We start from the raw sequence: 72,089 nt of genomic DNA, 5'->3' as shown, positions 1-72,089 counted from the left end.
CCTGGTGATAAATAACTTTATTTTACCAAGTACATGTGGTTCTATGTTGATTCCCTTTCAAACATTTTAAATATGAAGTATAAGTGAATGAAAACATACACTTTTCTCCTTTTACATCTTCAGACACAGTGGGTCCTCTCCTACAAAGTCTGGCCTTAATACAAATGCATTTCACAGCTACTGCAGTTTGGCCTTTGACCTTAGAAAGGAGAGGATGAGGCGATACAACTGCAGGAAGTTCAAGTTTGTGGAAAAAGAGGAATTACTCATGCTTAATAAAAAATCTTATTTTGTTTCATTTCTCCAAGTTTCTCCGATGTTTTATTTGTTTTCCAGGAGATCCCTCTGCTTGGCGAGAGACAGACAGATTAAGGTGTCAGACGGAGTGTGTTTGCTTTTCTGATTGTTAACTTTAACAGTCTTCACTTTCGTTTTAAAACTCGGTGCCTCGATATTGCATTTGTGTGAAACCCTCATTGCTTGTAGCCCAGCAAGGTGTTGTTCTCTTTTTCTCTGTGACAAAACAGTTAACAAGGTAATAAAGATGATCCCATTTAAGTAAAGGCCTGATTTTTATAATTAATACCCCTGTGCTATAATGTGCTGTAACTGAGCAGAGGAGTGCATACTTTGATATTTTTTTTTTAAATAAAATAAAAAATAAAGTGACGGTTAAACTACAAATTAAAGTACATAAGACAACTGGGACTTTTTCTCGATTAATTCCCTCTCAAATATGAATTTCAGACGATGTTAAATCAGTCTCATGAAACAGAAAATGATTACCTAGGTGTTTTTTAATAAACAAGCTATTAATAAAACATGATTTTATTAATAATATGAGCCTGTGTAGATTTATTAGATCCTGCGATATTAAAAGAAAGAAACATGAATTTCCTGTTATCTAGTGTCAGAGTCAAAAGAAAAAAAAAAGCAGCTTGAAGCTTGTAAAATCAGAACATATCCCATCACGTATGCTGTTGTGTTTGCCTCGACATTGTTTTGCCAAAACAACAGAGCAGCGGGGTGTCATGGTGATTAAGGAGACCGCCCTTCAACTGGAGGATGCTGTGCTCAGGCCCCCGTGTTGGCAAGCATCTGTCCAGTGAGTCCCCCACCCTCGCCCACTCAAGGGAGGTCTGTTTGCCACCTGGGGAGGATTTATCATCACGGTCATGCAAACTTTGGAGGGATGAGTGTATAAGCTGTAGATTGTGTGTGGTTCTGCAGCACTTTAGTACACACTATACAATCTTTTGGCTGCATTTCCATGCAACTTGGCGGCCTAATCGGCCCGAATTTAGAGTGCCATGTTTGTCATCTGAGTCATGAACCCCACCCTCCTTCACCTCTATTCTCCACCCACACTTAGAATCTCCAAAGGGATCCTGGATCACTATAGTAACGGCATCCGCAGCATCATCACCACGCCGAATCGTCCACCACAGACGGCTTTGCCTACCATAATTAAGTTCTCCTTTATTTGCTGAAATCATAAAATTGGAATGAAAAAAAAAAATCAAGCTGATCTGACAGGAAAAAAAAGAGTGATGGTGGCTTGTTAATTCATAATCACCCTGAATTAATGATTGAGTGAGACTGAGAGGCACGGGGCATATGGAAAATAGAGGGCTGCAGATGCTCCCCGGTGCCTGGGGGGCTTCTAGGAATGGGAGCAACTCGGTGCCTTGTCACACACAAACACGCCTGTATGCATGCCCATAAGCATAAACACACACACACACACACACTATCCCAACATGAAAACATCTCTCACAAGGAAATGGTTTCAGTTTTATTCAGCATTCAGACCACATCAGGCAATATTTTTTCAGTTTAAATCTTAGTGCTTTGGATGCTGACAGCCCGAGGGAACTTAAATAATGAAAAAGAGATATTTACTCCTCCCTAGACAGTAAATTGCGCAAGGAATGCTTGAAATAAGGTCCACTCCTTACCTCTCCTCTACTACCTTTCCTTTCCTTTGTTTTGTTTTGTTGCAGATTTACCTAAAGTGCTTTTACCTCAGTGACTCAGCCACTCACTCCATATCTCAAAGCTGGATCGCAGCATGGTAAACAGACACCACAAGTACGGGGCCGCAAATTGAAATGAAAACTACCTTCTCTCTGAGAATCCCCCTCGACGCCTCAAGCATAAGCATAGGGTTTCTTTTTTCTTTGACCAAAAGGATTATCTGGACAAGCCCACAAAGAAATCTCCGTGGATTCATTTCTTGGTCTGAGAGTATTGCACATCCTATCTTCTGACATACAATATAACCGAGGGCTGCTTGAATAAGTGTCCAAACTGTGGCACTGTGAACACCATCTACCGGTAACTGCTTTGCTATCAATATGTACAGCCGGCATGAAAAAAAAGGAGGAAAAACCCTTTATCCCATGACAATAAAGCTGGGGACGTATGCCTTGCTGGTATTTTGCAGCAAGCGTTCTCTTCTTTTATTATTTATGCTCATTGAATCAGGTTTGGATTGGGATTTGGGAATAACTGCTGGCTATTTCTGCTCCTTTTGTTTTCATCTTGCTTTCCAGCATCAGTTCATGGACATATCATTAGTGTATTAGTGTGAAGTTCAGAAATCTGGTATTCAAAGCTACTCTTTTGAATCGTGCACTACAAATGTCTCTAAATACTACAGTACAGATGAGTCATGACTTCATTTTGGTACAGCAAACGGCATCTAAATCATATTTTGTAGCTTCGAAATGTATCCAAAATTCACTCAAAATCCAAAAAAGCGAACAGACAGAGGTGTTGAATGTTTCTACAAAGCATAACCCTCAGCTTCCACTTCACGTCAGCGGCTACAACCAATATTTTCATCACAACAACGGATCAAATGACAATGTGGGAAGAGTCACTTGTAGTGTAAAGTGCCTCTGCTTTACAGAGCTTTATAGTAAGCTCCACCTCATTGCTTAGCTGTCAGTTATCAGTGTCATTTTCAAGCAAAAGCCAAAAGAGAGAGAAACATTTAGACTAGCTGATGACAATAGTAGAGTTGGTGGAGACCAAAAACAGTGCCAAAATGTTCCCTGGGAACATGAGTTTGAGTTTTTAATCAATCAACCAGATGTTTTCCAATGCTCCCTTGAGTAGAGTTTCATGCCCATTCAAGTCTCTGAACTTCCCAGGTTGTCTCTGGCACAATATGAAGTGAACCCCACCTTCGCAATTCTATTATTTCTATGTTAGGTGGTGGTATGTGCGCGTACTTGAGATGGCGAGCCTCACCATGGAAGGAGGAAAGATGTTACACACACTGTAACGCAAACACACAATATAACGACACTTAACCTTCACAATAAAGCGCGGCCGCATGTCTGATCCCACGCCCCGCAATCAACTCCAAGCTGACACCCTCAAACAAACTGCGGTTCATGGGAAGAGAATTTTCAGCTGGAACTGATTAGGAAAGAGGACTGAATAAAAGAGCAGAGAGGGCACGGATTTGTGAATGAGGCAATCTTCCTGATTGAACTCGTGCTAAGCTTCATTTAGCTGCTATTGAAACAGAATAATAGAGACTCAACAGTGTGAATTCAGGCTGAAAACATGTAGTTAGTTAGTTGGGTTTTGAAGGCTAATTCAGTTTTAGTGATATGTGATTTTTAACCACTTAAACTGAAATTTCTTTTGGCTTGACTAATGATAAAACCGTTTTATTATGAATGTACTGGTACAGCAGTGATTAGCAATGTTCAAACTCTCGAATAAGGCAGTGGTTCTGAGAGTTTCTCAAGATGCACGGTCACAGTTGGTTGGTTAAACTAAGCAGTCAGCAGCACAGACTCTTTCCCTCTGTAAAGTCTCTACTGTGGTGCCAGCTACAGGGCTCCATGATTGGTCATCTTCGTTTAGCTGTCAAGCGCTCTGGTCTCTGCTCTAGGTTTCTATAGATGTTTCCTGTACAGTCCTTAACGATCTCTGCCGAGATCCCACAGCACAGCAACACCTGTCAAAATAGAAAACAAAGTCCTGAGCTTTGTGTTGTAGATATTTGTCATCAATAACTCATTTTTTTTTGGAGTTTCCACTGTAAATCTAAAAAATGGTTCTATCAACAAAGTGTTGGGTTTACAGGTTGGGTTGTTTGGGAGATCCTGACCCAACGCGCATTGTGAAAAGCGACAAAGACATTGTGAGTCCAACTGTTGAACACAGTGTTTGTCCATTTTGATCTATTGTAGAAACATGCTGGTCTAACTGAACTTCGTGGAAGACGACTAACAGCGTTTGTAGATATAAAAGGCTCAATCGAATGTAACAAAAACATAATGGTTCTTATTTTCAGGTCATTATACACTGATGAAAACATAAATCCTCCAACCCAAGATTGTTAACCTTGTAGCGAGCTCATTTTTAATTGATGGCTTTAGTTTGACTGGATTTTATTTGGTTTCCAAGTGCCAGTTTTTCAGTCATTTTTTCCACGTTCGATGCTGCTTCTGTAGCTATTTTTCGCCAAGTGGGAGATATTATAGGAATGACAAGTTCCCATCTGCCACAGAGGAGGTGGTGAAAAGTCTCCATAACTCTAACTCCTTACTGTGTTGATATTGGGACTCTCCTTGACTAAAATAGGATGGCCTTCATCTTAATAGTATAAGATATCAGATGTCAGCTCCTGCCTGTGATGCTCCTGTGTTGCAGAAAATGCCTCCCGCCCTCTAACCTCTCTGTTTGACGATACCTTTCCGATTATATTGCAATTTATATATATTTCCTAAAAGTACTAGGCCATCACCATGGTGAAATTTACTTGCCCTAAATATTAAACATTTGCTTTTTTAAAGAACCAGTGTGGAGGACTGTGCAAGGATCTTGAACTTTGGTGGCCTGGGATACTGCAGAAACATGGACATGTAGCAAAATATTGTTTTCATTTTCAAGTTTATGCACGGGTGGAGAAATAAAATGACGGTTATACTGTATCTAAGAACAACTTGCCGAACAACACAGCGTATGGAACTATCAAAATAAAACGACCCACTTGCTTCTGGGCAGTTTAAGTAATAGGCAAAGCTGCTTTAATTCATTTTTTCAGGCAATTATACACTAATGCAAAACATTTGTGAATATTACATTTCATGTCTTAATATGCTAATAGATCCCTCCTAAATCTTACAAACTGGTATTTTAAGACATTAAGATCCCAGACTAAAAAGTTAGGATCAACAACAATTACACGCCCACAGGAAATGTTCCTAAAGTTTCCGAGACAAAAAAAGGTGGACACAATTAACATCTGATAGCCAGCAGTCTATCAGGCTATATATGGCTCACATAACAAGATTAATTGAGGGCAAACCTCCAGTCTCAGCTGACTTTCTTCTTTATTTTCAGCTTCAGCTGGGAGTTGAAGTTCAAACGGGAGCATGCACATGTCCATCACACTGTGCTAAAGATAAAGTTCTTGGAAGTGTTTCAGCATTAAAGTAAACACGCCTAGCTCAGAAACTAAAAAGCAGAGGCGTTCTCTACAGTAACTTCAGTTTGTGCATTACACAGCATTAATAATTGCTCCAATTTACAGTACGGTATATTGAATTTACAGAGGATACAAAAATGTCTTCTTTAATCTATACGGAGTGACCCCAATAAATGAGCAAAATTAGAAAAACAAAAACATAAAATATAGTGTAGGTAACAGCTTCTGCTATATCTTTTTATTATTTCCTCTCCTTTTTCGCTCATCTTCAGGGGGGCAATAACACTTTAAGGTCACTTCATTGGATGTAGCAATAATAGGTGACTCTATAATTCACGTTATATTGCATAGAGACACCCACATGACGAGATAAGCACCGTCTTTCCAGAGCCAAACTCCATACAGCTTGGATTTAGGCGGAAAAGCCACTTAACCCAAAACAGGTTGCGGGAATCAAAGACAGGACTCTGTCAATCTGGGAGGTATTTGTATTCGGATTCATTCACAGATCCCTTTGTATTACTGAAGGGATAATATTACGTTTATTTAAAGACACATTCTTTACCATGCTACCTATCGTTCAGCTTCAACTTAATGTGATATGAAGTGTTATGAAAACCTAAAGCTTTAAATAGTAGATTATAGAGTCAGGGGACATGTAAAGTTCTTAAAATAAAGTTCTCAACAGATCATAATGAAAAGACATTTTAGGCCTAGATCAGTGGTTCTTAACCTGGGTTTGATTGAACCCTAGGGGTTCGGTGAGTCGGTCTCAGGGGTTCGGTGGAGCCTCCGCCCTGGAATTTTTTATTTCATTTGTTACAACATATCTTTGTGAGTAATCGTTTTCGAGGATGCTGGACATAAAAACTAAGAAAAGGAACAGACTTTGCTGTGAAAATGACATGAGACTGGCACTTGCCAAGGTGAAGCCACACATATCTGAACTGGTCTCTCAAAGGCAACAGCAGAAGTCACACTGAGGTAAGTTGTTGTGAGTTCATGCACTGTGTTGGTTTTGTTATTTGAACAAGGTGATGTTAATGCACGGTTCATTTTGTGCACCAGTAAAAAAATCATATTTTATTTTTTACTAAAGAAGGGTTCGGTGAATGAGCATATGAAACTGGTGGGGTTCGGTACCCCCAACAAGGTTAAGAACCACTGCTCTAGATCCATGACTGTTATCTGTTTAATTTAAGTGATGAAAACTACTTAAGGTTACAGAAAAATGGTGGATCCATCCATCCCAACCTCCTTCCTAAAACGTGTGGCAGCAGTACAACATCATCATGACATTATGCCTTGGCCTTTGAGAGAAGGAAAAAAAAAAAAAAAGCTAACTTGCTCATTCGCCGGCTGGCTGCTTGGCCAAAGGTCTGTGCAGGTTCATCTGTTAACTTGGCCAAAGGGCAGCCCAACGAATGATCCCAAATCTGTGTGACCGCTTTGTGAGAGGCAGCCCATGGTCGGGGATCAGTCTAGCATTTCCGTTCCCTCACTTTGCTGTCAATAATACTCATACTAATGCATGATTGAGTAGTCCGTTTCGTAGGACATCTCAGTCAGTCATTGCCATTTGTTCATTTTTTTTGTATTGATTAAATAAACATTGTGTTATTGACACCACTACAAGCTGCTCTGTTTCTGAAGCAGATGATTGATGCCACTCATCCCAACTCATTATTACAAGAAATGGGAAATATCAAAATGCACTTAAGTGCTCCTTCGGAGAGGTAAACCCACAAGGTATGAGACCAAAGCCGCACCTCAGTGCTTGTTTGGCTTGTTTTCTCGCCACTATCCCTGCTCGCCTCTGAACACAGATGGAGATTCATCTGTTGCCTGTTCCCTCTTGACTCATTTTCCTTTTCTATTCCCATCTTCTTGCGCCTCCCCACCCCCCCAACCTCCCTTCCCCTGCCTCTCTCTCAAGAGCTTGTCTGCCAGCAGAAGCCCTGTACCTCACCGTGCGCTTATCAGACAGTTTATCCTTTTCCTGTGGGCGCCGTCCTCCATCTGCGGCCGTGACAGCCAATCGCCACGCCGAGGGTCCATTCCAAGGCGTGATTTAGACACCCGGGGCCTTGCCAGGGCTGCTCTATCAACCCCCTCTTCCCTCCCGTGTCTCATGTGAATTTTTCCCGCACGTGAGGCGCTCGGTGGATGTTCTGCCACACAAAGTTGAACCCATGCATGAAAAAAAACAGACACAGTTATAGTCCTTTCCCTTCCTCACACCTTTACACTCATAGGCAATCACAATATATATGTCAACAACTTCCTACACCAGATAACGAACATACTGTATTACATGCAAAGTGGTGGAATGATACGAAGGGACTAATGAAGAGGTGCCTGTGTTTACATTCCTCAGCGCTTAGGCTCTCTCCCTTAATAGCGGGGCTACAGTCGTATCGCTGAGCGCTTGCAAACATCCTCAAGAGGTATCTTCGTTAATATTTTACTCAGTGGAGATGGTAAATAACAAGCAAGGCATTTCCAGAGAACAAGAGCAAACAGAAGACAGCAAGAAAGGGTGGGAGGAAGAGGGAGAGAGAGAGGACGACTGTCTCCAGGGTGTCAGCCACAATTGCTTTCTCATTTTTAACTTGTCAAGTCGGCTTTATCTGTTTTATCACCAATGGAACTCCAAACGCACCGAAAGGCTAAGGCAGCTTGACAGGGCAGATATGGCTATTACAAATTATGATGGTGGCAGCAAAAGAAGACTTAAGAAAAAAAAAAACAGCTGGCTGCTCAAAGCAAAAAAAGAAAAAGTTACAAAACGGCAAAATGAGCGAATCCTCGTCCGTGCCCGTGCCCGTTCCTTCTAAACCACGCTAAATGGTGTTTGTTTGGCGAGGTACGGGGTAAAGGATCGGTAGCGTCACAGCTGCACACGCCTCCAGAACTGAGCTCAAAGTGTCAGCTCCCTGCGACGAACAAATGGAAATAAATAAATAAGCAAAGTGAGAATCGAGCCAAGGTTGAAGTGCACCTCTCATCCCAGCACAGCAGGTGAGTGAGGGATAAACATTTGTGCAAAGTCGGCCCGGGTCTAGTCAAGCGGCTGCTACTCCTGGTTTCATTTGCAGTTGCCAGCGATGTGTTAAATGGCCATCTGTGATGGGGTGAGAGCCCCTGTAATGACTTCCTGTCTGGGAAGGAAGACTGGCGTGTCGTGGGGGGGGACTGAAACACACAATGCGCTTGAAAACATCAAAGGTGGATGCTGACGCTTTTTTTTTTAGGTGATTAGTGTTCCGTTTGTGCGGCTTCTGTGAAGTATCCATTGAAAGCGAGTTGTCAAAAGTTGAATCGGATGCGTTTCATATCGTATTCCCAATGGATGAATGTCAAATTTGAGGAGGTTGAGATAAAACAAAGAGTATAACTCCAGCGTCGGTGAATTCTCCAGTTGGCAGGATTAAGGTTAAAGGTCTCTCATGTATTCAGGTTATTAATTCCTATGAGTCAAGTCGCAGATTATGATATATCTAATACTAAATCAAACTATACGGGACTGGCAGCGCTAAAGAAATAAAATGAAGCTTAATAATAATACCACGTTTTAATTAAGATCACGATCAGACCGGCTTTTTGCCAAGGTACACCTTGATCAGAATATCCCGCCTCTCATCCAAGTCTATAATTCTAGTGTAATTATACACCACCTACAAATTAGTGTGGGTGATAATGCACTAAAAAGGAATATACATATTAACACATCAACTATGGTGTGATTGAAGTTAAGTTGTTTTATGTCTTAGTTTAGTGACATGCTAAGCAATATAACAATAATTCTGCCTGAAATCTGCAAAGAATGGAGATACTTACGTCATGAAAAATTACCCGATTGTGCATGGGTGAATTCACTCTTCATGCTTTGTAATATATACTTTTCATCACACAGGATCCACTTATGGTTAATTGGATCCATATGCGAGATCACAGCTGTCATGAACAAATACAGCAGATGCCCAAACGGTATTGCTATTTGTGTTGAAATGTGGAAGGTCTCCCCTTAGAGGGCATTCGCTGCCGCATAATTGCCCGTAATCATCTTTTCAACCCAGCCTTCGCTGTGTAATTTTATAGCTTGACAGCTCTCTACTTTTGTGTTCTACTTTCAGCAACTTCAGCACTTCTGTGTTCAGGTTCTGTGGCAGTAATTTAGCTTTCACTCCAGATCTTTCACGCCTATCAGTGTGACTCATGATCTAAATTTAAAATAGGATCGTCGCTATGACTGAGGAAGACGGACAGGCAGACGTCGACTCCATCCCCCAGATGTGTGGTTTCCGGCGTCTGTACTGTTCATTTGTCTTTGCATCAATTTGAACTCGGCAAGTGTTAAATTAACTCAGCAACACATTCCCATGCAACTACTTCCAACAAAATAAGGTGAGTGTAAGTTCACACACATCTGTCTGTGAGGAATCCTCCCTTCCTGCCTTGTGCTTATTCCGTCTGAAAGAGGCAAAGCGAGGACAGGCGCTTGGCCGCGAGCGCTTTCCACTCAGCCGTGAAAAGTGTCCCCGATGTTTTGCTGTTTTTGGAGTCTACCACCGAAATCAGACTGTGTTAATGACACATGACCCCCGGGATGGAGGGGGCCCTCGAGGGCTGGTCAGCATCAGGTTAGCCTCCAATCCACCCACATGACACTGTCCGTCTCTGTTGCCTTTCACTCTCACACAACGCTCAGAGGCAAATGAACCCAAGGTGCCCACCTGTCTAGCTCCAAATGTTCTGGGTAATGCGATGACTGAGAACTTTTATGTGTTTTTGAGGTGTTCTCTAATATTATTCTCCCGTTCATGAGTCTGAAAAAGCACTTTGCGGCAAAAAGCTTTTCTCGTTTCAAAACACTAAACCCGACTTGACTTTATTTAAAAGGGCGATTAAAGGAAGAAAACACTGCGGCTGAATTTTAAATGCCAATTTGACATGGAGTCGTCTCCTGTGACGCGCCGAACGCAACAACAATCTTTTACCCTTGTAGTACAATGTCAAGAGTTTCTTTTTTTTTTGACAAGAAGATAATTTCTGAGGAGTTTTTTTTTTTAAATAGTCTCTGGGAGAATTTCTTCAACATAAAAGGTTATTGTTACGCACAAAGTCATGCAGCTCCAGCCCATTTCCCCAAAATCTAGATTTCATTCTCTCCGTGAATGCTTGAATAAGACAAGCAGCGAGCCATTACCCTGAGAAACCTGAGGACATCGCCAATGCCGCGGCCACAATGAGGAGATTTTTCTATTCACCCGTAGCACTGAATTACCATCATACTAGCAGGGGTTGATAGTGTGGTGGTGATGAATGCCAGCCACCAGCTGTTCAGATTCCCAACTCTCAAAACTCAGTGTCTAGCCAGCGCTTAATTCTTTTTCCTCTCCCCACCGTCTTCTTCACAGTTGCACGTGGCCGAATAAGACGTAAGTAACAGCACGGTATTATCCTAACACCTCAGCTGACACCTGCAAATTCCACTTATATGAAACTATTTTGATCGTGTTTGCCTTGCACGGCAAACACAATTATCCCGTGCTATTATTGCAGCTGCAGCTAAAGTATGATTAATGAACGCTTAATTTTGGACTAAAAACCACATGTTCGAGATGACCTCCGCACCTCCACCTTACGCAGCACCGCATTTCCTAACTGAGTTGAATAGAAACATTGACTTTTCCTCAAAATGTAACCTGAATGTAGTTTGTAGAAGTTTGCGTTGCAGAGGAAGAGGTAGAAACTTTGCTGAATATCTACTGGTTGGCAGGTAAAGGTCATTCATGTGACTGTTTTGAATGCATTTGCATTCTCATCTTATCATTCTGGCTCTCGGGCACAAAGAAACGCAATGAAACAATCGCATGCGACATGGAGAAACTCAGGACGCTCTGCTTTGCATTGGGACGCTTTGGCTTGACAGCAGGATAAAACTCGGCAAGGCCACCTTGGGAGAAAGAAGGTGTCGGAGGGAGACGGCGAGCAACGGCAAAGCACAGGAAGAAGAAGAAAGGTATTGACAGCCGTGCCCGGCGAGCAAAGCCAAAATGCAGAAACACCTTGTAAAAATATCAGGCTTGTAATTAATAACTCCACGCATATTTAACATCCTCTTTATTCATGAGCACCTGCTTCCATTGACCTGAGGGGGGCACGCAGAATCAACCTGCATTTTGAAACATTTGCAGTCGAGAGACTTCGGAATGGGAAGCCAAACATTTTAGAGTCATCTAAAAAGAGCTTGACATAATTAGTTTTGACGGCGCCATTACGTGGTCATTTATTCCCATCCCCGCTGAATGATGCTCACTCTTTGTCAGCGGCTGCCGACATTTTAATACGCTTAGTGTCCCGGGTCACATAAATATCGGAGTCCTTGAGCATGTAAAGTGCATCTTAAATATCAGCCAAGTTGCAGCTGAACCTCGACAGATGAGATAGGGAGAGAGTGGCGTGGTGACCCTTTGTGGAAACAAAGGTAATTCCTCTACCTAACATACTTCCTTCAGCCAAATCCCACTCCAATTTATATTCAGGAGGAGGAGATTGCTCAGCGGACAAAAGTAGACCACAGGTTCAAATAAGACTCATGACCTTTGTTGCATGTAATTCCTCATCTCTTTCTCGACCACTTCTCCCTGCCTCTTAAAAAGAAACGTCATAGGGGGAAAAAAATTAAAAACACTTGTTAAAAACGACACATTATCGTGCATTTCGACTCCGACTGGATTCGTTTTCAGGATTTGATAGAGCTTGCTCATTTCTCTTGACCTTTTGCCACTGAGCAAATTGCTTCGCTCTTCTGTAGTTGGGAAAAAAAAAAAAAGCCAGCTGCTCTCCACCAAAAAAAAAAAAATACTGGGCTCACTCACAGGAAATATCCACTGATAGGGAATGAATGGAATGTTTTATTAATCCTAAAAAAAAAAAAAAAGTTTGACACCAGATACTGATATATCAGTACAAAATGAATGGTTTAAGTGTTTCATTGTGCGGCTTTGAAGTGAAATTGATGATGAGGCCTCTGATTATCATATTTGGACTGTTCCTTTTCCACGAGTTAGGCTAGATGAAAAGATTGGTACCACTCTCCAATATTCATTATGAAGCTGGAGCTAGCAGCTACCCTGGCACAAAAATTTGAAAATGTGAAACAGCGAGCCTGGCTTTATCCAAAATGTACCAAAGTCGACCTCCAAACATCTCTTAATGCTCAATAATTAACACGCTTTAGAGTCTGTTGGTTGTTTTATCTGCAAACATAAATACCACAAATTGCAGTTTTTATACTTTAATTTTTTTTTTGCAGAGCTGAATAAATATATTTCCCCAAAACATTCAGCTTTAATCATCGACTTTTCACAACCCAACACGCATCACATCACAAGTTCCAAGCTCTGGGTTTCACATTAGCATTGTCCCAGTACCATACTACTTACTAATTCTAAACAGCATTTGTGTTCACAGAGGAAAAGTAATGCATACAAAATCTTCTGTATGTGTTATTCACACTGTTGTCCCGCAATGGAATGCATAATGGGAATGGATTAGTTGTGCATCAGAAAAAAAAAATCTCCCTCTTTGGAAAACAATCTTAATTTAAAAAAGGTCCAATGACGACGGGCTTTTCTGACGAACTGTTACACACCTATATTCACTTTAATGTAACAGTTTGAGATGAATTTACAAATAAATTAGATGAATGAATGCTTGAAGGATCTGTTTAACATTTATTTATTTTTCTTGTAAGGATCCCTCGTGAATTCTATAGCCCTGCTGCAAAAGCACACTTCAGAGTAAGTGGCATTTTCTTGCAAAACGATAGCTGCATTAAGGGCTCGGGTCACAGATTGAAGAGCTTTGAACACTTTACAATATATCCAAGTGATCATTCGAAGTATGAAATAACAGGTATAACTGTCCCACAGCCTTGATAATAATCGGAAGCAGAAGTCTGGTTCCTCTCTGAAAGGAGCCTACTGTTATAAAACACTATTTAAGAATATAAGACCGTAAAGGGCATCTCCAGTACAGTGGCAGCAAGTTTTGTCCTTGCTGTTCTTATAGAGTCCTTGGTACCTGCTCAGGTCTTTAGGATTTATCATTGTAATTCCTGCGACATGGCATCAGAACGCTCTCTTTCACTTCCTTTTAGCTCTGCACACCCGAGTGGAAGTGACGGATGTTTGAAAGTCAGTACCCGTGTCTACGAGCGGAATTTAGCTATGCAAGGCTCTTCAAGTCGTGTACAAACGCTTATTCACCGCGTTGACTCGCTTTAAGTCGCTTCTGTAACTCTTTGCTGGTTAATTACTGTTAATTACACTCACCTGCCATGCCAGGTGTAAATCACCCGCCTTTTTTTTTTTATTATTTAGATCGGTGACGACAGATGAAAAGCAAGCACAGCTGTGCATCTCGAGGTCCAGGATTTAAAAAACCCACCGATGTAAACCTCACATTCAGAAAGGAATTAGTCATCCTCAGCGACACAATCCATCTGTGACGTCTACGGCATTGCAGGAGATATTTTGGGATGAAGCGTCGTCGCTTACTTTTTACGGTCACCCTCCGTCATCTACCTCTGCTGTCTGTGATTTTCTGACTTTGACTGCCGCCTCAGTCAAAGTCCACATTTTCATGTAAAAAAAATAAAGAAATCGTGGGTCAACAAAGCTGTTTCATTTCAAAAGTTCCTCCAAATCAGATGTTCTCTTTGGAGAATCCTATAATCCTATAATCCACCCTATGCCAGTCTGTTAACTGAGATCAGGGGCCCACTGGTCAGCGGACTGGTACAAACTCGACAAGCCCTCCAAACTAAACAGCTAAATCTACTGTTCTTTGCCCTTCAGAATGAAACAAGCGTTTTCGGATCTGACATCCCCATCAACCAGCGCCTTCCAAAACCAGAAACCATTGTTAAAATGACAATCAAAGCCTGGCAGAAACCCCACAGTTACGGATATGTTATTCATCATAACATCACCTCAGATTTGTTACAAATAAATGGATGTTTTATGGAAATATTTGCCATTAAGCTCATAAGTTCTTTATAAAACTGTCCATCACGTTTCAAAGTGAAATGTCACGAGTCGTACAAGCTGTCACGGGGCTCGTCTGACTTCCTTGTGGATAAAGGTCACGATTTCTGACTTTCCAATTGTCAAGGAGGACAAAACATTTGATTCAGTTATATGTTGGGTGAAACTAACTCATCAGCCCACTCGCCTCAAGGCTTCGTAGCTTCATAGGCCTCAGCCTTCACAGGTTTGGGTTGTATATATCGAGGAACCGCTTCTTCCATCGCCAAAAGGAGACACATCTCCTTATACTTATACCTTTTTATATTCTAAATAGGTAAATCATCATCTCCACCAGATAAAAATGGGTTGTCTAGAAGTAGCTGCTTTCTATATGGCAATAACTCCTGTCATTGTTTTGGACAGATGACCTCAAAAGTACAAAAAAAGACGACACTATTAAGAGTGTAGGAACAGTTTCCCCATGCATCTCTAATGTAATATAGATTATTAACACATACTGCAAATATTATTCACTGACTTACAAATTCAAAGCTATGTCCAGGTATCTTCCAAAAAATAATGAATGCACGGCCTCTGCCCCAAGTATTATGATTTATTTTGTTATTGTGGCTCAATATAGAACTGCATCCCCATTGATTGAGCTTCTTGGGAGATAATGAGCAAAGGAAGTAGTGAAATATTCTTACATTCACTGCTGGGAACATAAACTATTGCTGATTTTGGATAAGCTGAATGGAGCAGTGTTTGGGGTGTTTATAGTGTCAAGGTAAAATACAGTCTTCTATCTTTATAGCCGTGTCATAATAAAGGCATTTCAAACTTCCACACCACTTCAGCGTGCCTCCGACCTCTTTATAAAGAGTCTTCTCCAGTGCCAAGATCAGTATGCCACTACAAACACTCCCCTAGCTGTGTATCTGTCGATTCTGAGTTTGTGGTTTTGGTAGCCTCCAAAAGTCGCTCAGGAAATACCCTGGATGCAATTTTGAAAAAGGAAAAAACAGTTGCTTGGGTGCATTTGCAGCATATGTGGAATAGCCATCCTCTTTTTTTCCTGAAAGGAGCAATTTGCAGAGGTAATTTTGACATTATAGCCATAAAACGCCTGTGATGTCTCCGCATTCTTTTCGCTCTGAAAGCGAGCTATGAAACCTAATTCAGCGTGATGGCTAAAGACAAACACTCTGTATGGTGTTATTTCATTTTTTTTCCTTTTTCTGTAATGAACAGAAAAAAAGAGTGAGACAGACAGAAACAAGAAAGACTCCTGATGTAGGCCACTATATGTGGGCTAAATTGTGGGCGTCTTAACCACTAGCACTTTACAGATTACAAATGAACAGCGCATATCTTTGTGAGTGGGTTGGCCACATTTACATACTATATTGCCATGGCTGCAATATCTTCCACTCTCTGCAGACTAGTAATAACTTAATTGTATTAATCCTGTTTTATTAAACTTGTACTGAACACTAAAGGTACAATATATTCCTTTGCATTAAACATAGAGATATCGCACGTCCCCAGAGGACACTAATGTCAACACAGATGTGCCTATATGAGTAACAATAAGTAATATTACAGCTTTACTTCTGACAGAGAAATTGCACAGCAGTAAGCCTGTATGTCAGCCAACAGCGTCTCACCCTATCATCCCCCCATTAATTATCCTGAACCATAAATAGCATTTAAAATGTATTTAATATTCACTCTACAGACTGCCATGGCAACAGCTGTTTCTACAGTGGTATTAACACTCACACTGAAGTCACAAGGCTGATCACACTGGGTGTCGGTGCAACACGGGCTCCACCTAGTGGTGTAAAGCGGTAACTTTAAAGAGCTGGAGCTCACACACACACACACACTGCCAGGATGGACAAATGATCAATCAATTGATCGATTAATCCTTTTACCCACGGTCCAACGGTCCATCTTTAAAGAAGCAGCTGTCTCCGTTCAAGGGGCTTTGCAAACTCCACAGTCCACAAATCAACTATCCCAGCCAAATAATCAGTGGCCACAGCCTACAAATCAGCCTCAGACAAATACCAGCCTAACTACAAAACTATACTGCCTAGATAGATTATTGGGAGGGTTGGAGGGGGAAGCACTGCAGTTTATTGATATTCCTCTACATAAATACAACCAGTCGGGCTTTAATTCCCACTCACGCAGACAAAAACAGCACAAACATGAACAAACGCTCACGGTCTTATGGGTTAGAGGTTTTTTCCACTCATTCAGTGAGTTACCTGGAAAGAGTGCTGCACACACACAGTCACAAACCGTCTGATGATGAGTTTCTAGCAAGGAGTCCAAGCTTGTGTGTCTCTAACGGCATCGACCACAAACAATATGACAAAGAGCAACCAGAAAACGCAGAGTTCTTAAAAAAAGAGCAATGCACAGACACCTTTAATTAAAACAACCTTCAGAAAATAATGTTTCTGCTGTTGTTTGATTTACTGTATAGAAAAGACACACACACAGATTGAGGACACAGTAAGAAGGCATTTAGCAGTACAAAGTAAGGATTTTATTGAAATTAGGGGTCTATTTTATCAAAAATCTTCAAGTTTTCAGGACAAACAGTGCAATCAGTGACAAAAACAAATCTATGAACAAAGACATACATATAAAACAACTCCAGTCAAGACGGCAAAGGCCACAGCTTCAAGTATTGTGAACAGTAACGAGGACATATATACACACACACACACACACCCTCATAAAGCAACAGGAAAGGCAAATTCATTTCAGCCCTTGATGCAAAACTTATTCCATACAAAGTACTAAAAATACATTTTAATTAGATCGCAGTCAGCACCAATCCAACATTTCTCACATGTTCTGTAATAAGCTGTTTGGCAACATAACGTGAGAATGTGAAAACATTACGAGGCGTGCCATGCAACAGACGTTACAGTCCTCGTAACAATGTTTTGCAGGTGATGTGAAAATGCAACGTGATTAAATAAGCTTTCATTGCATTTCCCAACCATCCGCAAAGTTTTTGTGTCGTCTTTTCAAGCCTGCATTACGTGGCACCGTTTCCATGTTCACTTGCTCCCCCCGCCCTTTGGAAGAATACTGTAGTGGTTTTTCCAAACAAACACTACCATAGGAAAGGTTTTTGGCCCTGTACCATACAGAAATCATTCAGCTCATCTATGAAACATGCTTTTTACTGCTGGTTCAATAGTGTTCGCAGCGTTATTTCGCATCCATGGAGGAGTCATCAGCGCATCCCATAATCCTCTGCAGCTCGTGAATGCAGGGCACAATCGACTGGCTGTGCGACTGAGCCATCTTCAGCCTAGAGACAAAAAGAAGAGAGTCATCTATTAGAGGGGTTCACATTCCTATAAAACACTATTTGATCACCAAACTATGACTAAAACAAGCGCACACCTATGAATATGGAAACATCTACACTCGATAGCTAATCAAGAGGCTCGGGGAGTTGGCACAAACAAGCCGGCTTCCTTCACCATCTGCCTCCAAACGTGATTTGAGGCTGTGCTCTTAATCTTATTTTAAGATGCTAAATCATTTAAGAAGTGAAACAGATTTGAAACATCCCAGTGAGAGCTTAAGTTAACACCTGTGTGGAAGACCCTCGGGGGGCTGAGAGAGGACCGGACTTACATTCCACAGGTGGCAACACAGGAGTAGGATGCCCGTGCAGCAGCGCGTCAGGCTGGGTGTGAAAGTCAGCGATTTGCTGCCGACGCGTACGCAGAGCCAGCATTATATGGAGTGTGTCACAGACGGAGCTGTGAGTTTGTTTCGCTCTACCACAAAAACACGTTGACGGTAAGAAAGGAAGGCTTGCTGGAGCCAGATTTCCCCGGTAACCTGAGTTGACCTACTTTGTTCAAGGATCAGGTTATTGCTCAGGACGATGCAGTAAACACCTTATTAGCGCCGCGACATAAAAGGAAATTAAGTGACTTTATTGGCGTGCGAGCACACCACCGAGTATCTGATCCACTGTGTGACCTTTCAGATGCGTGCACGAGGCTCGAGTAAATTCAATTACACTCCAAAATCATTTAAAAGAGACTGAGTAAAAACAGAGTTTAATGTGATTAAGCCATCAAACCGATGTGTTTTCATGATAATTGCCTAAATCCAATTAGAATGGATGTAGAAATAGTGTCGACATGCTACGAATGTCTGGATTGTTTAAAACCTTCGTGCAGACTCTTAAACTCACCTTCTGAGCAGCTCTCGTCCTCTGCCGGGTTCGGGGTGGTAGTGCTGCAGCGCGCTGAGGCTGTGCGCCGCCAAAATGCCGTAACACTGTTCTCGGAGAGCGTTGTGGCTCGCCGTGTCCCACTGCGGCAGCTCGCTGGTGTAGCGCCACGCCATCAGCGCGTGCTCCAGCGCCACGTCCCACTCTTTGTTCCTCAGGAGAACTTGGCCCCACTCCTGACACGAAACCTGAGGACGGAGGATAAGGAGGTAACGGATTAGGATGACACGATGAAACACACACGGTTTTAAACACACAGGTCAAAGAATGTGACGGAAAAAAAGGAGCCGTAACACCACCAATACTTACTTTGAACGCGACCAGGTGAGGATACGCCTTTCTGTAGCAGTGAGCATCCCTGTTGGAGCCAAACCGCGAGTACGGTATGGACCTGTAAACATTTGCTTTCTTCAGCTGCAGGTCTTCCTGGAGATACTTCAGGTCCGACGCCAGGATCCAGGGCTCTTGACTCTGGAACGCAACGCGTCATATTTCAGATTAGAAATCTGAAATAGAAGCCAAAAAAAAAGGGAGGAGGAGGAGGGACGCATACCTGTTCGACTAAGATGAGCGACCTGATCAGCTGTACGAGCTGCTGTTTGGACAGAGGCGTGTGGTGATCATCCATCTTGTCGCACTGCTCCTCTATCCCGGCGCTCCACAGCCCACCGATGGACAAGTCCACTGCAACAAAAACAAGAGATATGATTAGGTTACTAAGTTTCTTTTCCATCTAGTTTATGAAGTCACATAAGCAGGTGGACACATCACGGTTACTTACATGACTGCACTCTCTTCTTGCTTGCAGTTGCGTTTCTCCCTCTTGGAAGTGGAGACGGAGCCAGGCGAGCACTTAAAATCTCCAGGTATGACCTCCTCATCCGAGCTGTGGGAGAAATTCAAATATTAGAAATGCAGCTCGGTGACAAGTGACTCCCACAGTGTGATACACATGTTTACATCAAACGTACATATTTAGAGTTATTGTCAGGGTTCCCACACCTTTTTCATGAACAAATTCAAGCACTTTTCAAGCAACTTCAAGCACCAGTTTTTCCATTTTTCCAGCACCTTTAAATAGGTAGCCTACTAGTTGTGTTTGCCATGATGGTCATGGGAAGCGCAGCGGTGCCACTGTTTGGCATAATAATATGGGTCTAATTAGCATTATTTCATATGGTGGTAGATTGAGTGTTTTGATTTTTAACTAATTGTGAATTGGCTTGTATTTGTCAGCTTGTATTGTGTAACTACCATAGCGCAATAACAGTGACAAATAGACATCACACAAAAAATTCAAGCATTTTCACAACCTTGAAAACACTGAATTGAAATTCAAGCATTTTCAAGGAATTCAAGCACCCGTGGGAACCCTGTATTGTTCATATATTACCGCCTTTTAACCCTAAGGGCGCGGTAACATTAGCATGATAGCAGAAGTGGCGCCTCAACCAACAATAAAAAAACAAAAAAAAAACAAATCTGTCATATTTAAAAAAAAAAAACTTACCTGCGATTTTGGGCTGTGGCGCAGGTATTTCCACCAAGGCACGTCTCGACTGACACACAGCTGCCATCGTGATGTGGAGCTAAACTACCTGCTAAGTAGCCCGTGACGCTGCTGTTAGCTGAACTTTAAACCCCCACGGGGTGCGCGACAATAAACTTTTTCCACGGCGGGTTGTAGTCGGCTTCAGCTTCGGCAGCTCCTCCCAGACAGAGCAGTCTACGAGCTGGATAATGTCCAGAGAGGAACCTACTTGAATTTAACTTATAACACAGATAAAACGCTGAATAAACTCTTCGTAGTGGAGGTAAACTAACTCCTGTCCCGCTCGCGCCGCCGCAGCCAGTACAATGCTGGGATGAAGCGCGCGACACGAGTTGCCGCGCGGGCGTAGCTCGCTGCACAATGCGTCGACCTGATTGGTCGAACGTCGCGGCGCGTGTGTGGAACAGGCGCCCAATATGCAAATGAGGTCACCGGGGTTACTCCAACCCCCCCACGTGAACACACGCTCGCTCGTGCACGCGCGGACACACAAGCGCGCGGCCACTGTTATTAATTAATATAACTTTTTACGTCGTCTAAATTAATCACTTAGCACACATAGAGGGTGTTAATTTCATAGATATGCAGCATAAACGCATTAATTCAGTGTTTTATATTAATATTATGTTCATACTAACTACTACTACTAATCCAGTGATTCGTTTATTGTTTTGAATTGTTTTCAAATTTGCTATTTTAATGATTTTAAATGACATTCTGATGTTTTTAATTAAATTTTCTTGTCTTTTTTTTATTTTTTATTTCTATTGCTATTGTTTGTCTTAATGTCTAATGTTGTTCCTTGCCTCTGTAAAGCACTATGAACTGCCTTGTGTACGAATTGTGCTATACAAATAAACTTGCCTTGCCTAACATAGCAATGTCCTTGAACTTATTATTTTTTGTTGTTTTAAAACTTTATGACATGAAATAGATCCAACGCAGGTGTTTCCAATTACACTAATTAAGCCAACATGCACAACATGCACAACAGCAGCACCCTGACTCTGTTTTACCTGAATGGAAGGAACCTTAATTGGCAACACCTGTGTTTACCTTGCTGTTTTTATGCCCAAATTTTCTCATACACCTGGATTCTGTCGTCGAAGAGCATGAATGAATGAATTCAAACAGTTATGTCAAATTACCCTTCATAATATACACAAAGAGCCACTAAAATAATAGGAGCCACAGTACTATTCTGCAGCACTTTAGTTGTCATGGAGCCGGTCAAAGATCGTTAAAATTGTATATTGAAATATTCTCTCTGCTGCACCCTGAATGCATGTAATGATTTAATATCTGACACCAGAAAATATATGAGTGCATGTTCAGTTTGAAAAGTGTTCTATGATTTAATATAACAGCCTCATAACCAACTTTGTTAGTATGGATACTGCCAAAATGTACCCTTCTGCAACATGCATTATATTTTGTTTGACACTAAAGCCTTGATGTAAGCAGACAGTAGTTATGAAATTCACATTTAAATGATTAGTTGTGTGTTTTTATTACGGGATGGAATAAAGCACAAGACACACTGGTGCTGGTTATGTCAGTGAATATTCAAACAAAGAGACTCAAACATCTGTAAAATGTTTTTTAATAGATTGTGGATTATTGAAAAAAAAAAAGCAGAAGCAGGAATTGAACCTCTTGTCAAGAGATCTGCATCTTGATACATAGTGTGGATTGATAAATCATTCAAGCACAGAACTTGTTCCAAAACGGATGATAATAAAACACATACAATTCAAAATAATCATATATTATTAACAGAGTGATCCATCTGAAATATTTATCAATAAATTATCTTTTCTTTAATATGATAACATCTTAATAGTTTTATATATTTTGTTTTCAGGGGAGCAGTTGTTATTATTCTTATCTGAAAATAATCTATGTGCTAAAATATGAAGCAGTGGTCAATGCAGTGCAATTTCAGTGTCCCTGTATTTTCAACATTTCTACCAAATGTTCCTCTCATCTTGCAATAAATAAATAAATAAATAATAAACTGCATTATAATGCAACAGGGTTGAAATCAGTTCACTTTTACAGTCATTCAGAAATTTAACCTCATATTTATCGTGTGAATAAATAATAGCAACAATTTCCTCACTGAACTGACAGTCACACATCTTTACCTACTTTGTTTTTTTTTAACTTTTACTCTATAGATAAATTGTTATAATCACAACTATAAATATCTGTAGTAAAACTTTTATGAACTGACTGAACTGAAAGCGAACTCACTCCAGCCCTGTACAATATTCGAGCAAATTAAGCTGAATACTCAATGGCTTCTTGAAACTGCTACGGCAAATAATATATTTATATTGTATTTATATACATTATATACATCTTTTAAATAAGTTACATAATGCACAGGTAAAAGGGTATCTATTAGGTACATGTCATATCACAAAGTTCTGTGACAGTATGGCTTTGTAAATCTACATTACAATATTGTCATCAGAAAAAAAAGCAAGTGCAGTCACACAGGACTGCCTTCCAGCATCTTACTAATATTAATATAACTTTAATATTGAGTCTTACTCCAACAAGTCGTACACTTTATTGATTATGATATGGATATCATTGAGATCTTATATGAAAAATATATGACTCTTTCAGCAGACTCAAAAACAGCAAGATGCTTAAAGACAGACTTCTACAGACTGTGCAGGCCACGCTATAAAGCATAAGGAGTAGCCTCTACTTGCTGAGCAGCGTTTTAAGAGAGCGGGTGAGTGCGTTAGCAATGGCCGACATGGTACTCGAGTGGCGGACCAGGGCTTTCACACTGTGCTCCCCTGGTGCTCCCACGGTGGCAGCCTCAGCCGCTTTGAGCAGACAGATATAGTTCATAACAACCTCGTCGACTTTTGCCACGACTTCTCTCTGTTGGTGTGTCGCCGAGGCTCCGAGCCCCCTAACCAGACACATGCAAGCTTCGCAGAGACAGCATAGCACCTGGAAACTACAAGTTACAGCCAGCAGCATCTCCTCAGGACTACCGTGGGCTTGTGCCATCCTCCGGCATGCCCGACCTAATTCTTTAGATTCAACAGAGAGGAGCTGCTTGTACTGGGATACATCCTGGAGAGGCATCTGGGGGCCACGATCGCAGCGGCCAACGCTGGATCTCACCAGTGCTATGAGCTCGCTGGCATCGCGGCGGACGTCAGTGAAGCCGGAAGGGTAGCCGTACATGCGGTCCTTGAGTGCGTTGATTCGTCCGAGGCGGTCACTGAAGCTCATGTTATTGAGGACCTCCCCATACAGCTGTTCCCCAGCTGCATCCATCACTGAGCCACATGGCAATATGGCTGATGCGGCGGCACCGTCGCCGCTACCACCATGGCTTCGTCTGGGCCTTTCCCACTCAATCTCATCCTCTTCGCCTTCACTCTTACGTTTAAAGAAACAGTAGCTAAAAGGTCCATTGCATCTCCAGGGACTGGTGTCCAGTTTTTGAGAGCCCTTCATGTGTTTAGGATCTTTCTGTAATGGAAATGCCACAGACGCCCTTCTACTGTCTACCCTACTGCCTGTAGACCAGCACATGGCGTGAGAAGATACAGAACCTTGGGAGTAGCTCTTGGAGAGCCGCTTCCTTGTTGGCCTCCGTTGGACTTTGGTCTCACCTTGCTGGGGCACAGATGGTGACATGGGCTGCTGGCTCCGGCTTCTGGTGGGCTTATCAAACAGGACTTCCACGCTACCAGAACTGGCAGTTATATTGCTCGCGCTGCGTTTGAGCTCCCGTCCCCGCTGCAGGTGATTGCCGAAGGGATCCGTCTGCGGCAGGGTTGGGGTAACGGCCCGAACGTGGTTCTGAATCTGCCGGGACTGGATGGAATTCTGTGCGCATCCTGAGTTGCCGGAGTTCGCGATGGCTTGCGCGGGGAGAGGCAACGGGGGAGGTGGTGGGGGAGGTGGCGGAGGTGGAGATTGTGGGTTGGGAGTTGGAGATGTAATGCAAGACCTAGTGCCAGTAGATGCCTGCCTGATAAAAGCTGAAGGATGGTCTCCCCTTCCTAGTGAGATGCTGTTGAGGTCTGCCCGTTGACCACTTACACTGGGGGCAGCAGAGAAACAAAGAGAATCATTAGGACGAGGATGAGAAGACTGACGAACTGCATGCTTTGCTCTTGGGTCTGATCTGAACCAGTCCTCTGTGCTGCCACTAGGTTGGCTTCTTGACCGAGGTGGGAGACGGTTAGTGGTACCCCCACCCTCACGGTTTCCACCTGTAATGAATCCCCCATCGCGGCTGATACAGCCCTCTGTCTTACACAGTGACAGGAAGTGCTCTGGGTCCATGCCACTCGTCTCTAGTTCACCTTCCAGGCCGGAAAAGGAGCTTCTCCTCTCAGCATTAGCTGGCCTGAAATCTATACTCTCGTTCAGTTTCTGAGCATGCATGTCAGGACTTCTCTTGAGTTTGGTGGGAAGTGTGGCCGAATGGAATGACCGTGGATTTTTATTTGCCAGCTGCATGTTGGCTGCATTAGTTGCTACTGAATTTGGGGATGAAATGGAGGAAGGCATACATGGGCAACGAGCAATGGTATTCCCCCTATTCTTAACCATTTCAACAAGCTGAGGGTTGCTAGTGATAAAGCGCCTGGTGTCCTTTTTGACTGCCCCTCCCATGCCTGCACTGTGCAGCTTCCCTCCCTGATGCATCTGGCTGACTGTTAGATAGTTAATCAGTTGTCTGTAGGCCTCACTGCCTTCTTTCTGGTTCAGCCCCTTAAAACAGGCCTGTTGTTTAGCATGCAGTTCACTGTGGGGCCTCTTGCTTCCAGTACCTGTGGTTTCTTTATGCTTAGATGTTGTGGCCGAGGAGGGACGGACTGGTTCAGCTCCAGCGCCAGGAGGGTGAATGTTGGGCAGCATTTTCCGAAGTAGGGCAGGGTCTGCGTGAGGGTGGAGGTCTTTTCCCTGAGTGCCGCGTGGGATTCCAGGTTTGTTATCTTCATAGTTCAGCACCCTGAGTAATGAGGAGGAAGAACTAGACAGAGGGTGCCTTTGCAAATGGTGGTGTTTCGATTCGACAGCTCCAGGGCCAAGTGGTGAGTCAGTTGGGGTGGCACAGGTGCTACTGTTCGTGCTGCCACCAGCATCTAGTGATGAGCACAGAGAGCCCTGTAGTGAACTGTGGGCTTCTCCTTGCAAATTTGAAATCCTTTTTGCTAGATGGTACTCACACAGGCGTGCGACACTCTGCTGTCTAGAAATCGGTTGATGTTCACTTTGTATGTCCGATCCCTGGTCAGAACCCACCGATCTGGATTTTTTGCTTGGGGACAACAGTGAAGCCACAACTAGATGTTCGTCTTGCTCAACACTCGTGGCTACGTTATCTGCACCGCAGTCAACGTCTAACAGATGATCAGAGGTAGAGGAAGGAGAACAGGGCATTCTGTGATGGTCATGTGGGAGGCTGTTCATTGCGAGGCTCTCGCCTGCAGAGTTTTCTGCTAAAAGAGAATTCTGTCTTCTCTGGCTTTCCCCTCGCTCGCAGAATGAAGTGCGCTGGTCTGAGTCGGGTCGGCCACGGCTCCCGCTACTCTCACCTCGATGCCCTTGCCTTGTGCTGAAGGTGTTATACTTCCCGCCGGAGTCTGCAGACTTTTTGTGATGCTTGCCTCCCGGCGTCGTGGAACTTGGGCGCTGGAGAGTGGATGAGAGGTTAGTCTGAGGCCTCACCTCCAAGCTCTCTGGCCCCGATGATGCGGTGTCCAATTGGGGGCTGCGTCTCGGAGGAACCGCTGGAGGCTGAAGGTGCCGCGTTGGACTACGTGGTTTCTTTTGTATTGTTCCGCCTGTACCGGGAGAGACAGGGAATTCTGTTTTCTCCTCAAGTAAAGGTTGGTAGCCTTCCCTCGTGGCCACCAGAAGACGTATGTGGCTCTCACTGAGCCTGTGAGAAGCGGCTAGTTCAGAGATTTCAGTCATCTCTGAGGAGTTGGTCTCGTTGCCGGAATCTGAGGATGACTCTGGGCTAAGGCCTCGAGATGTGTAAACACCTAAAAGATGAGATACAGTTAAATCACTGAACCAAAAGCGAACTGCTGTTAAATATGTATTGTATTAAATATTACACAGACTGTATTTGCAATTAATGAGGTTCATTATACAAATTTATACGAGTTTCTGTCTCTATTGGATGTGTTTTGGGAGTGCGCTAACTTAACGGGGTCAAGAGGTCACAGAGAATTAACGGCAGAGAGAAAGACTAAACTTTTCTCTGATAAAATGGATACAGATAAATCCCACGTATCAGACATAAATGATGGTGATCAAACATTACTTGCATTAGCATTCAACAGACCTGGATTGTTATTGTTGGGTGGTGGCGGGGGAGGCCTCTGTTCAGACACAGACAGAGCCTCCAGTGCCTGGAGAGTATTCATGACTGCATTCTCCAGCCGTCTCTCCCCTCCCCTGCTCCCTTCCCCCTCCCCCTGGGTTGGAATGGCATCAATCAACGACACCGGGATATCGTCGTTGTCACGTGTGCTCAGCGGCCTTCCCTCAGGTGCTGTGTCCTCATCTGAACTGTCCCGAAAGCCCGGCGGTGGCGCAGCGATCGCGAGGTTAAGCGTCTCTAGGAGCGTGTCGTCCTCTTCGTCGTCGACGCCGTCGTCTCCCTCGGGGGGAGGCAGGGACGTCAGGTCGATGATGTCGTCCGTAGAACCGGAAAGTGCGAGGAAGGTGGCTTTGCTGGCTGCGGTGGGTAAACCTCCTCCTTGGGTGCCACAGTTTTCATTTCCACCTCCTCTGTCGTCTCCCACCGGTGTCCCCCCTGTGGAATCTTCTTCACAGGAAGCATCGTCGTCATCCTCTGCATCGTCCGTTGTGTCACGATAAAACAGATCCCTTAGCAGGGGCTCTTCACCACCTTCTTCACTTATAATGTTACTGTAGACATGTGTCAGACCGCTGAACTGGAACGACACCCTGTCCTGTGGCCTAAAGTCTGTGTTGTTGTTATGCAAGTAGGGCGGTCTGTGCTCGGGTACCTCAGGACTCTCCAACAGTCTTTCATAGCTTACATTCTTTGGCTTGTTTAAGGGTGGGTCCCCCCCGAAAATAAACGACACTTTGGCGCTCCGAGGCGAGTCTTGAGGTTTGTGTCTGGTCGCGGGGGGAAGAGGAGGGGGCAGCGGGCTTCTTCGTGTCCCCAGGTCTCTGTCAGGTGTTTGGGGTTCGTGGAAATAAGGGGAGATGCTGTTCTCGCTCTGCCCGTTGTCCGGATACTCAGAGTCCCTGTTGTAGGCTTCTTCCTGGCTCGGCGATGTCTCCTCGTTGTTTCCCAAAGACGTGCTATATGGCCACTCCAGGACGCGGTCCTGACCTGCAGACCAATACAAAGTCATATTACTTTATGTGTTTTATGTTGATTACATTTTAAAGGGGGCTGCCTCTTGTTTACTAGATTTCTGAGTGCTCCAGTTCGAGACCTCTGAGGTTTTATGCTGCACTATGAAACATCAGTTTTTAAGACATTGAATCCAGCCATGAGGCGTCAGAAAAGTGTCAACCTGGAGTGTTCTGCAATGACAAAGATCTTGCCAAATAATAGCTTGAACCATTCCAAGGCGTGTTAGTGTGTGAAATTGCATTTTTCCACAAGTAGTGTAACTTGTCCTAGAGGGTGCTTTTATCATTTATTTTTTAAATCCATACTATCTTGAACACACACGTATGCACGCGCACAAAGTTAATAATCACTCACTGGTGTCGTCCCCTCCTGTGCTATTGCAGTGGGGCATGCTGAAGATAGACCTCCTCGAGTCCACTAGGAGGCGATAGTAGCCTGCTGTTATACAGGCCAGGTTCATTGCATCACTCGACTCCATGATCAGTGTGATGGGCTGTGGGAAGGAAAGAAGGAAGGATAAAAGATGCTAGAATTTGTGCAGCACAAAATAATTTTTGTTGGCAAAGAACTGCGCTCACCCTGACGTCCAGAACATGCAGCTCCAGTCGGACGTTGGTGTCGTCCTCGGTGAGGATCTCGATGCGGTTGACGTGGCTGAAGTCGGCCAATAGGGCCACGAGGTTGGTCCGGGCATTGATGACATGACTGATGCCATAGCGTGGGCCCACTAACAGTATCACATCTGTCTGTTTCTCCCCTTGCTGCAGGGAATATAATATACAAACGAGCCACATCAAACTAAAATGTGAAGTTCTCAAGCTGTTTCAAAATCCTCTCCAGAACTAATGGTCTTACCAAAAGTATTGATTTGAACTCTCTCCCTCCATAAAGTCTGAGTTCACTGAGGTACCTCAGGTAATGCACCTTGGCCTGCAAAGCAGTCAGCTGCACAGAGAGAGAGAGAGAGAGAAGTGAAATGCATTAGTAAGGATCTGAAAAGAAATCACTTCCAACTCGAAGAGACAGATTTGTCTTCCGATGTCAGGATGTAAAGCACTCACTCTCGGAGCCACTCTCGAGCAATTTTGATCTGGACCACTGCTTTTCCATTATATCCCATCATATCATTTAAATCTGATCAAAATCTGAACAGCCTGCTCCGCTGCAGTGCTCTTTATGGCCTGCTTGTGGGACTGCGTGCCTCTCGAGCCATTAAGGGTCAATGGGATTTTGGAAAATTCAAAACTCGAGAAGCGTATTGATGCTTTCACCGCAATGAGACATGTTTTTATTTATAGGCAACTGACATTGTTGTTATTTTGAGTATTTCAGCACCACACGCTCAGGAAAGGCAGAATGAAAATCGACTTTACATCCTCCTAAATTTAAGAATGAATCTAGTCCACAGTGCAATCCTGTTGTTATTATTTTACCTCTCAGTCTCAGAAACAACAGGCTGACCTTGCTCGCTGTAAACCAGACATCTCCATTAAATAATCATTTTCTTTTGTATGAAATCTCTTCTTTAATGGCGCTGCACGGCTGTATTTCCCCTCTAATGAACAGTGTGGATATCAACCGCCACTGTGAATGCAAATGATTAGCCAGGAACAGTCAAACAGCTCGGTGGTGAGGGAAGAGATCAATAACCCTGACATTTTATAGACCTTGCACACACACATAGTATATACATATATGGAGTTCAGGTGTGCTTAACATCAACTGACTACGTGAAACTGTATTAGATAGATTGAGTTGGGCACGGAGCGATGCTAATTCGCCTGCTGCCCAAACGTTCAGCTTCAGTGAATGCTTCATGGCTCAGATCTTCTGAATAACTTTTAGATTATATGTCACTTAAACAGCGTTTGTGTCAGCTATGAGATGTCAAAATGAAGGACGTTATGTCGTTAATAACGATTAATGAATTATGTCTGATGAATTCATTTAGAAAAGTGCAGATTTCACCCTGAACATGCACTGTATTTTAGATATATAGCAAGCTCAGACACACTGAGAGAATTGGGTTGACATGAGATGTGGTTATCCTGGAATAAAAAAGGGATCGACATGGAATAACTGAATTTAGAAAGCAACTTGTTGTTTTATATTTCTCTTATTGTAACAAACCAGCACAGTTCATTCCTTGTTATGCCTGCGGCACCACTCATTGCGACTGAAGATTTGTTTTTTTGTTTTTAAATTATGTGGATTGATTTTCAGTTTTACAAATGAGTTCAATGCAAATAACTTTTTAGGTTTTGCAGACAAAACAGAAAAAGAAAAAAAAATGAATCAAAAACAAACAAGAAAAAAATTAATTATCTTTTTTTTTTAAAGGGAGAAGTTCAAGTAGCTTAAAAAAAAAAATCAATAAAACTGAAAAAGCTTCACTGACACGGCGTGTCCGCAATAACAATGACTGCAGATGATATACTGCTTTGATTCAGTGGAGTCCGAGAAGGGATGCCACATTTTCTGATATTTGTCGACAGCTTTAAGTGCTAAATGACATCTCTTAACCACAAAATAGGACTTAAAGGTTGTGGCTTTTCCACTCTGGAAGCATTACCCTGCCTGCTATTAAATTAAAAAGGTTGCAGTGATGTAATTAGACCCTCTAAGAGGCCAATGATCTCCCGGGATGCTGATTGTGTCAGTCAAAGCCTCAGGTTCTGTCACCTGCCAGAGAACATCTGATAGAGTAATTAGATCTTTGTCCAGCTTTCATCTTTTCATTTTGCGACTTCAACACTTGTTCCAATAGAGCCAGCGTCTCTTGAGCTGCTTCATTAATAACTACAGTAACGGTGGTGTTGTTATTATAAACGGTTTTTGCCTCATCCACGAGCACTTATAACTTGACTTTGGAAGAGTCTGTGTCATCTCTGAGGCTAAAACAGCAGCCCTGTATTTTAAATGACTGTAATTCACCTGCAGCTAACCTCGTTTGCGTGACAGCTGACCGACATTAACACTGTTGCGCGGCTTAATTTAACTTTTGCCGTCAAAACAGAAAATATGGGTGTTAGAGAATGAAGAGAGCAGCCTGTGTCATTAATTCAGTTCAGCTGAAGTTGGATCAGAGCCCTCTGACTGGGACATGTGTGTGTGTGTGTGTGAATATGAATATCTTATTATGCACACAGTTTGTTATTCATATTAGCATTCAAGGTCTAGCTCGACAAAGGGTCTTAAGGTTGACAAGGGTGAGAACCTTTGCAAGGTTGAGCGTGGCAGCGGTTCTATTTTAAGATCTTGCATCAGAAAGCGGTAGAAGTTTATTAACAAGGGCGAAGAAAGACACAAAGAGAGGCGCTTACTTTTTTCCCTGGAGGCACGAGGTTCTGGTTGGTTTTGAGGATGTGTGTCAGAGCCTTCTTGATGTTTTTCTCCTTCATGCTGGACAGCACAGCAGGAGGCAGGAACAGCGACAGACCCCACTCCTTTCTGTGGAGAGGAGATCGGTTTCAACATAAAAGTTGCCCTTGGAACAAAGTTCTGCCGGACCTGACTGAAGTACCTGCAGTCAGATTTTTCCTAATAACTACTGAACTTGTTGCTGTGCTGAAATGAGCCAATAAAAGCATAAAATGTAATGATAAATATCTGATATGGACTTTTTTTTGTTTTGTATGTTTGCATTTGTCTATTTTATTGCTGTTTTGTATTGTGTTATGGACCGTGTGTGTGTCTATAATAAAGCCTTGATTGATTGATTGATTGATTGTATCATGTTTAAACTCAACATAAGGCATCATAATTAGTGTTTTTTTTTCGTCTTCTGGCAAGAGCTGGCTCAAATAGTTGCTGCAAAGGAGATGCTGAATACACTGAGTCACTGATTCTGATTTAAAGTCTTTTTACTGTATGTTTACAGTGTGTATCTGTACTCTAATACAACTAATCTGTGAACTGTGTAGTGGAACTTGATTAATTAAACACCAAATAGTTCAACTTTAGAAAGAGAGACTAAGGAAACTTTCAAATGAATGCAGAAATCATGTCATGGAAGTTTAACTTCTAATACAACTGTTGGCAGCTGCCACAGAAGTGGCGGCTCCTGCGGCAGTCAGCAGCTGCTGTGCCGTTGCCACTATTTGAGATTGCTGGTTTGAGCTTCTTAAGAACAAATCTGTTCGTACGAGTCATTGTTGACTTTGCTTTAGATGATGTGATTTGTTTAACCAGGAAAAATATGGAAAAGTTTCTCGAACCAAGGAGTAAAAATTGGACAATAAATTCATCTAAACTTCTGCAAACCATCGAAAAACTTTCAGAAAAAAGGAGGAATATCATTAATTATTGATAGTTTAACGGTACAGGCAAACAAACTCACTGGATGTATTTGAAGGAGACCTTCTGGCTCTGCCTGGTCGTCATGGTGAGGATGTACATCTGCAGCGCGGCCAGTCGGAGCGCGGCGTCGTACTTCAGCTCCGGGCCGAACCGCTCCAGGACCACGTCGTTGCAACTCTGCGGCAAAAGCATGAAGTAAAGTTACATAAGAAGTCCGTTTTCAGGCTCGTGAGGTGTGTTTTATCTCTTTCATCGAGCAACTCGAGCAGCAGAGAATCCCCGCTGAGCTGAAATAAGTTGTTTTGCAACCTTTGTGGCTTGAGACAGTTTTTCAGTCTCTGATGAAGCAAATATTGAACTCTTGACAGGAAAAGATGATTAGCTTTCCTTCTCTCAGGCTGTTTCACTTGACTAATTATAAAGGAAATCCTACGAGGAGGCAATTTATTATTTGAGAAAAGGAGTGAGTTTAGTTGAGGATCCATTCTGTATCCAACTTCGTTACCATCCATCTGATCCTGAACGTACCCCCCCCCCCTTAAACATTCACATATTTCATTGTTAACCTAGTGATCGAGTACTAATCAGAGTCAGTTTTAGGACTTTAACCTGCACGTAGAGATATTCAAATGCCACTGCGTCTCTCCGGAGCAGCTCCACGGGGTCCCTTGGCACGAAGCTGACTCTGAAGAAACACTTCATCTTGTCAGAGCCGGGCCTCTGGGTCACCTGTGCACACAGACAGAAAGGGAGGAAGAGAGACGAAGGGGGAAAAAAGAGATATACTAGTAGCATTATGTGTTGTAATACTAGCAGGAGAAGCAAGCATTAAATTGTTTAGTTTGAAACTGACAAGCTACAAAAAGATCCAGTATTTCCAAAGAATAAAAAGAATACTAGATTACTTTCATTCCCCAACGGTGATTGTAGATGCAGTTGTAGCACTAGAAGCATTAATAGCAATGGTGTATGAGATGTTACTCAAATCGCTTTACAACCTAAAGACACGGTTGCGTAATTCTGCTGCGGTAACCCAGAAAAAAAACTGCTTGCTCGGTCATCTGTGCATTTGATTCCATTTCTTATTTAAGACAACAACACCAGACCAGCATCATATTTTAAATATTGATTATATTTCAGGAATGATTTAACACACAATCGTAGAGAGGGCGTTTGTCGGGTCTGTTTTCTAATTCAGGGACTACCAGCCCAATTCTATGCACCTGTCACCAGGGTTGACACTCAGGTGTATTACATTATAGCGGCTTTATCAAGCGTGTCGTGAAGGAGTGCCTCTCAAAAGTCAAACCGCTTCACATCTGAACTCTTGTGGTATGAATATTAAAGCTGTCCTCTTGTGATCCTGCGACCTCATTAGAATGTCGCGGGCACTGTGGGTGACTGTGTGTTTGTGGGGTATCTGCCAGTGTGTGTGAGAGACAGATAGAGAGAGAGGGAGAGAGAGAGAGAGAGAGGGTGGGTAGGTGTAATGTGAGCTGTCGCTCCTGCTGTGCCAGTGCTGATAAATGACACTAGGGTCTAAATGCTGCTTGAATACTGAGCAGGAAAAGTGTGTGTGTCAGACAAGTGGAGGAAGAGGAAACATCTCCTACCCGAGAAAGCATCTCCTGTTCGTGCAGGAGAAGGAGTTTGCTTCCAGAGCCTTCCATCCTCTGCTCCAATACGAGGGAGAAGTGCTCGATGCATTTGATTGACAGCTTCTCTTGCAGGGTCAGGATCACGTCCTGAAGTAAATACGCCACAGGAATATTTAATGAGAATACTTGCTTAACAGTTATGGCACATTTCCATTCTGTTGCCTTTTCCAGCATGTACACTCAGAGCCGGCTCGGCAGCCAGCAGCTCCCTCAAACGTCGGTTTTTGTTTTAACTTGTTGCCCACGTCCCGCCAGCGACAGCCTGCTCGCCCTGCTGCCGTCTGCCAAGCGATACAGAAGTATCCACTGCCTTACCGCCAGACTACATGACAGCTTCTTTCCTCAGGCTGTGAGGCTCCTCAAATCATCCCCTGCACTCCACCATGAAAAAAAATAAATAAGCTGTTTGTTTTTGCGCATAGCACACACTGCAGCTTGTGCAACCCTGTGTTGTGGAATAACAGATAAATGAGCATCGATCCTTCAATTGAGTCGCAACTATGGATTTTCACGTGGGGAAATATATTCATAATACATAACAGCACGATGCATGACCTTTTGTGCAAGGTCTGTGCATTCTTCATGCATTAACAAACAGAAAGTTTTTCACCTGAGGTAATCTGAAAAGGTGAAAACGTGAGAGGAATAGGCGGGAGTGCAGAAAACCTTTTGAACTTTGAAAGTCTTCTATTCGGAGGATTATTTCTCAACAATACATATTTTTCCAGATATAAAAACATGATCTGGTAAAAGATCTAAGGTACATCACAGCTCAGGTTAAGGCTAAAAGCAGTGACAGTCCAACATGAAAAGCTTGTGACCGGAGGGTCATCGTGGAGAATAATGAATCGTTTATTCCACCTCCTCAACAGACTGATGGAGCGATTGATTGGGAATTTTAATTTAGGTCTCGTATTGATTTCTACTTGAAATAACACAAACTCCAGTTTCAAATGACTCGATCCTGTCGATTAACTGTTTGAGTAAGAAAACTAATTATCCTCCTCCTGTTTTTATTTCCTGTTATTGATTACGGTGATCATGGAGCAAAACACCTCTGAACTTGTTAGGACTTCGCTCTCGTTGGTCGCTCTTTATGGATTTAGTTGAACTCTCCCGTACAGGATAATCATATTTACTTACACATATTCCACTACATTCTTTATTCTGCCCAGACTCTCTCAGGAAATTGTGGTTTGGGATTATGGGGAGAGCTCTCTTATGTTGATTGCTTTGTGTGACTTGGATTGTTTACTAGCGTTGCTATTATTTGTGTATTTATTTTTTGTTTCATGTCTTAATTTGGATGCTTTTGTGCCTGAGGACCTCCTTGAAAACGAGATGGTGCACCTCATGGGGTTTATAATTAAAATCTCGCTGTTGTTTCTAAGTCAGTAACACCAGAATAGACTAAATTCATCTCTGTTTAACAGCAAAAATAAAACTAGTTGCAAAGTGTGTCAAACATTTTTGTTTTTTGCAATATTTCTGTGTCATATTCCAGGTATTTCTCAAAAAATATCAATTTAGATTTCTTAAGTGAATTTATCAGGTATATATTTAGCGTGAAGCACATCTCTTCTGTCATTTGTATTTCCACTCTAAAGGACAATGTTGCATTTAATAAAAGTTTAAGTTTAAATCTGATTCTATGAATTAATATCATACTAAAACTCTCACATTCTTGCTTATTTGCAAGTGAAGCTGAGAAAAGCAGCCACAGTGGATCGAGTACGAATCTACAAGTCAGAAAATGAAAATGTGCCACCCTGCCCGGATAAACGAGCCTGCTCAAACGAACGGAACTCAAAGAGTGATTGAATTTCATGGTCTATGTGTGTGTGCATCCAGACACACTAATTTGCACTCTAAATGAATTTCTCCCTTTGTAATTATAGATGCTGCAGCATGCTAATTTTGTTGAGCGTGCCTTAAGGGGTGGAACACACACACATGCACACACACACCTTAATAGAAGTACTGCTGTCGAAACGAAAAGACTTTGTCTGCCCGTTCTCCAGGTAGACCTTCAGGACATTTGGCATGAACAGAAGAGAGTTGTCCTTCACCGGGTTCTGCAAAAAAAGGTGTGGGATCAGTCTTTACGTTCTGTGGCCGCTTTGACAAAAATCCAGATGAGCTTTGATACGTGAAAGGAATTCATAAAAGTGTCATAACACAGTTTGGTGATTGTCTTATCTGTGTGTCTGTTTTATGTGAGCGGCAACCATCTGGCACTGCTTATATAGGTCATACATAAGTGTGTGTGTGTGTGTGTGTGTATGTGTGCATGCATGTGTGTGTGTGTGTGTGTGTGGTAGAACTGACTGGAACCTGGCCGTTTATAATGACCTCCTCTGCAAAGCGCACTTTGACCGGATTGGACTTGAGCATGGCTTTTTTGGCTGCACTGATGAACGCTGATTTAGGGGACTGAGAGGCAAGCATCCAAAAAGAGAGAAAGAGGGGGAGAGAGAGAGAGAGAAAGAGAGGGAGAGAAAGACCGAGGAAGAGAGATAGAAAGAAGCATAAACACATGCACAAATGAAGAAGGGGGAAAAAACACATTAGCTCAACATGTAACTAAATCAATAAACATTTACTTAATAATCTCTAATTTCCTGAAACGGGGACAGTGCAAACTAGGAATGAACAAAATAATGGGTTTGCTTTTTTTGCAATTTGGGTTACCAGAAACACAACCCTGGTGCAATGCAACACAAACTTAAGAAGAGCATAAAGCAGGGTCATCATTTCACCTCTTTCAAAGGAAAATACTGTTTTTTCTTGTTGTCAACAAATCCCATGAAAAGATAAAACCAGCAATGGGCCCATTTCTTAGTCATATATATTATATTACTGGATTATATTTAGTTTAGTTAAAAGTGGGACTAATTTAAATCTTTAAAAAAACAGGATAAAAATATGTAGTTTGATTTTTAAAGGTTGCAGAATCATTTCCTAAAATAGCTGGGTACTGTAGTTTTTTAGCGTTGCTGAAACAGGGGTAAACAACTCATTGTTGGGGACTATTTGTAGCGGTGGATTAACTCATCACATGATCTTCTCATCAGTTGGGTGTTATCACTTAAATGTAGATTTTAAAAGTCGGTGTTTGCCGAGCACTTTGAGGACGTCTCGTCAAGTTCTAGAAGTTCATCCCAGACCTCAGAAAAAGCATTTCTTACAAAACAACAACTCATAGTTGTTGACATGTGATGTGTGAACCAAAGGTCAAGTATCAATGCTGTCTTGCAGCAATAGGCTTTGTGTTCGTGGGATCGATTGGCCGCCGACCTTGATCTTTTCATGGGGTTTTCTGAGAATAAGACAAATATAGAATATCACCAGCCTCCATCCTTGAAATGCAGGACCTGAAGGACAGTCCAGATCTGCTTCAACTGAGAGAAAACTGGAGGTACGAGGCACAAATCTATACCTCTCCAAGTAAGACATCAAGGGCAGACAAAGACATTTATGGAGCAGAATTTATTTTTCAAGAGAAAGGTTGAGAATTCAGAGGAATGTTAGCAGATACTAAGTCATCGTGACCATGGCTTTGGCAATTATTGTGACAAATGTATTGATTTTTAAAAAATGCAACCTGTGTAAGTGAATGATCGGAGTGGAAACGGAAGAATTTAAAGAAAGGTCATTCTGTAAACGATGATTTACTCACAGGGTACGGTTGGACAACAGTCAACACGATGGATTCTTTGCAGCTCCTGAAGCGAGAAGACGGCAAATCACAGAGTCACCGAAATCATCGGGGGAAACAACAGTCACGGCCAACAACAATGGCAGATAAGCAACTGGAACTTGATTAGCTGGGGCTGAAATGGAATGAGATGCCTCGAGCAATCACCACTCACAAGTCGACGCAGTTAAAATCAGGAGCACACACACAAACGCACTCTCATTAGTTTCCCCAACATTACTCCAGTCACGGTAAATTACATTGAAATAGCAAAAAGCTTTTAGCATTTTTTTCTTTCTGATTAATAATTCTGAATATTTACTTATTTGTTGATGACTGCGTCATTTTATGTTACGCTGTATTAACACGGCAGTATTCAGATGACACAAAAACATCATTAGAGTTTCGTAGTTTTGCATAATTTGGAGATTTTATTGTGATTTTTTTTGTTGTTGTTGTTGCTAAGACTAATATTAAACCACATTACTCTTCAAAACTGATCATGCCTCTGCTTGAGCGCTGTTTTTTTATAGCTCAAGAGAAGTTTAAAGGGTTTCATCACTTTTACCCATGTAGAAAGATGTGTTTGAATGTGCTGAGATTTTGAGATATTTTCCTCTGCCACCGTAATATAAGGAGGTGAACGTAATTTGCAGTGCTCAGAAACGTTTGAAAAAACTTGACGTCTCTTTCCAGGAACAGTGTCCAGATTACCCTCGATAATCCAACAGATCGCACTGCTGTTAGACGCCACAAATGAAATCCACTCACCACCATTTTGTTAGGGTGGAGGCAGAAAGCTCAGAGGGAAAGATATAATGCGCTTGGTTGGATACCATTAGAGCTAAGCAGAACAATATGTCCTTTTTTAGAGTGTAGCAGCCCTTTAAACCTTTAGGTCATCAGTAACCTTCAGAACAAGGCTTGGATGAAGGATATTTGTGTTTATCTTTTCTGAAGATTCACCGCCCGATTCATCAGAACTATCAAAGCTTTGATCCTGACGGATCACAAGGTGCTTGCATCCACCTGACGAGGTCGATGACTCGTTCTCTAGGAGCCGAACTGACGGGTTCGTCGTTGATCATGATGATCTCATCGCCTGGCAACAGCTTCCCCTCTGATGGACCACCTAAACGAACACACACACACACACAAAAGATTATTTATGAATGAATCAGTTCAAGATAAGCGTAAAAACATCGACTTCGCTCGGGTGTGTGCTTCTTCTGACAGATCTAATAGGTGTGAGCATTAATAAACTGCAGCCTCCTTAAGCACACACTGGATATTAGTTCCCTTGGCCAACAACGGCTCTAAATAGAATATTCATTAGTTCAATTGTCTGCTTGGTATTCAGCAGTCATTGATCACTGAGATGCCTAATCACTGTGTGTGTCTGTGCAGCCACTGGTGCTGACAGTTAATTGGCGTCTGTAAGCAGTGGTTTGGCAGTAATTTGGCAATCAGCCGATAATTGACAAAAATAAACAATACTTTCAGGAAAAACATTAATTTGTGTTCATTTTCTTACTCGCATGGGATCGATACTATTTACTAATGCAATCATAGGCTGGAGAAGTCAACGGTTTGCACGGTTTCCTTCTAAATAAATCATTATGGCGACTGTTTGTACTGATTAGCACTCTTCAAAACAGTAAGGGGGAACTAATGAAATTGCTCAGCGTGGTCCTTCATCATGCAAACTCTTATTCCGATACTGAACGGATACAGCATATCTTGTTTTCCTACTTAGTTTTTCTTGTAACGTTGTATCATCCCGACAGGCACTCCATACCACTCCTCTTATTGTCAGTCATCTGACACCCACAGGAGTGCGCGCACTTTCGCATCAGGAAATCATCCATTACGTTGTCTTAAAGACTCATTCACGTCATTTGATCCATGTGTTACTCTTCGGGAGAATATTTGCACTCAAAGGTGAGACAGGTCGGATCAGAACAGGTCAGCGTTTCAGCATGTGCATGTCTAAAATGAGGTTTCTTGGGTATTACATGGTAAAGGCTACGAAAACTGAGCATGACATGAACTATGAATGATGTTGGAGTAACGTGTAGGTGATATTAAAGAATCTTGTATCTCCTGAGCCAGACATGCAGGGCAGGAAAATAAAGAGAAAACACAGAAAAAGGTAAGACTGGTGGTGGAGATAAAAATATATCATAGGCTATCCTGCGAGGATTATGGGAAATATGAAATGATTTTGTTAGTTTACCAACTTTACCCAACGGTAGGGTTTGACATTTGTGTTTAATCTTCCAACAAATCAACGGTAGGGTTTGACATTTGTGTTTAATCTTCCAACAAATATAAGATTTAAAGCTCTTAACACCTACCTGGCGTGACAGAGCGGACCACCACCGGTTTCTCGCTGCCCGCCACAAAGCCGAAGCCCAGGACTGGGTCCCGTCTCATTTCCACCAGGCGTGGGGCAGGTGGGGCTCCGTCCAGGTGAACCTCCTCCAGGGAGCTGCTCTGGGACACTTGACTGTGAAATACAGAAGAGGAGGAGCATGGTGACTAAGAGAAGTTCAACCGATAAAACAAACGAGGACGTGATTCACTTCGATCCACTTAGGGTTCACGATGATTTGCCGACCTACTTATCCAGAGTGTGACGTAAAAATGAGTTTCACTTTAAGAAGACATGGAGCTGGTAATGGGCACAATGACTGTTATGGGGGTCAAACCTGCCCTGCTTGTTAAACAGGGTCACTTTAGGACTACGACACAGCGCACATTTAAAATCCAATCAATGCATTTAGCCCTACGCTCGAAGTAAGTTTTAGCTCTGAAAGATCACATTAAATTTCAGAATGAATGATTTGAGCTAGCTGATAAATCAGAGCTTTGGCTCAGGTTTGGTCATTAGCAGAGCATCTCATGCTTTAAGAGCCACTTATAAAAGAGAGCACGGGTCCTGCATTCATAAAAATGACTCAGATCTGCAATCTGGAACCGATTTCCCTCTTACATTCATATAAAAGTCTGCAGACTCTCCAAAATAAAAGTGTACTGAACATTTAATCAAGTCATTTTTAATGCGTAAAGGACTTCTATATCTATTTTTTTTATATGTGCTCTATAAAGCTCATGGTGTTTTCTTATTTACTACTGCTGATGATTACCATTATCAGCATTATTATCACAATATATGACCCAACTGTTCCAACACTTTTCCAATAAAGTTTGATTTAACTGTTTCTGTGGTCAGGACAGTTGGCATCTCTCATTTATGACAGCTTATTTCCATTGATCTGCGCTTCTCTGAATGATTTGGAAATGGTGCTTCCCACTGCTACACTTAATATAGTAAATAAAACTATAAATCTGACAGGAACACAGTTAGAAAGGGTAAGGAATGGACCCACGTGAATCACCATCTGGTGGGGATGCTGACTTCTCTTTAGCTTGGGTCTTAATTACAACAACATCGTGGATGTAGTCATCAATTTAAGACCCCTCTTACAAGGTTTCCATTTAAAACGAGCTGCTGGAAACGCCACAAATCAACCAGAGACTCTTTTCAACAAATTCATCATGTTCAGGTTGATGAACCCAATTGAGGTCATCAACCAGGACCTCAAGTGGGAGCTGAACATCAACTCCGCTCATCACGAAAGAAAAACAGAGGAAGTACTTCCTGCCTGATTTAAGTTTGTTTTATTACGGCGAGGCTGGTGGAATCAATCTCACTACAGATGGGACTGCAATAACATTCCACCCCATACAACTTCGGAGCAGACACAAGTCCAATAAGACAAACAAAAAACATGCAGTACACAATTGTTTGCAGCATGTTATTCAATGCTCTGGTGTGGTATTTTCGTTATTGTGTGCTTAAGTCTGTTTTCATACCAGACAGTAATCAATGGTGATGACATGTTATTTGGATTTGCTAGCCAACTAAAGCTGATACAATCTACCACTGTCGGTTGTCATGTCAGTCGGCAAAATCGTCGTCTCGGGTACACAACACTGTCTGCTGCTCTGCTGTCTGTTTGTTTCGGTTCATATAAAATCATTTTTTATCTGTGTGATTACAAATCCCAGAAGCTCTTGGATTTCTTTCAGTTTTATGCTTAGGTGGAGAAAGTCATAACGGTAGTGATGTATGGCCAGAGCGAGAAAGCAAAAAAGTTTCCAGTTGAGCAAAACTGCATTGCATTCCTTCTCTTTTTCTGCAGCGTCTCATGTGATTTCACCCAGTATATGACTGAACAATCCATAATCATCGGCCAATTTCAAAGTCGGCCAGTTCAAAGAAGAAGTGGCTATATTGGACCACCAACATTTAACGTGGGTTAGCGGTGGTGAAATTTCACATCCACTTTTCTTTGCGTTATTGCAAGTCACTCAAGATGAAAGCACCACTAAAAATGTGAATGTACCATATTAAATCAAACCTTTCCCGCTTGCTGAACCTCGGACGTCTGTCTCGACCGGGACACTGAGAATGCAGAGTGCCTGTTAATTAAGAGGTGATATAGGCTTTCAGTGGGGTTAACTCATTCTCTCTCTGTCTCCATTTCGCTCTCCCTGCCTCTTTCACAGCTTAAAAAGCTCCCTTGGCAGCTGTTGCTTCCTCTCTGCACATTAAGTCCAGTACAGGGTGTCTATTGTTACCTGGCCAACATCCATTCCATCTTTGTTGTTGGCTCTAATGTCCATACAGCAGAGCATATGAATTTCCTGCCTTATATGTCCTAACCTTCCCAAAATCTCCTGAAATTAAGCACCACTGCATGATTTTAGCAATGCTCACTAAACTAAACTTATTTTTTTTTCATCAGGTATTATTGTTCCAGATTTTGCATGATTGGTTTGGCTTTATTTATCTGGTTATAAACCTACTTGCCTAAATCTACCATGATCATGAAGTATGTTCCAACCATTCCGGGAGGTCGACGTTATCTCCAACCAATCCGGATCAGCGTCAATCTCTGCCCCACCTTCTTTCCCCTCTTGCGCTTTCTCTCATCTCTCATTACTGCATTTATCTGTATTGTACATATGGTGCAGAAATCTCAAACTCAATCTGTCTGTAATGAAGCATGTTCTAATATGCGATGCAGGCTCATCCTCCTAGTCAGGGTCGGTGGACTTTAATCCCACGGGAGGGCAGAGCTAGGATGTCGGAGGGGTCAGGGGAAAGCTGAATACAAAAGGTCAAATCCTGGTGTCCTGCTGCTAGTCATGGAAGAACACGCAATTCAAACTCCTGTCCAAGGTATTAAGTAATGAGGTTTGCATAATTTAACCATGTTCTTTAGTCTTAACTAAGTTGTCTAACTCGTTGTAGTCCATAACCAGGTTGACCCATGTCTCTTAAAGACCATAGCCCATTCTTTCATTGTAAATTGTTCCGGATCATCCATGTTGCGTGGTTCTGAGCATGGACATTAACTTTCAAATCACACGTGGGCTAATAATTCATTCAACAATTGGTATAAAGCAAACCTGTAGATTTATTTTACATTCCAAAAAATAGGAGATAATGTGAGCCTCGACATTGCTGATGTTTTAGGAATGACGCCAACATTGGGAAGAATTTTAAGAAAAATGTTAGACAGACCTCGCTAACCTTGGCAACCTGGCATCATAAACTTAAACTGGGCATATAAGAAGGGCTGGGTGATCTTCTGATATATATGTGTCACTACATTGATTCAACAACCATTAGAGATCTTAGGCAATTTTACAAATCAATGAGAAGACCTGAATTATGGCAATGTTAGACGTGCAGGATTTTTGCATTAATGTGACCTTGGTTTTTAGGTATTTAACTTTGTTTGGCTGATTAAACTTGTCAATTCCCTAATTCAGGACTTATATGGAGGTATATATCTCAGAGTGGATGTCAAGACACCACCTAAGGGATGCAGGATGGTGATTACAACTACAGCACTGGGAGGATTTGCCCCTTCCACACCAGGGAGGCATATTCTGCCTAAATTACAGTAACTCCCAGAATGCCGCTGCCACCTCTGGCGTTAAACCTTAACAAACTTAACCTAACCATCTTGAATCTGTTTCACCCACCCGCACATCCAAGGCAATATAACACCAATGAAGTCCTTGAAGGAAACGGGGGCCAGCGTTAGGTGTCAGAGGGGAATACTGCACCAGAACAGTTGTGCCCATTTAAAAGCTAAAACTCTAATAACAATAGAATCCATCTCATGATTGGCTCAATTAGATTTACACTTTTATACACTGAGCAAATAAATACAGTCTAGCTGCACATACTTCAGGGGTTTCAAATAGTATTTACAACCTGTTAGGTAAGGCTCTGGGAGTTATCCAACACAGTTAAATCTACCATTGGCTTTACTCTTGCCCTCTCCTGTTTTTCTTTCTGTGTCTCACAGAAATCCAATTGTTGTACCTAATCTGTGTCACCTCCTCTAAAGCCAACAGGCTCTGGGAACAAAGCCACATAACCTGAGAGCTCTCTCCCTTGTCATATTTTGACTCCCCCGTCGTGGAGAGTGGAGGAGGAGAGTTTAATGAGTAAGTGGCAAAGGAGTGGAAAGGTGCAGGAAGGACAAGAGATAAAACTCCGGGACAATGAGAGGAGATTGAAGGCAAGAAGTATCAGTGAGAAGTGGAAGAGCAAGGAAAGAAAAAGAAGAAAAAAACATGAGAGGTAGACGAGTATAAGCGCAGGTGCAGATCTGCCACTTAAACTCCTGTGTGTAACTTTTCTTGTCGTGTTTATGTCTGCTGAGTTAGGTGTGTGGTCCCCTGTTCCTGATTCCTGAAAAGAAATGCAGGATCCTGATTGGAGCGACGCTCATTCCGACACTCCAATCTGATTAACCCCACAACTAACTTTCAAACATCCCCATTTGTCCACAGTCACGGTGGAAAAGGAAGTGCTGCCAGGACTCAACAACATGAAGTTTTAGGACTGACAAAACTTGGCTCTGGGATTCGTAGTGGATTTTTGATTACCACCACAACAAAAAGAAGTAACTTATGACCAACGACTCTATTCATACTGAGTGCCAAACCTTTGATGCCAGTCCAACTTTGGCATTTGCAAGTTGACCTGGCAGAGAGTGTGTCTTCCTGCAGGACAAATTTTTACAAACAACAGGTACTGCACGCAGGTAGGAATGCAAAATGATCGGAACAATGATGACTTTTTATGCATGTGGAGAGGAAGAGGCAGCCGAAAACAATACCCGAAACACCAGCTCATGAATGTATGCCTCTGATTAAACTAGACTGAGGATTTCAGGAATATGCAGGTCTGAGGAATAGCTCAGCTTTTAAAACCTGTACTGCTACAATACGTGTCTTTTGTGCGTGTGTGCATATATCATTAATCAAGCCCGATTAAGTTTGATAAATACAGGCTGTGACTCTGTAAAACTAATGACTGTGCATTGCCCAAACTTTTAAGAACATGCATGGTGGTGTTACTGTACGTACCTAGTGAGGGGGTCCCGGCCCTCCCTGCTGCTGTTCATGCTGTCCCAGCTGTATGGAGGTCCCTGCAGTCCACCCCAGGAGCCTGGGCCAGGGGGCGGCCAGCCCGACATTTTGTTCTTATGACTGAAACAGGGGAAAATATATATTTTGGTTAGTGTGCTGTGGATGATAATTAAAGTGATTTAATCTTTATTTTCCTTGTCATTTTTAAGAAACTATTGGCTTATACTTTATTTTTTATAGAGCTGCAACAAATCTTAAGATTGATTCGAAGGTTTTTAGGCAGGAAGATCATCCACAGAGAGCAGACTCATGCATAAACATCACAGCACTTGTATTCCAAGAATTAAATCATTTAAGAAAAGAACCAAAAGTCCAAAATTAATAAATCTTTTTATCCCTCTCTGGAAACATTCAGACCCTGTATGGCTCTGCTCTGACCCTTCTCAGTCCAATTAGTGTGACTCTATCGGTGTGCGACCGCTGCTTAGTCCAATCGACCGCGGTCATTGCTTCCATAGATAGACGATCAATGTCTGCGTGCACGGGCAGCGCAGCGGTAAGTTGCTCCGGTGAGGAAAATCCACGGATGTGACAGCTGATTCAGTTATTGAAGATTATGCAAACAAGAGTGGTGGGAGGAGAGAATAGCTTCACCTCAGCGTGACTTCTACAAACGAGTTCATCCCATAATGAGAATTGAACAGAGGACCCTACTGAATCAACTGTGCTTAGTTAAAAATTCAAGTCTCTTGTGTCTCGCATGCTTCACTGACTAATCGTGCACAGCCCAACTCGGCGCCCGACTCCACAGGAATAATCACAAATGCGATAAAAGATCAAGCCAGGGAAAATGCCACTGAATTTAAGCAACTATGCACATCGTTCTCATATTCAGAGAACACTTCCTCCTACAGCAATAAAGCATGAGGAGTTTATTGCCCTGAACTCAGATCTGTGATAGAATGGAAAGACGAATGGCATTTCAGTGCCAAATTCAGACTAATACTCTGTTGCGCAAACATCACAGTTGCAGCTCTTTGGCCTTCCCTGATAGGAATTCTTAAGATAGAAGAAAAAGGCATACTAGATGAGGACGTCATCGCCGTAAGAATCCAGCCGATCCATTCCCATATCGTGCTCCTGATGGGTTGGATACATCAGTCAGTCATGTCATAGCTTGCAGTGTGTGACAAAGAATTCGATTACGAGTGTAAAACAAGCTCCACTGGAGTACAGTGGAGCTGCTGGTCAAAGTGTCAGACGCTCTCAGTCATCGTGCTGAGCAGCTGTCATGTGGGTGAAGGAGGATTTCATTCACACCGACTGCGAAGAAAACAAACAAAAAACAGATCTTCAAGTCATCCTTCGCAACAATCCACAAACACTCTCTCTCTGCGCTCTTGGTTCTGTTGCCATCCACAGATCTCAGTCAGACGCTTGTGTTTTTGCTGATCTCCAGTCATCCGAGAGAAATACGGATCCACCACTACTACAGAATCCCGATCAGAGGCTCCTGCGATCAAAATATACAGAGGCCGCGATGTTAACGGCTATGCACATCTCCAGTGTGTAGTCAGAGATTCATCTCTGTTTGTCATTGTGCTGCTGCTGCTGCTGCTGCTGAGAGCAGCTTTGGTCCAAACTGAACTAAACTGGCGTGGCCTTGCCTCCTTTATCCCATAATCCCTCTCATCACAGAGAAAACAAATCCACGCTCTTGTGTGTGTATGAGTATTTGTGTGTAGGGAGTGCAACTGTGAACTGTGTATGCGAGGAAGTGTGTGTGTGTGTGTGTGTGTGTGTGTGTGTGTGTGTGTGGAGTAAGAGGATTTTCAGGGAGCAACAACGCGTATGGAGACACCACACCATCTCAGAGCTGGACCTCACAGCAGGAGGCAGGAAGTGGAAACTAACTCTTAAAGTTCACCGGGATGCCGTTAATATTTACAACAGTTGAACCCAATAATTTCTTTGCGATGGATGCTCAATGTGAACACCATGAACTCACAACAACAAACCTAACACGTGCAATGTTTTTGCTATCTTGGAAATGTAAAGAAGCTCTAACTGTGGTTTATTGTGTATTTAAGATTCATCCTCAGGGGAACTTGAATATGTCTACCGAATTTTATGGAAATCCATCCAATAGCAAAAATGTCTTGGTTGTGGTGCCAGATGAAAAGTCTTGGGATTTTGGATTCATTGTCTGGGTACCATCATTGTCCCCAAGAGTTGGTCGAATATTTCAGCTTGAACCAAGGTGGACTGACCAATCATTGTCCCTAGAGGCACAGAACAAAGCACAAAACAATTGTAATCTAAATAAGGCATCTTTGGATGGATGTTTTCTACAATTTCAAGCCCCAACTGCCACTTTTTAAGCCCAAGCACTCTCAAATGGCACTGAATAAGAGCACAAAGTCGGATAATTGTGTTTACCATTCAGAACAGAAACAGTCACGCAAATTTTACAGCTGCATGTTTGAAGAGTAAACAGCACTTAGCTTTTTCTTAGTTTTCTCTCCCTCAGTATTTTTTTCTAAAATGTGAATGCAAAAGGTTACTGACTAAAGAAACACAGACATTGAAATATCACAACACAAAGAGCTGCTGCTATGTAACCCCTGCTGTCACATCGTGAAAGTTCTCTCCTCGATGAACTATGCGGCAGAGTTTTTGTCCAACTGATGTAGCACGAACCTGGCGTGTTGACATGAGGCCTTATCCCCACTTTCCCCCCGTTTGATGTATTTCCCTTCAACATACCAGGAATCCAAATATATGCACTCAAAAGAAGCGGCGGGGTGCTTTGCTCTTAGGGCTGCCTTTGCTGAAAAGGCCAGCGTATTGACTTTAAAATGTACTACGATCAATTAATGTCCCTCTCAAAAACAGGGATCAATTTCTCAGTCTTTCACACTGCTGCTCCAAAACTTTATGACACAAACTCAATCGACTTATTCTTGCCTTGACGAAAATGTACTGATGAACCTTTTCAGGTGGATGATATTACAAAAAAAAATGCTAATATTTAAATACTTCTTTAGAGTTCAGTGGCATGAGGTACATTAATCTTCAGGCCGACACCTAAGGATGGAGCCTGTGTAACATAGATAAACCTAATCTGCAACTGAAAATGTGGTATGCAACTAACTTAATATATTATATTTGCAGATAAAGGTAGGGATGAGTGAGCGCGCCATTACCTGAATCTGGTGAACCAACAAATTATCTGTATCTGTGTGTGTACATGGAATGGGTAGGCCTTGAGCCTGACGTGGGTGGTATTTCCAGGCAGTAGTCCACCAATCATGCAGAAATTATATATATATATATATATATATTATATTATTATATCTATATATATATAATGGACTCTAAGTACTGTTTTCCAAGTTAACCATTTTCATGTATTAGTATGCTACACGTTTGTAGCATAACATCACAGTTGCCAATTAGCAGAAAACACAACGGCAGCTGAGGATGATTAATTGGAATGTAATTGTTTTTTACAAACACAGGAGTTATATGTGCAGTTACCAATAAATTAGCAGACTACTAAGAAAAAAAAGCCCATCTGATTCAAGGAATCCAATATATTTTGTTTCCTTTCAGGGTTTTTAACTACATTTAAACCCTGGTTCTTGATTCCCCGCCCCCTGTAAACCCCCCTGTGCTTAATTGATTTGTCATGGCTAGTGCTTCATGGACTGCATTCACAGATATTGATCCTCTCTGCCTTTTCATTAGGTTGTTTAAAACACTAAGAGCAGAAATTGGATCACAGTGATGTATCGCACGACGAGGCATAACCTCTTGCGTAAGCACAGAAAGCGCAGCTAGTCATCATTGTAAATTTCCACCCAAATATATTTCACCACATCATGAATAAATGTCCCCATTTAGCGGCAAAGACGGTGGTTACTGGAGCTAGCCTGTTTTTTTGGGGGGTGTTTTTGCTGCATCATATGTTAGGCCTCCCTATCACAGAAAGCATGAGAGCCAGCTGGCGCAGGCCTCCCCGTGCTCAGGCACCACATGCTCCAGTCAGCAAGAACGCACAGCCCCGAACACTGAGCCCTGGGTGCATCTCAACAAATTCAGTTACATTTCTCAGATACCGCAGCTCTGATCTGGATTGTTGCTGTCCGGTGAAGTAATCCATCAAAGGGTTGAGCTGAGGTAATATCTATAGGCCCATCAGAGTAGATTATAATCCCTGCTTTGCCTGACATTTATTACATTTCATCAGAAAATATGAATGTTGTAGTGTTTTCTCAAGTGCCACTAGAAATGGGTTTTATGTCCAATGATAGATGTCTGCACATCAATGGATTGGAAGTGTTCAGGAAAAATGATTCAGCGGTTCCGACAATTGAGTTGTTGTTTAAGTAATTAATCAAGTACAATATAGCTTCTACAGTGTGAGCACTTGCTGCTTTCCTGTGTTTTATATCACCATAAATTTAATATATCTGTCTTTCAGAGCAAACAAGACATTTGAAGACAAAGTTACCTTGAGATTTGGGACATTGTGATGCTCATTTTTCACAACTCTCTCACATTTTATATTGTGTTCCACTTGTGTGGCACCACCATACTCTTAGATATTTTCATTTGACCTAATATGTGACTAATGTCTAGTTTAGACTCTCCCGTATCACTGAACCCTAACATTAGTCAGCCTCTGTCTGACGGTCTCTTTCCAAAGTAAAATCAGGAGAGCAGCAGAGAGGGATCTGAGTCACTGGGGCGTTTCTGCGTTGACCTTCAATGACACACGTTTTCAATTTGGAATTTGAACTGCAGTTGAAATAAAGACAGTTGAAGCTTCAAGATTGAGGCCATTTAAAGGCCTGTTTCTGCCAATGCCCCGGCTACGTATTACTGCAGGGAGTGAAAATTATTTAGCTTGACCTTGCTTTTTTTGAATAGACCTCACACAGACACTCAACACGGGACATTAAATCCTGTAAAACCCCTCAAGATCTTTATCCAGACTGACTGAATTCACACAAAAGGCTAAGAGCGCTCCCAAGATGCTTTAGCCTACATTATGACAATGCTTACTACAGCCTGTAGCGTAAAATCCACGTCCCCCTGCCAATTCTCCCCACTTTACACTCAGAATAACTGGGGTAATTTAAGCTAAAGCACAATTCTGCGGGAGGTTTTCTTCTTCTTTTTAAAAAGCTCAGCAGCTGACTTGTCCTGCATGCTGGTGGAGCTGAGGACTGTTCATAGGGTACAAGGACATGTAGGTTAAGTGGTGGGTGGAGCAGCGGGAAACATACATAAAAAATGTAAATCAGGGTTTGAGGGCATTTCTTTCATCTGAACATGTCAGCTGACTCTGCAATAAATAGAAAAGTGTTCATTCGCTCTTACTTTTATGGACCGATATAATGACTTAAGTGCTTTGGGAAAATCTACTCCAGTTGAAGGTAGCAGGTTTCCAGGGACTTGGGATGATCACATAAATCCCAGAAAAGAAAACAGATAATTCTGGAAAACTTCATGTATCATCATTAAACTCAGCACTCCTGTCCTGTTCTGGCTCAAAAAAAAGTTCTTTTCCACTGAAGTTATCTGTTTCTGGTGTAACTGACTTCAACCCCTAAACACTGTGAGATGTGAGAGTTCATTGCATGTCACACCGTGTCAGATAGGTTGATTAAAATGTCAGTAAATAGAGAACTCGTGTCATCCAGCCGTTCTCTTGATTTAGCACAAACAAATGTATTAACAACTCTATAGGTACTAAAAATGTTGGTGGGCCTAATTTAACGTCCACGTGTATTCGGAGAATATGGCCCTAAGCAGGCAGTCTTTGGTCACCACCACTGTGAGTCAGGTCTTGTTGGGCGTGATTTAGATCTACCGTTTCCGACTGTCGACCAAAGATTTCGCCAAGTTTCCAAAACTTGGTTTTATGATTAGTTGCAGCCCTATATCACGTGATTTATCACATACTGGGATTGTACAGTACGCCCAAAGCTGAATTAACTGGATTTGCGCTGCTGTCAGCAGAACAGGATTGTACAACGTGGCATCGATCTGTCGCTAGAAACTTTCTAATTGCTTGCTAATAGAGCTTCTTTTCTCTTAGTCTTCCTCGTTATGCTCATTAATGTTCCAACTTAACACACAGACTAAAGCTGCTAGCAAGACAACTCCAGCCATCGCCTTGACCTGCTTCTTTCTCCAAGACTTTGCGCTGTTCATAAATTAAACATCGCTGCACGTTGTTCTAAGTTGCCATGGAAGTGCTCTCACTTTATATAGCTTTACTATCCGGAGATGACATGCTTTGGCTCTCGGTGCATTTCACACGCACGGGCACGCACACACTTACTTTTATGTAACCTCTTGGACATCCATTCCGCATGATCATGTCAGTAGATTGTGAATCCAATTCGGCACCGATCTGTCACAAGAAATTTGCTTCCTAATAGAACGTAATCGTCCTCATTGTTCTTATTAGTGTCCAACTTAACACACTCTAATCTCCTAGCAAGACTCGCCTGACCCTTCCACTGATTTGCTCGTTTGTTGGCTTCCTCCACTCTCTTTTACTCGCTCGGTCTTTTCTCCATGACTTTGTGCACTTCATGAATGAAACATTGGTGTATGTTGTTAAAAGTCTCCCTGGAAGTGCTCTCGCTTTGTACGGCTTAGCTATCCGAGGATGCTTTGGCTTTTACACAAGACGGCATGCACCTGCAGACACAAATAAGCACAGCATAGTGCAGCATTTCTTTTTTTGTAACATTAAGTTCCATTCTGCATGCTCTCTGAACATGTTGCAGAGTGAGGGGTGTTTTCAGCAGGGAAAGTTGTTCATTTGTGGCAAAAGCTTTATAAACAAAGGGTTAATAGATCTATTCAATCAGATGTTTCCATTTTCCAACAGTCCATCTGAAACTGTAAAAACTCTTCATCATGTAAGGGCCACATTCAGATTTTCATAAGTAGCACCAGGCTATCGAGACCAGAATCGGTCCATCATTAGGCACTCAAGCTACAGCATATAAACTCTTGATGGCTGTTTTTTAACCAGTAAAACAACTATCGATAAGCAACCCCAACCAGAGCTGTGTGCGATTCAGAGGACTACACACTCAACGTGTCATTAATCCGAAATGAAATGCAGAAAATGTTCATATTACAGCATCGTCTCAACATATTTTCTTTCAAACATTTTTAACACAGGGACTACCAAACGACCAAATGACCACATGCAATCGTTTCCCTGTCAGCCACAAAGGTGCTAAATCCAAAGCCTATCAGCACTAACAGCAGAGGCGGTGAGTCACCACTACTCTGCAGTTTTATGGTTGCGGGTAAATGTAGCATTTGTCATGTTGCACTGCGTTGCACTACAAAGTCTTTCCCCTGCTTACTAACTGTCTGAGCTCATAATATAGACTGAACTGTACTTGAGCTGATTAGTGGGATTTGGATCTTTATGTCCCCGAGAGATGAAACTCAGCGTCTTATAAACGCCGGACTGGTCTTACCAATGTGGAAACGTGCCAACGGCGTGTGATGATGCAATCAATTGAACGCTCGCCATAAAACGCCGCTCTTTACAAAGACATCAGAGTGGGTGAGCGAGGAAGCAGCTTCATTTGGGGCTTTCGTTCAGCTGATGTCAGGACCACGGACAGCTCCTCTTCTATTCTATAGGATGGAATACTGATTTCTACGTCAATGCAGTGCAGAACATAATGAATGATCCTTCTATCCGCTCACATACACACACAGCAGCAAGCACAAAGACATGTCAGGGTTATGTCAATAAGTACACAGTCAGCGGCATCAATCACAGCTGTCCAGACTGGTTAAACCTTCGACCACTGCACCCTTGCTTCACATCGGAATCACCTCAAACATACAGCCGAAAGCAGACCCCAGCTCTGTTTGTTTACCCGCTCACACACTGTGAGTGTACCAGACTAGAACTGGGCACACCCCGTCCTCTCCCAATGCAAAGGTTTAAGACACCACAGGCTGCTGGCCAGACTTTTGACCAAAGCTAAACACACACACACACACACACACACACACGTCTTCGCTTAATGATTGTCCTCAACTGCACTGCAAATTGCATTTAACGGCCTGAGGCAAGCAAGCCAGTGTGTCGGTGGGCCGCATTTCTCTTAAGAATGCAGGTTGTGCTGCAAGGGGAGATTCTGCATTAGCCACATGTGTGTTCATTTATAAGATAAGATGATATCAGATGGAACCTCCCAGGGTTGGGAGTTAAAAATACAGGATGTACTGACACTAACATAGAATATATATGAGCCAGAAGCCATAGAGAACAAATTCGACTGAACAGATTTAAAGATTTTTAGGAGTATGCGTGCTGCTGAATTGGTTGACAGTGTAGCTGGACTATATAGATGCCTATATAGATGATACGTGTTGCCCTTTGGGAACTGAGTACATCAAAGCTGACTGATTGACTGACAGCATTGCTGGTGTGATGAAAAAACTGGAGAACAGATCAATAAGTAGCATGACCCTTATCATGGAATAGGAGGTCGTATTGCTTTAGATGATATATTACCTTGAAGTCTGCTACCGATGATTTCACATCTTTTGGTTATTTAAATAACTCTCTTGCCTGTAGTTCCCTTGCGTCCACAAGCTGCTACTGTATCTGTGGCGGACCCACAGCGCTTTATGGTGTTGTTTTTCAACCTTTTACAGTGCAGCGGTACATCTCAGTGGGATAACACAGTCCACAGCACAACATCTCATTGATTCTTTGTAAATGTCACATAAAGCGCAGTGGAACCAAAAGGCGGGCCCGAAATTACAAAGGGCAGCAGAGCAGGTTTGAAATTGTGTTTTCAAAAGAAAAACTGTTCGAATGAAGTCTTAACACATGTTAATTCTCCGTCTGCTTTCATGTAAAGCACTTTGAGCTGCATATCCTGTATGAAAGGTGACATACAAATAAAGTTTATTATCATTATTTGGCCTAAAGCGCCACTGGAAGAGCGTTTGAACTCACGGTCAATGCCTAAAATTATTCTGTATTATTGTTCAGCAGTCTTGTCATTGTCCTTACACAAACTCAGCCAATCAATTCCTCTACCTTTATTGCAAGTTTTTAATAAAATTCCGTTTTTTAAAGAGAGAAGGAGCAACTTGCACCCTTTGGCTGTCCATTAATGGATCCAAGAATGAGCTCTGCGATGAAATGGATGGCTCCCCAGAGATAACTAAAGGCAATTACTTACCAGACACCTTATTTTTCCAGTCTATGATGGAGAAAATGATTGAAAAAAAAAACAGGGCTTAGATTATTTTCCATTCCTAATTAATTTTACCTTCTGTGTCAAACCCTTTATTCTTCCCTTACTTTAACCGAGGTCATGCCTACGGGGAGTTTCACTACAAGTTAGTTTCTGGTTGGTTGACTGTACTCGCGTGATGCAATGACCACCGAGAATTGACTACGTCCGTCTATGTGGTTCAAGTCAATTGTAAAAGGTTAAAGAAAGAGTGCATGCATATCAGCTCGCAGTGCTTAAAAGAACCCACAGCTTTAGGGTGTGTGCGTGAATGTACACGAGGTACACTCGAGTGACTTTCATTCGTCACCGGGTGCATTCAGTCGATGTCAAAACACATACAAGCTGAAAACATTTACAGCAGACTGGAACATCTGCACCGAGCGCTGGGGCATAATTCGGCAGGCTAAAAATATCACGGCGGAACAAGCATCGCTAAACGTTTCCTAAATAAGATTACACAGGAGGATGGTGATCATTAAGGACGAATAAAAAAACACTTGTGCTCTTGTCTCGTTTCTTGAATGATAATGTCGCAGTGGCAATCTCTTTAGTCTTCGAGTGCATTTGCAGCTCAAAGAAAGTAAGAATACACAAAGTGCGTTTGGTTAAGATATGTTCAACATACGTTGCCACATTGCCGAGTGTTTTCTGAGGGACTTTGAAAAACTATGCACTCACAGACAACGAAGGAATGGTTCAACATCTTTTGCCGCGCACGCTTATTTGCTGTCTTTCAGAGAGTATGACGAGAAGATTGATATCAATCTCATGCCTGTGAGTTAAGTAGAGAGCTGGATGTGCAAGTGACAAGTCTCCCCTGAGACAATCCTCACTCCCAATTTGTTGCACTTGCACATGAAAAACGTAGACGCGAGCTCTGCTGTACCTCTAACCCATTTCCAATCAGCTACACTCGGCGGCGGACAGAGAACCAGGAGGGCTGAACAGATGTTTGGCTTTTCAATTGACTTAAAAATTGAATTAGTCATTTCATTTCGACCCAATTAGGGGAAGTAATAGCCATGCTCGGTCATTGGAGGAATGGGTTTAGGACTTTTGACCTCATATACACACATGCCAGGCTTGAACGTGTGTGCCAGTGGAAGTCTTTGCATGTATGTGTGAATGCAACAAACGCAAAACAAACTATGTATGAAAGTAAGTAAAATTCCATTGCTTGGATGATTACCATTAAATATAAATGACAAGAATTCATTAATTCCACATTGTTTCAGTCACGCCTGATTGCTCCACAGTGCCATTTCCTTCATTTCCTTTCCAAACTGTGAACGAGAGAGAGAGAGAATATAAAATGCAACGGATGTGGAGGATATTTTTAACTTTTCGGCCGCCCTTCAACTACAGAGTTGCCCGCTGCGTGTAGTAAAACTAAACCAAAGTGATCAATTATTGAGTATGCGCTTGCTAAGAGTTATGTACAGTATGACTGTATGACTTTGTGAAAACGTCCTCATGCACGAATTGCCTTGCTTGGCTTGGCAGCGTGGGAGTCGTTAAATCTGTATTTAAAGCTCAGTGATCACTTAAAGAAATACATAGATTTGAGCTGATGCCACGTGTTATATAATGAGAACACAGATGCCAACGTCGCCCATGTGTACTTGTTGTTTTGACACTTTAGCATATACTATACTAGTTAATGCATCCGTGAGCATTTGTGTGAAAGGGGAACAACAGCTGCTCTGAGGTTAAATGGTACGGAAAGTGGAGGGCAAAGGCACAGTACGGTGAGACAGGCACTCAGCAAATGTACTGGAAATGTAACATGTTGGCATTAATGTTTGAGAAGAGTTGTTTTTCTGTGTGTACCTTCATAGGACAGCTGCATCATTAATTTCGCATGTAATCATCATTTCTTACGCACGAGGGGCATTCAGTCTTTGAAAAAGAAACAGCTTGACGTTATGGCAAACGCGCTTATTCGGTTTCTTGCTGAGAGTTAGATGAGAGGATTGAAACCACTCTCATGTCTGTATGCTAAACAAGTTATATCTCATTTTTCTAATGGACAAGTTGTGGTTTTACACAGGGTTATATGCAGGCGTACAGTAAGTTCCTGAAGTCTTTGCTGGTTGCCTGGCATCCTCACAATGATGAAAGACTCCCGTTTTCTGTTTTGGAGTATGCGAAATGCAAAGAGGGCAAATGAGACCTGAAACTGAAACATGAACCGTACAAGTGATGAAACGTACTAAGATTATTGTATTATTGTAGTGTTAGAATGAAATTAAAACTTCAGAAAGAAGATCAGTCACTGGAGTGAATCAGCTCGGGACACATGGGTGGTTTAACTGCCTTTGTTCTTAGGGATTGTTATGGGGTTCAACCCGAGGCCAAACACTGTTACATGCCTTGTTATGATGGGAGTTAGGGACAAGAGAAGTCTCGGCATAAAGAGATGACTGGAATTGAACTTCCGCAGCCACAGCTTTGGTAGAACGAGGCCGTTTATGCCTTTGCACCAATGTGTGAATTGAATAATGAACTAAGCAGAGTTGCCTTACTGATTAGGTTCCATGCAGAATACATGAGACAGGATAGCGCTAACAGAGAAACGCATGCTGTGTGTAGAACTCTCTTAAGATTTACAGAATACGTGACGCACTCCCGCAGGCAAAAATTCAATAACGCCGCCGCTTTTCGCATCACCGATCAGCCGGCGTGTCTTCATTTCAGTGCGCTTGCTGTTTGAGAATTGTGGCACGAATGCACGTTCTAAAAACTTATTTGTTTGTTGCGAGGGGAAGGAAGTTCGGATCTGAGCGGAGCGAGGAAACAAAATGGGTTTTGCTTCATTTGCATAATTGATCAAATTTGGTCTGTTGTCAAAAAGAGGGAGCGGAAGCATGAAGCGCATCGCTTCGGTCTTTCAGTATTATTTGGTCGGAGAGACGACTGGAATTATAGGAAGTAAAATGCGGTAATCATAACATAACAGAATATCAGCGTTCACAGGAAATGAATCCCCGCAGAAAGAGAATGAAGGGCTGATTAAAGCATTCCATTTCAGAGCCGGTGTGTTTTATCACATAAGCAGAATAACAAATGTGTTACGGGCTGGGCTGAAATTAAATTCTCTACTGTTTCTTTACACTGAAGACAACAAATGTATAGTATAGCATTCTTTTTAAACAGATGTATAAACAAAACATACCTTAAAATATATTCAAGAATCCTAACGCAACTGAAATTATCAGTTTCAATTTGTCATTTTGAAAGATGGATCATATCTACCAAGCAGTACCTAGTTTAAATTACAGGTGGGGATAGATCCACAGATAAGTGGATGGATGTTCTGCCATATAAAGTAGATAGGTAAGAGAGAGAGAGAGAGATGTGTGTGATGTGATTTCATATACTGAATGAAACAGTGTGTTCACCCCCGCCAGCCCCTCCTGCGCTGATCACAGACCAAATCCCTTAGGAGGATTATCCAGACTCAAATCAAGAAAATCGTGCAACTTTAAGGGTTACAGGCAGAGAGTGCAAACGAGAGAAATGGAGTGAGGGGGGGAGTGGTGGTGGTAGCGCTCGAGCCTGATGTTATTTTTTTCTTTTCTTCTCCAGGCTATGATTTGTGTGTTGTGACATATGTGCTCTCTGCAGAGACATGTCCACCTACGTCAAATAACTGCAAGTTTGCAAAGAAAATACAAGTGGCTTAGAAATATCAGAAGCTGTAGAGACATCGGATGTGTGTTATCGGTCCATATAAAGTGAATTTTGGAAGCTGAACTTAAAAAGAACAATCTGACATTTTTGGGAAATACTCTCATTCGCTTCCTTGCGGGGAGTTCGATAAGAAAGCTAGAGCCAGTAAGCCATTAGCTTAGCATAAAGGCTAGGTCTGTCCAGACAGTGTCAGGCTTGGTGTGTCCCCCCTACTTTAAGTCCTTATGCTAAGCTAAGCTAATTGCGCTCAGGCTGCTGCTTCACATTTAGCTGTTGCTGATCTTCTCGTCTGACTTGCTGCAAGAAAGGGAATACTTGCATTTCCCAATTTGTTGGGATTTGTTCTCATTGACTGTGGTTGGATTTTATAACATAGGCTCCAAATATGTGAATCTATCCTTTAAACTCATGAAATAAACTGATCTCAGGCCAGGACTTGCAGATAGTAAATAGTAACCCTTGCCATAGACAAGACCTATGGAAAATATGGAAATAACGCCTCAGTGTCCCAGGAATTATGTCCATAACAGACAATTCTGGGCGTCATATTTTATGTCCAATGCCGACAGTCAGGGCCGATGGAAGAAGTGTGTCCTTTATGTTACAAGGTGAAGAAATATGGGTGTGGAGGTCAGGTTGGTGGACGAGCATGTCACATAGGTTTTCATACAGGAAATTAAGAGTTTGTGTGCAGTCACAAATCAATAATTAACATTGGCCTCTAACCTTACAGGCGCCATGTGAAGTTTTCCTGTAGACCTTGTTCTATTTATAAATATTTCACTATAGCACCCGTCATTTTAAAATCACTTCTAGTCTATGTGTCCTGAGCTTTATATCGGAGTTGTTGTCAATAACCAGAACTGGAAACCAGCATGATGTCTGGAGAGATTATGAAATGCTTACTGGTCATTTTAAGTAATGAGCTCCCTTACTTCCTCAAAATTGAAATTCACTCTGAACACTCTTTAGCACACCACAACATGTCAGATGGTTCTCGGTACAATGGATCTTTGCCCTCTGAAGTAGCAGCATGCATTGGCATAAAGCGGAGGGCAATTTGGCACGCATTATTGTAATCTGATATTCGGAACACAAACAAACCCTGCTGGCCAGTTTCACTGCCAAATGCCATCACACTAAAGCCAAGATTTTTTCCCACACTACAAATGCTGATACGGGTCCTGTCATTGTCTTCAGGATCCACGGATGGTAATGGATAAGACACATTAGGTTAATCTTGCCAAAATAAAGCCAGATGTGCGATAACGAAACTCTCATTAGTCGATGGTTGGGATAAAAACCAAACAAACGCAAACAGAAAGAGCACAGATACCTCTCACCTGCTGCAGCTGTTTTATTTCCCATCTTCCCATCACAATGAATGATTTATTACCAGCATTAAAATGTGATAAATGATCCACAACTCCTCATTAAAGTTTATGAAGCGTATTTGGCTTGTACGCCATCTGCAAACAGAAGGCTCCCAAAATTGTATTATGACAGCTCATGGATACACGACGGCCATCTGGGTATGAGCAAAGTGCAGCTAACTTGCCAGTGGTGCAAAGGCTCTCTTGGTGCCTGTTAGCATTACGCCTTTATTAGACATTTTACATGGCTGTCGACGATGGATGGAGCCAAATGTGTAAAAGTGGGTGTGGCGAATGTTATGAAAAAATGGTACAAGCACAAGGAGACATGCGAGTTGTTCTCGGGAGGGTAATCAAGGGGTGGGGACGCACTTCATGTGAGAAATGGAAGCCATTTATTCAAATCAGAAGTCAAATAAAGGTAAAAGAAAATGTGATAATATGCAACACATGCAGACTTTAGTCACTTGCTTTGGTGCTGTGTGACACGTTCATCTGCATTAATGTGCAAAAATGAATTTGCAATTGGATTACTTGAAAGAAAAAGCTCATTTTAACAGCACTTCAAAAGTTTTGCGCTCTCCTCGTGATTTATAGTGATAACTCTGAATGTTAACACTGTTCACAGGCACTGAAAGCAAGGAGTGCTTCTTTGGTTTCCTCATGCTTCATGTTTAGGTAACTTGGTAATAAAACAGCAGCCACTGTTATTTGTGTAAGTACTAAATCACAGATTCTTCACAAGACTACGAGCCAGAGCTAACAAGGGATAATTCTGTTCAAACACATATTGATGCTTTTGTACGGTGCACTAAAATCTCATCTGATTAGTCTGTAAAATTCAATTGTAGATAATCTAGTTTGTAGCTTGATTTTGGCTGAAGCAACGCATACATAATGGTGAGTCAAAACACTACAGGATATTACCATCTTGGCATGGCCTCCATGGATTCATACATAAGTCAGAAATATGGACCTTATTTACTATGCAGTAAACAAAAGTTTTGTAGAAATAGCCATACTTCTGAAGCCTGAATAGGAGACTTGAATTTCTTTCCTTCCTTCCTTCTGCCTCTAAGAAGAGCAGAAGATGCACTCCAGATGCTAACCTCTGTACACGTGTAGATTTAAAAGATTTGCCATGAGCCATGTTCAGCGGGCTTAGTGACGTGACTGCACATGAGTTAAGGATCATGCAAACATGTATTTAAGAACGTGTGTGTCCACAAGTCACAGTGAGCGAGGATTGTTGTGTACTGAGCTCTTGATCATCGCTGCAGCTCATACTTCTAGAGTCTCTTCTGTCTTAAGACTTCTTAATGTTTTTCTTGTTTGAAAAGAATTGCTAAATTTGAAAGTTGATAGCTGACTGAAAATAGGATATAAAATCATCTTTAGGAATATATATTGGCATTTTGAAGAAAAAAAAAGAGATAAAACAATAAGTGGGCGTGGTTGTGCATCATGAGGCTGAACCTCCTGCTTCTGGAACAGAGTTTGAAACTGAGCTGTCTCTTTTGAGGCACTTAGTAGTCTTGTAACGCCTCTTCCTTTGCCCCCACTGGCTCACTTTGTACTCCCCAACCTTTTTAGTAACCATTGTCCGTCTTGTTTCTTTATCTCTTCCTTAATCCCTTGCACTCTCTGGTTGCTCCTTGGACTTTCTGATTCGACTCCACCTTCTGTTTCCCACATTCGCTGACCCCCTTGTTGTTACTTTGTCGGTATACGTCTCAGTAGTGGTTGTATCTTATTGATCGCGATCAAATAACACAGATTAACAAGACAAGAACACAATCGGGCATCTATCGCTCGCACAGACAGAGGTCAAACGCAGGTCTAATTTGTGCAGCGTACTTTGTTTTGCTTGCCCTTCATGAAATACTCTTTCTAGCCAAAGTTTCCTAATCGAAACACATTAATTCTAGGAGTCATCAAACTTTTTGAATGAAACACAGCAGCTGAACTGACTGTTAAAACTTAAAGGGACATGACTTGTATACCCTGCAACATTACAGTTCACCTGCAAATATCTTGCATGGATTATCTTGACTTTGCTGACAAGTAAGTGATATTTGTCAAGAAAGTGGAATAAAAAGCAAACAGACATAGATCCACCAGCACCAGAACACAAACACACACTCACCCGGACAGCTTTGGCATCTTGGAGAAACCAAACATGTCCATGTGGTCCTGCTACAGAGGGCTACGTCCCGAAGCTCAGGTGCTCCGCATCAGCATTCTAATCCACATCCAAGTCCCTTCACGTTAAAAACCCAGACAATCCGCTCTCAACCGGGATCCATATCAAGAGTCAACAAAAGCCTTTTGGAGACAGAATTCAGGAATTCTCTCACAGTTTGGAAAAATAAACTCAAACGGCAGCAAGTATCACCCTTGTTGAATGTCCCATCCGGTGAGCAGATAGTCCAGTTCCCTGTCTTTCCACAATTTTGCGTTCCTAAGTGATGACAGAGACAGCGAGGGTCACCTCCCACCTCCCTGCTCTCACTGGGACGAGTCAGCTCTTTCTGCTGCTCTCCACCTGGCTCAGTAGAGCTGCAATAACCCCGACGTGTGCGCTCTCCATCTCAACGCGTGGAGAAGTGCAGCGATCCTAGCCGTGGCAAGCCGTGGAGACGAGAGGAGGAGGGGGGGAGGGATAGAGCATGTGAGAGGGATGGAATACAGAGGGAGGGACGGAGGGGTGGAGGAGGGGGGTTGGGGGACAAAGCAAACGGATGACGGATGCTCTCTGGCTCTGGCTTTGCCCTCCGTTCATCAGGGCTGCAAAGTCCCTTTGCCGGGGCAGATGAGAGGCAGGAAGGGAAGATGCGGAGGCAGGAGGGGGTACAGGAGGAGGAAATGAAGATGAAAGATGAAGGGAGGGACAAAAAGGAGAGGAAAAGTGCTTTGGTTGTAAAGAGAAAGCAAGTGAGAGAGACAGGGAAGGGAGGAGGGGTGCAGGGGGTGATGGGAAAAGGAGAGCTGACTCTGCAGAATTGGACGCTGATGGGAGCAAGACCCTGTCTCTCTGGGTTTTCACTCTTTCTTTTCCCCTTGTTTGCTTTGACTAAGTGAGCTTGTGAGCGTGCACACTCGCGCGGCATTAGTCTTGTAGACCACTCCTTCATGCTCGTCCAAAAGGAACATTTGCATCATTTTTTCAGTCTGAAAATGTGGCTGCATGTTCTCTAATGAATGGAAGTCCTGATCAACATATAGCTATCTTTTGGTCTTGCAGGTAAAATACTCTCTGTTTCCAAAGCGTAAACTAATTTTTTTTTTAAAAAATTACATTTTCTTGACACAATATCTTTGCTCATGTTGTCTCAAAAAATATGTGACTTAATGCAAGAAAATCGACCAAGATTGATCACTTGCCATGTTTTCCTGTTGTGCATTTACATGCATATACACATCAAATGTGTATGTCTGCATGTGCACAGATGGTACAGGCTTAGCGTGATGCTGCTCCTGCTGGCCTTGTGCCACAAGGGGCCAAGGACAAATGAACCCCCGGTGGTGATAATAAACTTTAACTGAATGTTAAAGGGCGGAAAGTATGTTTAGCACCTCATGTAGTCCAGCTCAACTCAACTGGGCATGGAATGCCAGCAGTACATTTTCTCTACTCTCATTAGTTGATACATGCATGTAACGGTACACGATAATAGGAACCCCAATCAAGACATCTAGCAGGTTATTTTATTCATCTGGCCTGTGGTCACCAATGTCAACAGGCAGTCTTCAATGACAGTAATTACTTGATTTGATATCGGCGTTTTCACTAAATTTGTAGTTAGTCAGTTGATCATGACAGCAGAGGTAAGACATAATGTCAACTGACACATGAAATGAGATAAGACAGAAGCAGATATCCTCAATATGAACGGCACCAGATTTTAGAATTCATAAAAGTCATCCTGATGGTTCAGGACCGTCTAATCACTATTTATGAGCAAGAACGGTTCCCCAGGGAGCAATACGAGACTGCTGTACAGCATTAAAAGTTTGAGTCTCGGTTTAGACTTTCTTTTCGAAGAAAAGGAGTTCTCAATATTGCTCAGATTGTTCACAGATACGGGAACAGCACAACATCATGTTCACTCTCAAATATTTATACAGTGACATGTCATGTATTTTATATTTACATTACATTACATCAGAAGTGCTTAGCAGATGGTGGAATGGCTTTGAAAATCTACTCCCACCTTTCGCTAACTGTTCCTGTCATATTTCATGTGAACAACTGAGCACAACACTCTGAATGACTTCCAGATGAGAAACTGCGCACCATTATCCCATTAAAAAATATTGCGCCTTTCCCTCTATGATCGCTTTCGACTCCACCATTGAGTGTGGCCATTAGGATCAGATATAAACACTGATTTCAAACAAGGTTGGATAACTAGTTGTACAACGTCGAGTGTAACCTGGAATTCTGGCGATTTTGAACATCGGTCCTTACATTTGCTTTACATGCATTTCTCACCATGAAGACTTTAAACCATGTTGGCAAGAAACAATGAGGTTCTCTAACCAAAAGAGTCTACAGACATGCTAGCTGCTCTTTCCAAGTTATGTGTTCAGCAAACATACAGCTTGGCCAATGATAATGTCAGTTTTGCAGGTATTTGCTCATAAAGTATTGGACAAATTGGCTGATGGTGAAAGAAGAATGGTCATGAGATACATGACTTTGAAAGGGGCATGAACATCCATGCCAGATTGGAGGACAATCCAATAGTTAAGATTTCACTCAAAACCATAAATGCCAACCTCAAAGTGGCACTAGAGGGAAAGTCAAGGGATCACCAAAGTCATTAGGATTCCCCCTCTGGGTACCATGAATGTTATGGCAGTCCCCTAAAAAACTGATTTGCATTAGACGGAAATCAGTTGAAAATCAGTGGCTTCCCGGAAGGTAGAAATTCACTCCAACCTCTACTGTAAATGAGCTCATAAATCTGAGGACATCATAAATGCACACGGTTAACCATGGCCCTGTGGAAACCTATTGTGTGTTCGGTGTGCGTATAAAGTGCATCATGTGTGACCACTGTGTTTACTCTTGGTCCAAAGCAGTAATGTCAGAAAGCAGCAGATTTACGTCACGCAGCTTTGATGCAAAGGCTCTTTGATGACCCTCGTTCCTCCCTTAGGCAGACATGCATCCATACACATCAAATGCACTTTGTGGGTGGCAGGATATAAAGGGCCTATTTGCCCACTCATAATTTGATACTGGTTTTTGGTCCCATCCCAGGACGAGAAAGAAACAAATGAATGAAGATCCTTTCATCTGTTAGCCCATGCAATTTCCTGTCAGAATTTATTACAGACAGACAGAAGCTTTTGGATGTCTGTTGTGCATCGCTGGAGGTTTTGGATAACAATTTTATTGAGTTTTGAAATTAATATTAAATAAATCAAGTTTGTGCCTGGTTATCTTAGATGAATGTCGATCTTTAAGTCACTGGGTTGGGCAGCAGAAACAAACCAAACTGGCTGTAAATAATGTGCAGCGACTCGGTTCATCTAACCCAAAAAATAAAAATAAAGCCTGTGAACGCCAACAAAGGATTGTGGAGAAATGTAGTTTAAGATGAAGTCATGATGGGGTTGTTGTGTGAGGTGATGGCTGGATGTTGGCATCAGTATCAGATGGAAAAAGGGCAGTACAGGAGGAGCTGATTGGATTGGCAAAGGAAACCGTGAGAAATGATTGGCTCCTGTGTGGGTAAGTGAGAGGAGTGGTACATTTGGTCTTAAGTGATTGGATGAAGTGATTGAGGAAGGAGTTGCCTAATTTTAAAATGACAGGAAAATAATGGGAAGCAGGGATCTATGAGTATGGAAAGGGGCCAAAAGGCATAAGGGCTGAGATGGAGGAATGAATGAAGAAATGGGGGAGAGTGAATGAACTTTTGCCATGGTCCACAAATTCCCATTTTATTCTTATGACTTGTTATATAAAGGGATGCAAGACAGGACAAAGAGTGTGCTGATTACCCATAATATTTTCCAATAACCCCCTTGAACTGAATATGAGGTGCTATTGCCTTTGTGCCCTATATGATCAGTTCTGTTCTTAAATCTAATCTTTCGGAGCCAGTAAAACTGATTTAGATCTTCTGTGTCATTTAACCTTCTTCAAAAATAGGAAGGACGGCAATTCAGTTCACTAAAACGCATGCCGAAGCAGAAATGCATGATGAATATGCAAGAAAATAAAAAATATATATGGTTTATTAAACAAGTTTGAGTAACTTTTTGAGTAGGGTGTGTTTGAAGGACACGGAGGACCTTTTACTCTGAAGCTTGCAATTCACTTCCACACTTCACTGAATCCACCTCCAGTGACTTGCTCCACCATTCAAGTTTGAAAGCTTCTCTGTAAATGTTATGAACAGAGCTCAATCTCAGAGGGACTCAAACAGTGCCAGTTTTGGAAAGCATGAAATACAAGCTCAACAACACAAGTAAATTAAACATAAAAGTATGTATTTTTTTTCTTCGACTTATGCTCTTTAATTCCGTTACTGTTCTTGACAATTATAGGATATTATAAGACACACATTTCTTGAAATAACTGTAATATCTCTGATGGACTGGAGCCCAAATATGATGTTATGAAACAGTATGCAGTGGATCAACCCTTCATTTTCCTGTCAACTGGTGAACCAAACCTAACAGCATCCACTCATGTTGTGTGAGCAGACGGGAAAAGGTTCGTTTGGCAGTACAGACCAGCAGACAGACAACAGATGATGCCTCAGATTGTCGCATTTAGATGGAAAGACTCTGCTGTGTCAACAAAAAAAACTGACAAAAACCAAATGGAACGGCATGGAAACTACAACTGCATGTCCGCTGAGCGAGATGAATTCATCTCTATCTCTCTGCTCGGGGTGCAGGGGTATGCTCAGGGTGGCCTTGGCGTGTCATCGAGCCACCCTTTAGGACCGCCCACAAAATCCTGGACTGAAAACTGGTGAAAAACTTTTTTAACCTCCAAGTCTTTTCAGGTGTTTTCAGCAACTATTTTCCAACATATTTAATGTATTTTGAAAGAAATCTCAGAATTCTGATTTGACTGTAAAGGACGTTGTAACTTTGATTTTAAACTGTGCAATACTAAACTAAAGTTGAATAAAGTGTTTTTCAAATTATACATATCAGTGGTCATAGAGGAAAATTCTGTCAGCTGTCCTCAGTTCACCCTGTGAAACATCATCTTCTGTATATCCTCTCGTCTATCTCCATGACTGTCAAGTCCCCTTGGCTACCTCTCACATTAGTCATGGACCTCTTTGCTTTGGAATAAGACAGAATAAGTTTTTGATTTTTTTTCCTGTCTGAGTACAGTCATGCTTTGATGCCACGTTAATAGCAGCTGCACGATTAATGTTTTCAGATCCCCTAATACTTCTACTGACACTGATAAATGTGTTATGTTTTCGTCTGCAGACTTCCGACAGCACCACTTGAAGCTCTGTGGCGAGAAAATCTTTTTCTGCGTGAGAGTTGCCCACAAGTGGAGAAGGCTGGCGAGTCTGTAATGATGATATCTCATGAACAGGAGGATGAAGTGAGCAATTACATGAGTTTGAGTCCATAATAAAGTGTCCCAGATTGTAATAGACAATATGTTTTAATTGCCAAAGTGTCAGCTATGTGTGAGAGAGTTCTAGTGATCTGACCCATCCACAGATTTTCTTTCATCTCAAATTCATAATTCAAAAATTGAAGGAAGAAAATGGAGTCACCTTAACAGTCCATGAAAGCGTTAAGCACCTGACGGACAGGGCAGCAGGACCTTTTCTTTTATCTTTCAAGGCTGCTGTCTGATCTCTCCACTCGGCTGATTTAAAACAGCGATGCTTATTACAGTGAGGACAGATAGGATAGGAGTGCCGCGAGCTTCTCGCTGCTGTTTCGTGTCCCATAGAGATAAGAGGAGAGACGGCGCTCTGCTCGCCTCTGTCCACTAATGAATAACAATATAGCCCAAGGTCACCCATTCAAGTGTGAGCGTGAGGGGGTGTGAGAGAAGAGAGAAAACCGAGAAAGACGGAGCATGTGTGTCTCATTATTACACGCCGCGGTGGCATTCGGCACTCCTTCACCTTGAGGTCTATGATGGTTGACACACGCACGTACAATTCATCATTAACCTGTTTGTCTGTGTTGAGACATCTCTTCTGTCACCTTTAAAAGAGCAGGATGTAGACTGTCCAACAAAATAACCACCGTCACGGTGTCCTGTAATGAGATTTCCACCAGCTGCCTCAAGAACAATAGCTGGAATCTTCTGCATTGAAGCAAATCCATCATACAATAAAACGTCGGACTGATCAGTAATGACATATAATTAAATAAGTTCTTTCTCCTCGACCTCTTTGGCATTCCCTTGAGTCTCTCTGGTTGCGGTGTTCATACATAAATCACTGCCACCTTTGCAAACGGCCACCTAACTACTCGCTCTGTATTCTGCAGATCGCTGACAAATATATACAGAGCCAACCCTCTATCTGCCACAAACTGCTCCACTTATTTGCTTTGCAAATTATGTTTTGATGGAAGCTACCGTTTCAGTTCAAGAGCTGCGACATCTTCAAAGTGTCAGGGGGAGGAGGTCAGTGTGGGTGGTGCAGCATACAAACCGCGGGACCCCCAGAGACCGAGATAAGCACCCTGTATCTCACGTGTGGTAACTTTTCTACCACAGAACAACAGATTTTAAATCTTGTTGATGCCACACTGACTTGTATTCAGGTGAACGCTGTCTCTGTCATTCCCACTCTGTGCCCTGTGTGCTTGTTTCTGCACTATGTAACTTTGAGCTCTGGGTAAGATCACCCACTTGAAGTATGACCAACTATTTCACTGATTTTCGTAAAACCGGATTATATTTTATGGAAAAAATTGTTTCCCTCTGATGTCCTCTGGCTGCTCTGCCTCAAGACGATCTAATACATGTTGATGTTCAATATTTTCTACAGTGATTAAAGCTGCTGTTCAATCTACACAACACCGTAATGATATATTAATATAATGAAAGTGAGAATCAGTCATTCTCCGTCTGTCACCACACCAAAGACACATGTATGATTTCCCAGCATGCAACAGTGCAGGGCCAGGCGCTCCTGGCCAGCTCCCTTTCATTACAGGGGATAAAGCGGACGCCACCCTTCGCATGCGCGCGCGCACACACACACACACACACCAACTTTACGTGATGCGTCGAAACAATGAGATCATAGAATTTCATTCCCCGCACCCCCTTTAATCCAACCGGCAATCTCTCTCTTTCACTCCTTTCCTTATGACACGGGCCTAATCTGATAGGGCAGACGACTCTGAAGTAACCCTAAAGCGAGGGAGGGGAGGGATAGATGGATGGATGGATGGATGGAGGGAGGGGCTGAGGAAGAGGAGAAGTCGCCGGAGTGATCCGACGAAGGGGGAACGAGGGAGGCGTGTGCGGGGGTGTGAGGAGGAGAGAAGAGAAAGGTCAGGGAGGATAAATGGAGGGAGAGATGGATATTTGAAAGAGAGGGGTTGTAAAACTAAAGGTGTGATGTGGGAGCTAATGATGGATCGGGAGAGAAGGGGATTGAAAGATGGAACGGGGCGAAAGAGATGGGAAAAGGGCGAGAGATCATACAACGAGAGGAGAAGAAGACGGGTGAAAGGACTTATACCTGTGTCATGAAGCACTATCTTTGGCTAATATGCACAGTTAAACCAAATTCTTGCAGTGAAATGGAAAACTCTGGCTCTGATTGATATGTTTGTTTACCGCAGTTGAAGAAATGTATAATTCAGGGACCTTAGAGGCAAGTAAACCTGACCTCCTGCCTCATTTTCCTTCGTGTGCTTACACTTGCCTTCCATATCAAAAACACAGTTTCATAGCTGCACAGTGGTGCATGCTATATTCTGTGACTGCAGTTCAATTCAGACTTGACGCCACCTGCCCTCCCACCACTCCGCTATCTTCACTATCAAATGAAAGCAGCAATGCCAAACAAATACTTTGTCTCTGGATAATATCTGATCCACTGTATCAGACATAGATCAAGAAAGATTTTTCTAAATCTTGTACTTCACTTGTTTTGATACATTTTAGGGACATGTGTCAGGAGATTTACAGTGCAAACAAGACAATGTTTGTTCATCTTCGAGAACATTCTGAACCTTTGCGGCCTTTTTGGGCGCTCCACAAAATATTATATCCCGCAGAGGCCCAGGTGATTCCTGATTTATACGAAAAGTCTGTCTCATATACTCCCAGAGTTTTTATCTGTCTGGAATACCTGCTGTACCTGGCAGCGGACATACCGTTTCTGACGCATTAAATAAACCCAGCGAGTGATCCATGTGGGCTTAAACAAATAATACACTTGGCTCAGGTCTGTTTTTGCGCTGTCGGCCTACTAATCGTGCCCCTTCAATAATAGAGCTTGTCGGGGAGCAGTGAGGAGAAAAGGAAGAGTGGGAAATGATGGGAGCTATTTGTCGCCTCGAGGGTTCCCTTCCACGCATGAACTGTACACACACAAAACATCCTGGTAGGAAAAAATAATAAAAACATGAAAATAATCAGTTTCCGGTTGCATGCCACGCCACATATTCTCACCGTGGATCGCGTGCAAACAAATCAAAATGCAAAGACGGAGACCATGCATGCAGACTGAACAAATTGATCAAATGCTATTAGCTATTCTTCAAGCCCGGCATGACATTTAATTACGCACACATGCGCTTGCTCATCAGGCCTGAATGCTGACGAGAGATTTTTTCTTCTTTCTTTCTCTTTTTTTCCTGAGCCGCATCTCTCGAGGCGACCTGGCGAAGCCAATAGTCTGACTGCCAAATCCACTCACACACACACACACACACACACACACACACACAAACAAGCACGCAATTACATGTGTGCACAAGTCCGTCTCAGGGAAAAACAGCTCACTTCTTATTAAGGAACTCATACATTTATGGACAGAAGTGCATAATAACACAAGTTCCGTGGCAAAAATAAGTAACACATCATATCTTAATCAAATGTAAATGGGAAAATGCAGAAATACGATTTTAAAAACTGATTTCAGTAGCTGCTGCTCAGTGAATATAGGGACTAACAGTGTGACTACCAGGCTGAGGACCGATAATGTGTGATGACAAAAGGGGCTGCAGGCATTTTGGTTGATGACAGTCCCAGTGTTAGTGGACATAAGTGGGCGGTCACAGTAATGGTGGAAGTGTTCTGAGCAGGAGTGGAAGTCATAAATAACTGTGTTTTTGTTTTTTTTCTTTCCTGGAACAGACGCTGAGAAATTTCAGAGTGGTGTTCTGTGTGTTGCGCTTTGAAAGCCGTTTTACTTTCCTGTGTGCTACACTGAGGCGAAACAAATGATGGAACCTTTCCATGAGAAAATTCAGAAATTGGCAAGCTGTAAAATACACCACTATCAGACCTCTACCATGCAATAGGAGGGTGTAGGAAAGAAGAAGGTTGACCAAGGCTTGCTCAGTTGTTATTGGATGAAAATGGGTGGAACTCAGGAAGGGTCATTTTGACTAGCCAACGAATACATGTGTAATATGTGTAATTTACTGATTACTTTCTTGCTGATACTTAAATAAGACTGGAAAAGGGGAAGCAGACTGCTCAAGCGCAAGTCTAAGTCTAAAGATTGAAAACATAGCTTCATATTTCAGGTATTGATCTTCACCTCTAACTTGACAACAGAGCAAATAGGCATATTTCCCAAAATGTCAAAGCTGTCTGCTATTTTCTGGCTGAATTTTCTTTAAACTTCTCTAAACTTGAGATCTTAAATAGACTCATGAGTATTTACAACTTACAACAAGGCTCTTGTTAACAGCTAACAGATCTTTATAAGACCAGCTGCTGGGCAATTTACTCCGAGGTTCAAGAGGGAGGACCACCTCCGCTCAGCCAACAGTAACTGCAGCGAGGTCAAGATATACTCCTCCGAGCTGCACTTAAATCTTATATTTCTAATGTGACTTCATACCACGAAATTCAGCTTTCAGTTCAACATTAATGGACTTGTCAGCCTCAATTTTGGTACAGTGTATTTCACTCACAGTTACAAGTGTGCTGCAAATGGAAAGCAGGCCTCACACATTATTATTCAATTTTCCTTTGCAGGTAGTTTTCAGTAAATCATATTGCCTGTTCACAGATTTTGAGACCTGGCCTTAACTGATGTACGCTATACCTCCTGGCTCACTGTGGCTGAACTTGTTTGGATGTCTGGATGCTAATGAAGCAGAATTTAAATGGAAGATGCAGATTCTAATCAAAGTTTTGGGCAACTCGTCTACAAAATAAATGTGTGTTTGAGTCGGTTTGAAAGTTGTAATATAGTGCAATGTAGCAAACTAATATGGCAGATTTTTTTACCATCTACTGTAGACATTTAACATACAAAGGGACACAAATGTGTGCATATGCTGCTTCAGATCTCATCGTTAGACATGCAGACGATCATGTGACAACCCTTCCAAATGTTAACACACTTTAACCGGCGGGTGGCTGTCATATCTGCTTTTACTCATTAAAGGATTGCGGCTTTGCACATTAGCTCATCTGACATTTATGAAAGATCTCCGACTGTTTGGAAACAGACGACGGATTTGCGGCAGCAAATCCCCACTTAGTGCAACGCGTGGCTACATGTCCAGATACACACACACACTCAGACGATGGATACTGTGTGATAAGTGGTATTCCCAGTAAGATTATCATCATCTGATTCCATTTGCTCCTGCATGAATCACAGCGAGGCTCAATAAATACAATGCACAAAACTTATCATGCAAATGTCCT

At 42.3% G+C, this 72,089-nt stretch overlaps 2 protein-coding genes across 3 annotated transcripts; both read right to left on the bottom strand.

Annotated features, from left to right (window-relative positions):
* Positions 1–17,030: 17,030 nt before the first annotated feature.
* LOC104924093 (hypothetical protein) lies at positions 17,031–20,704 on the bottom strand. Of its 2 annotated transcripts, XM_027291351.1 has the most exons (7): positions 20,286–20,704; positions 19,557–19,661; positions 19,329–19,459; positions 19,085–19,246; positions 18,737–18,963; positions 18,166–18,241; positions 17,031–17,833 (listed from the first exon to the last, which is right to left on the bottom strand). In XM_027291351.1, the coding sequence occupies exons 1-7, from the start codon at positions 20,350–20,352 to the stop codon at positions 17,756–17,758; spliced, it is 846 nt and encodes a 281-aa protein (XP_027147152.1). In that variant the 5' UTR covers positions 20,353–20,704; the 3' UTR covers positions 17,031–17,755. The 2 variants fall into 2 exon arrangements, with proteins under 2 accessions (XP_027147152.1, XP_010735634.3); XM_010737332.3 differs by lacking the exon at positions 18,166–18,241 and having other exon boundaries at positions 20,286–20,699.
* Positions 20,705–21,913: 1,209 nt separating this feature from the next.
* Positions 21,914–61,857, bottom strand: LOC104924096 (FERM and PDZ domain-containing protein 4). Its single transcript, XM_010737335.3, has 16 exons — positions 61,368–61,857; positions 44,842–44,964; positions 39,738–39,889; positions 38,410–38,512; positions 37,363–37,408; positions 36,012–36,116; positions 35,651–35,758; positions 33,639–33,770; positions 32,635–32,754; positions 32,066–32,202; positions 31,050–31,176; positions 28,582–28,671; positions 28,305–28,487; positions 28,081–28,219; positions 26,674–27,699; positions 21,914–26,368 (listed from the first exon to the last, which is right to left on the bottom strand). Exons 1-16 carry the CDS (start codon positions 61,406–61,408, stop codon positions 23,046–23,048), a joined length of 5,955 nt encoding a protein of 1,984 aa, XP_010735637.3. The 5' UTR covers positions 61,409–61,857; the 3' UTR covers positions 21,914–23,045.
* Positions 61,858–72,089: the final 10,232 nt, after the last annotated feature.

Source organism: Larimichthys crocea, chromosome XIX, assembly GCF_000972845.2.
Source record: "Larimichthys crocea isolate SSNF chromosome XIX, L_crocea_2.0, whole genome shotgun sequence".
Lineage (NCBI taxonomy): Eukaryota > Metazoa > Chordata > Actinopteri > Sciaenidae > Larimichthys > Larimichthys crocea.
This window is presented reverse-complemented; position numbering and strand designations above follow the sequence as displayed.

Excerpts from the sequence above, each read along its gene's own strand:
- LOC104924093 (XM_027291351.1), bottom strand. The coding sequence starts at position 20,352 with ATGGCAGCTGTGTGTCAGTCGAGACGTGCCTTGGTGGAAATACCTGCG. Across the intron at positions 19,662-20,285 it reads GCCACAGCCCAAAATCGCAG|CTCGGATGAGGAGGTCATAC; the intron begins GTAAGTTTTTTT and ends TTTCTCCCACAG. Across the intron at positions 17,834-18,165 it reads TGTGTTGCCACCTGTGGAAT|GCTGAAGATGGCTCAGTCGC; the intron begins GTAAGTCCGGTC and ends TTTTGTCTCTAG.
- LOC104924096 (XM_010737335.3), bottom strand. The coding sequence starts at position 61,408 with ATGGACATGTTTGGTTTCTCCAAGATGCCAAAGCTGTCCGG. Across the intron at positions 27,700-28,080 it reads CACAGGAGGGGACGACACCA|GTCAGGACCGCGTCCTGGAG; the intron begins GTGAGTGATTAT and ends ATTGGTCTGCAG. Across the intron at positions 26,369-26,673 it reads ACCCAACAATAACAATCCAG|GTGTTTACACATCTCGAGGC; the intron begins GTCTGTTGAATG and ends CTCATCTTTTAG.